The 51,598-nt window shown below is 44.7% G+C and overlaps 1 protein-coding gene across 1 annotated transcript; it reads right to left on the reverse strand.

Annotated features, from left to right (window-relative positions):
- Positions 1 to 4,847: 4,847 nt before the first annotated feature.
- On the reverse strand, positions 4,848 to 51,340 carry ces2b (carboxylesterase 2b). The gene is made up of 25 exons (XM_036956492.2): positions 51,098 to 51,340; positions 48,080 to 48,269; positions 47,819 to 47,957; positions 47,050 to 47,183; positions 45,858 to 46,011; positions 36,263 to 36,367; positions 35,999 to 36,100; positions 34,213 to 34,356; positions 29,102 to 29,179; positions 28,866 to 29,013; positions 26,777 to 26,923; positions 26,579 to 26,648; positions 19,584 to 19,763; positions 17,852 to 18,052; positions 17,500 to 17,638; positions 14,392 to 14,525; positions 13,294 to 13,447; positions 13,020 to 13,124; positions 12,796 to 12,897; positions 11,801 to 11,941; positions 11,007 to 11,084; positions 10,753 to 10,900; positions 8,247 to 8,396; positions 5,452 to 5,524; positions 4,848 to 5,363 (listed from the first exon to the last, which is right to left on the reverse strand). The coding sequence occupies exons 1-25, from the start codon at positions 51,174 to 51,176 to the stop codon at positions 5,180 to 5,182; spliced, it is 3,279 nt and encodes a 1,092-aa protein (XP_036812387.2). The 5' UTR covers positions 51,177 to 51,340; the 3' UTR covers positions 4,848 to 5,179.
- Between the last annotated feature and the right edge of the window lie 258 nt (positions 51,341 to 51,598).

A 51,598-nucleotide genomic window follows, 5' to 3' on the forward strand; every position in this document is an offset into this window, starting at 1 on the left:
CGTGTGTAAATGGAACGTAATATTTTTATGCACTTTTCTCTCTTGAATTTAAGTCTGAGAATAGTGCTATTCACCTGCTATTTGTTTTGGGTGGATATTGAATAAATGAAGGTGTGGCGGAGGTGTGTCTACAGATATGCTGTATTCTGACTTTTACATAAATCCCAAATAATTCCAATAGTGTGCAACTGCAGCCCGCAATTCGGGGGCGTTCCTGCATGTGGACATTCATTTTCATGCTTGTAAGACACTTTGAATGTGGTTCAATAGGGAAATAAAAATATTATTTGAGTTTTGTTGCCCCAGCCTGCTGTGTACCGGAGTCCTCTTTGCTAACTAGCAGGAGCAACACTAGTAGACAGTGTCCTTTGCTCCCGCCTGCCCCCACCGTCATTAACAGAACTGCGGGAAAACAGTGCACGACAGGCAGGGCGAAGGACGGGAGGCATGTTCTAACTTGCTAGTTAGCGACACCGTGTACTAGCTTGATAGTGAGCGAGACTATTTGCTAGCTTGCGAAGGACACTGTCTACCGGTGTATCCCCCGCCTACAGCTAACTACTCCTGTACACAGCAGGTGGGGACAACATCGTATGCTAGCTAGCTTGCTATTTAATTATCTAGCATACGGTGTTGCTTCCCACCTCCTTTGTATCGGAGTCCTCCTTAAGACTAGCTGGCTAAGCTAGCACACAGTGTTTTTTTGCTCCCAACTAAAACAGTGCACGACAGGACACTACCAGTGTGTACTAGCTATTGCTACTTACCATTTTCGCCCCTTCCTCTTCTGTGGGGTTTGTCGGTGGTTGGCATCCAACATTACAGTGCATTACCACCATCTACTGTACTAGAAGGCCCATGCCTCCTACCTATGTACTGGAGTCATAGCTTAAAAATGTACCCATAAAAGTATAAAGAGGTGTTCCTGCAGATGCAGGAATGCCCACATGCAGGAATTTCTCGAATTGCGGGCTGCAGTTGCACCCTTCTCAATAACTCCACCTCCATGCAAATATAAATGCACGTGTTTAATGATACAGTATCTATGCTGCAATAGTCTATGTGCCAGGGGGCTAGAGTCAGTCTGTCCTATTTGGTGAAATTCTCCTGTTTTATCTGTTGTCCTGTGTGAACTTAAGTATGCTCCTTCTAATTGTCCCATCTCTCTCTCTCTCTCTGAGGACCTGAACCCTAGGACCAGGCCTCGGGACTACCTGGCCTGATGACACCTGCCTGTCCCCAATCCACCTGGTCGTGCTGCTGATCCAGTTTCTGCTGTTTTGCCCGTGGCTATGGAACCCTGACCTGTTCACCAGAAGTGCTACCTTGTCGTGCTTGCTGCTCCAGTTTCAACTGTTCTTCCAGAGGCTATGGAACCTTGACTTGTTCACCAGACGTGCTACCATGTCTCGGACCTGCTGTTTTCTAACCTCTCTCTCGCCCTCCCACTCGCCCTCCCACTCGCCCTCCCTCCCTATCTCACCTGCTCTCTCGACCTCTAGCCTGTAAAGTTGATGAAAAGCTGTGCCATTATGCAGAATTTAAATTGTATTGCCTTTTAACTTGAAGGAATGGTCACTTGAATGTCTTAATTATAGGCTACCCCAACTTCCCCGTCTCCCAGTCCCTGCCTCTGAAAAACATCCCCACAGCATGATTCTGCCACCACCATGCTTCACCGTAGGGATGGTGCCAGGTTCTCCAGGCGTGATGCTTGGAATTCAGGTCAAAGAGTTCAATCTTGGTTTCATCATACCAGAGAATCTTGCTTCTCATGGCTTGAGAGTCTTTAGGTGCCTTTTGGCAAACTCCAAATGGGCTGTCATGTGCCTTTTACTGAGGAGTGGCTTCCGTCTGGCCACTCCATCATAAAGGCCTGATTGGTGGAGTGCTGCAGAGATGGTTGTCCTTCTGGAAGGTTCTCACATCTTCACAGATGAATTCTAGAGCTCTATCAGAGTGACCATCGGGTTCTTGGTCACCTCCCTGACCAAGGCCCTTCTCCCCTGATTGCTCAGGCCACTGTGTTCTTGGGGACCTTAAATGTTCCAGAAATGTTTTGGTACCCTTCCCCAGATATGTGCCTTGACACAATCCTGTCTCGGAGCTCTATGGACAATTCCTTCGACATCGTGGCTTGGTTTTTGCTCTGACATGCACTGTCAACTGTCCCCGTCATTTGCGTGAAGAGAATACAGAGAAAAAGGAGGAGATCTGGCTGGGTTATGGGAATTCGTAGGCGAGCGAGTAAAACGAAAATGCCGTCCATTCTATTGGCAAACATGCAATCATTGGAAAATAAAATTGATGATCTACGAGCAAGATGAATCTACCAACGGGACATTAAAAACTGTAATATCTTATGTTTCACAGAGTCGTGGCTGAACGAAGACATGAACATCATACAGCTGGTGAGTTTTACACTGTATAGGCAGGATAGAACAGTAGCAGTAGTAAGACAGTAGTAGTAGTAAGACAAGGGGAGGCGGTCTATGTATATCTGTAAACAACAGCTGGTGCACGATATCTAAGGAAGTCTTGAGGTTTTGCTCGCCTGAGATATAGCATCTCATGATAAGATGTAGACCACACTATTTACCTAGAGAGTTTTCATCTGTATTTTTCGTAGCTGTCTATATGCCACCACAGACTGATGCTGGCACTAAGGCCACACTCAATGAGCTGTATACCGCCTTAAGGAAGGAAAACGCTCATCCAGAGGCGGCGCTCCTAGTGGCCGGGGACTTTAACGCAAGAAAACAAATCCGTTTTACCAAATTTCCACCAGCATGTTAAATGTGCAACCAGAGGGGAAAGAAACTCTAGACCACCTTTACTCCACACAAAGGGACGCGTACAGAGCTCTCCCTTGCCCTCCATTTGGCATATCTGACAATAATTCTGTCCTCCTGATTTCTGTTTAGAAGCAAAAATTAAAGCAGGAAGCACCAGTGACTCGGTTAATAAAACAGTGGTCAGATGAAGCAGATGCTAAGCTACTGTTTTGCACAGACTGGAATATGTTCCGGGATTCTTCCGATGGTATTGAGGAGTACACCACATCAGTCACCAACATCATCAATAAGTGCATCAATGATGTCGTCCCCACAGTGACTGTACGTACATACCCCAACCAGGAGCCATGGATTACAGGCAACATCCGCACTGAGCTAAAGGGTAGAGCTGTCACTTTCAAGGAGTGGGACTCTAACCTGGAAGCTTATAAGAAATCCTGCTATGCCCTCCGATGAACCATCAAACAGGCAAAGCGTCAATACAGGACTAAAATTGTACTACACCGGCTCCGATGCTCGTCGGATGTGGCAGGGCTTGCAAACTATTAGAGACTACAAAGGGAAGCGCAGCCGAGAGCTGCCCAGTGACACAAGCCTACCAGACGAGCTAAATTACTTCTATGCTCGATTCGATGCAAGTAACACTGAAACATGCATGAGAGCATCAGCTGTTCCGGGCGACTGTGTGATCACTCTCTCTACAGCAGATGTGATTAAGACCTTTAAACAGGTCAACATTCACAAGGCTTCAGGGCCAGATGGATTACCAGGAAGTGTACCCCGAGCATGTGCTGACCAACTGGCAAGTGTCTTCACTGACATTTTCAACCTCTCCCTGTCTAAGTCTGTAATACCAACATGTTTCAAGCAGAGCACCATAGTCCCTGTGCCCAAGAACACTAAGGTAACTTGCCTAAATGACTACCGACCCGTAGCACTCACGTTTGTAGCCATGAAGTGCTTTGAAAGGCTGGTCATGGCTCACATCAACACCATTGTCCCAGAAACCCTAGACCCACTCCAATTTGCATACCGCGCTAACAGATCCACAGATGACGCAATCTCTATTGCACTCCACACTGCCCTTTCCCACCTGGAAAAAAGGAACACCTATGTTCCGACGAGACAGCCTATATGGAGGAGGTCAGAGACCTGTCCGTGTGGTGCCAGGATAACAACCTCTCCCTCAATATGATCAAGACAAAGACAAAGGAGATGATTGTGGACTACTGGAAAAGGAGGACTGAACATGCCCCCATTCTCATCGACAGGACTGTAGCAAAACAGGTTGAGAGCTTCATGTTCCTTGATGTCCACATCACCAACAAACTAACATGATCCATGCACACCAAGACAGTCATGAAGAGGGCACGACGAAACCTATTCCCCCTCAGGACACTGAAAACATTTGGCATGGGTCCTCAGATCCTGAAAAGGTTCTACAGCGGCACCATCAAGACCATCCTGACTGGTTGCATCACTGCCTGGTATGGCAAATGCTCGGCATATGAACGAAAGGCACTACAGAGGGTAGTGCGTACGGCCCAGTACATCACTGCAACCAAGTTTCCTGCCATCCAGGACCTCTACACCAGCCGGTGTCAGAAGAAGGCCCTAAAAATTGTCAAAGTCTCCAGCCACCATAGTCATAGACTGTTCTCTCTGCTACTGCATGGCAAGCAGTATCAGAGGGTCACATCTAGGTCCAAGAGGTTTCTAAACAGCTACTTTCCCCAAGCCATAAGACTCCTGAACATCTAATCAAATGCCCCTCCCCCCCAAGGTGGACTCCAATCAAGTTGTAGAAACATCTCAAGGATGATCAATGGAAACAGGATGCACCTGACCTCAATTTCGTGTCTGAATACTTATGTAGATAAGGAATTTCATTTTTTTATAAAAGTGCAATTTTTCTTTAGATAAAAACCTGTTTTCACTTCGTCATTTTGGGGCTTAGTTTGTAGATTTTTTAGTTTCACAGAAAATATCCAAGGCATGTCATGCTCGCTACGACTAGAGCCCCCTCAAATAATTCCAGTGAATAGCAATGGGTTGGAAAATGAACAGTCGGTTTTATTCAATGAACAGTACAATTTGGAAATTCTCCATGTAATGCTATAAAATCAACTTGGATTAGTAAGAATCAATGGGGTATCTCACTGTAGAATAATGTTTCCTTAAAATTTTATCTGAGATTCTATTCATACAGTACATTCAGTGCATCCAAATTATTGTTAAATTGTGCTCTAGGTCATGTACACTGTGCTCATGATCATGCAATGCCTGCAGATTTAAATTGTTAGCAATAATACTGTACATTTGAAGTTTGATTTCAGTTAACAGTCTGAGTTGATAAATTAAAAAAACTTTTGAGATGATGAGCCTTACAGCTCGCTGTGCTTAATCTTCTCTTGAACCAAATGCACTTTCTCAGGGAGGATCTTTGTCATGAAGGTGAAGCGGTCCCTCTTCAGGTGTTGACCAGGTACCTGCTCCAGCCCTATCCCCAGGTAATCTCCTTCTGGTCCGTACTGTGGCCACTGAACCAGGCCGACCCCGTTGGGAGACCTAAACACAGTGAAGTTAATAACATATAACTGTTACCTATTATTTTTGTTTAAACAATGTGTTTTAAAAACATAGAACAAGCTCCTACCCTGTACGAGCAAAGTTGCCCCAGTAACTCATCATGATTCCGCTTAGCTGTTCATCTTCCTCTGTACATAAGGCTGAAAGAAAAAAATTCAGAGTTAGTAAACTCAGCAAAAAAATAAACATCCCTTTTTCAGAACCCTGTCTTTCAAAGATAATTATTCAAAATCCAAATAACTTCACAGATCTTCATTGTAAAGGGTTTAAACGCCGTTTCCCATGCTTGTTCAATGAACCATAAACAATTAATGAACATGCACCTGTGGAAATGTTGTTAAGACACTAACAGCTTACAGACGGTAGGCAATTAAGGTCACAGTTATGAAAACTTAGGACACTAAAGAGGCCTTTCTACTGACACCAAAAGAAAGATGAACAGGGTCCCTGCTCATCTGCGTGAACGTGCCTTAGGCATGCTGCAAGGAGGCATGAGGACTGCAGATGTGGCCAGGGAAATAAATTATAATGTCAGTACTGTGAAAGACAGCGCTACAGGGAGACAGGGCGGACAGCTGATCATCCTGGCAGCGGCAGACCACGTGAAACAACACCTGCACAGGATCGCTACATCCGAAAATCACACCTGCGGGGCAGGTACAGGATGGCAACAATAATGGCTTGAGTTATACCAGGAACGCACAATCTCTCCATCGGTGCTCAGACTGTCCGCAATAGGCTGAGAGAGGTTGGACTGAGAGCTTGTCGGCCTGTTGTAAGGCAGGTCCTCACCAGACATCACCGGCAACAACGTCGCCTATGGGCACAAACCCACTGTTGCTGTACCAGACAGGACTGGCAAAAAGTGCTCATCACTGAAGAGTCGCGGTTTTGTCTCACCAGGGGTGATCGTCGGATTCGCGTTTATCGTCAAAGGAATGAGCATTACACTGATGCCTGTATTCTGGAGCGGGATCGATTTGGAGATAAGGGTCCGTCATGGTCTGGGGCGGTGTGTCACAGCATCATTGGACTGAGCTTGTTGTCATTGCAGGCAATCTCAACGCTGTGCGTTACAGGGAAGACATCCTCCTTCCTCATGTGGTACCCTTCCTGCAGGCTCATCCTGACATGACCATCCAGCATGACAATGCCACCAGCCATACTGCTCGTTCTATGTGTGATTTCCTGCAAGACAGGAATGTCAGTGTTCTGCTATGGCCAGCAAAGAGCCCGAATCTCTATCCCATTGAGCACGTCTGGGACCTGTTGGATCGGAGAATGAGAGCTAGGGCCATTCCCCCCAGAAATGTCCAGGAACTTGCTGGTGCATTGGTGGAAGAGTGGGGTAACATCTCACAGCAAGAACTAGCAAATCTGGTGCAGTGCATGAGGAGGAGATGCACTGTAGTACTTAATGCAGCTGGTGGCCACACCAGACACTAACTGTTACTTTTGAATTTGACCCCTCCTTTGTTCAGGGACACATTATTCCATTTATGTTAGTCACATGTCTGTGGAACTTGTTCAGTTTATGTCTCAGTTGTTGAAACTTATGTTCATACAAATATTTACACATGTTAAGTTTGCTGAAAATAACCGCAGTTGACAGTGAGATGACGTTTATTTTTTTGCTGAGTTTAGCTAGTTAGTGGTGAGTGCTTATGACATAGACTACATGACCAAAACTATGTGGACACCTGTTCGCCAAATATCTCATTCCAAAATCATGGGCATTAATATGTAGTTGGTCTCCCCTTTGCTGCTACAAACAGCGTCCACTCTTCTGGGAAGGCTTTCCACTAGATGTTGGAAAATTGCTGAGGGGACTTGCTTCCATTCAGCCACAAGAGCATTAGTGAGGTCGGCACTGATGTTGGGCGATTATGCTTGGCTCGCAGTCAATTAATCCAAAACGTGTTCAATGGGGTTGAGGCCAGTATTCTGTGCAGGCCAGTCAAGTTCTTCCACACCGATCTCAACAAACCATTTCTGTATGGACCTCGCTTTGTGCACGGGGGCATTGCAATGTTGAATCAGGAAAGGGCCATCCCCAAACTGTTGCCACAAAGTAGGAAGCACAGAATTGTCTAGAATGTCATTGTATGCTGTAGTGTTAAGATTTCCCTTCACTTGAACTAAGGGGCCTAGAATGAAAAATAGCCTCAAACCATTATTCCTCCTCCACCAAACTTTACAGTTATCACGAATTCATAGTGCTCCGCCAAACCCAGATTCGTCCGTCGGACTGCCAGATAGTGAAGGGTCATTCATCACTCCAGAGAATGCATTTCCACTGCTCCAGAGTCCAATAGCGGCGAGCTTTACACCACTCCAGCCGACACTTGGCATTGTGCATGTCTTAGGCCGCTCGGCCATGGAAACAATTTCATGAAGCTGCTTCCAGAGGCAGTTTGGAACTCGGTAGTGAGTACTGTAACCGAGGACAGATGATTTTTACGCATTTCAGCACTCGGCAGTCCTGTTCTGTAAGCTTGTGTGTCCTACCACTGTTGCTCCTAGACATTTCCACTTCACAAAAACAGCTCTTACAGTTGACTGGGGCAACTCTAGCAGGGCAGAAATTTGACAAACTGACTTGTTGGAAAGGTGGCATCCTATGACGGTGCCGTGTTGAAAGTCACTGAGCTCTTCCGTATGGCCATTCTACTGCCAATGTTTGTATATGGAGATTGCATGGCTGTGTGCTCAATTTGATATACCTGTCAGCAACGGGTGTGGCTGAAATAGCTGAATCCACAAATTTGAAGGGGTGTCCACATACTTTTGTATATATAGTGTACATTATTTATGGCAAAGATCAGGGGTATTGCAGGTAGAGTTGGTAGAGTATTTCTTTACCATCAACTGTAACATGTGATGTTGTGAAGCAGTATCCAAAAACAAACATAAGCTCATCTCCATGGTCAGACCCAACGAAACTCGGCCTCATCTTCTTAAGCATGCTGGGAGTTTGCTGGAACTCATACAGGTACATAGGCACACCTGCATCTGTTGTGTGGGACAAGACAATAACAATTATGGAAAGATTGCACACAACCATCTCGACAAACTAAGAACATTGATGAAACATAACTGCAAGCAGCCATGGCAGGGTTCGAACTATGGCCCCACAATCAAGAGAAATTGGACACATCACTCTAGGATGAGCTGCTTCTGTACTCTTACCATGCATGCCGAATATGAGAACTAAAAATCTAACAGATCATGCAATATGCTTTTGATGTACAGGTTACTGCCAAAATAAAGGAAACACTTGAGTAAATGAGTGACACAAAGTATATTGAATGCAGATGCTTCCACACAGGTGTGGTTCCTGAGTTTATTAACATCCCGTCAAGCTTAGGGTCATGTATCAAAATGTCCAGTTGGCCGTTCTTTTGGCTACCATGGCTAGACTTTGAAAGAAGGGTCTCACGGGAGCATAGGGGGGTTTAAAGTGTGTGTGTGTGTCTCAGTCACCAGATCTCAACCCAATTGAACAGCGGCGCCTGAGACAGCGTTTTCAAACAAAACGATGATGGAATTTTTTGTGGAGGAATCCTTCCATTAGAGTTCCAGACATTTGTAGAATCTATGCCAAGGCGCATTGAAGCTGTTCTGGTGGCTTGTGATGGCCCAACACGTTATTAAGTCACTTTACGTTGGTGTTTCCTTTATTGCTGCAGTTACCTGTATTTTGGACAATTTTTATGATGTTGAGTACTTTAAACATCTTCTTCTCCAGAACTACTGGACCAATTGGTACCAAGTTTGGTATATAGCTTCTATAGAAGCACATCTTTTTTCCCCCAGACTCTACCTTAAACAACATGGCCACTATAAGCAAATGAGCTTGCATAATTGTTCTTTCCTGTCCCAACAGCGCCATCATAAGGTCAAACCTAGACTCACATCTCTGAGCATGTTTGAAAAATTGAATTGCCGGGTCAAATAGATCAAGAGATATAGCGCCACTGTATGGTGGATCTCAATGTGCGTGCTTATGTTGAGTCTTAATAGTGTGTATCAAGTTTTGTTACAATACACATTTTTGTGTCTGATTTATATGCATTTATGTGCCAGACAACGTCCTTGTTAATGTTTATTGGCAAGTAGCGGCCATGTTGTTAGACTAACCTTGGTCCATAGATGCTATATATCAAGTTTCGTGCAGATCGGTCATTTGGTGCCGAGTATTAGCGTTAAGTGTTAAAAAAAAAATTAAACACGGCGGAAACTCCATCATATTGGGTTCTTGAGGCAAATTTGTTTCATGTTATGAGACGGATCAATGTACCAAATTTCAGGACTCTAGGTCACACTGGGTAAGGGCTTGACCTTTCAAAAATGTGCATTTTCTTTTTTTTACCCCTTTTTTCTCCCCAATTTCGTGGTATCCAATTGGTAGTAGTTACAATCTTGTCTCATCGCTGCAACTCCCGTATGGACTTGGGAGAGGCGAAGGTCGAGAGCCATGCGTCCTCCGAAATACAACCCAACCTAGCCGCACTGCTTCTTGTTGACACAACGCACATCCAACCCGGAAGCCAGCTGCACCAATGTGTCGGAGGAAACACCATACACCTGGCGACCTGGTCAGCGTGCACTGCGTCCGGTCCGCCACAGGAGTCGCTGGTGTGCGATGAAGGAATATCCCTGCCGGCCAAACCCTCCCTAACCCGGACGACGCTGGGCCAATTGTGCGTAGCCCCATGGAGCTCCCGGTCGTGGCCCGCTGCGACAGAGCCTGGGTTCGAACCCAGAATCTCTGGTGGCACAGCTAGCACTACGATGCAGTACCTAAGACCACTACGCCACCCGGGAGTCCCCCCCCCCCCCAAAAAAAGTGAATTTTCAATTGCGTGTTATAGCGCCACCATGTGGCCAATTGGCATGGCATTGCGTGAGGGTTGTGGCCCATGACTCTTTACCATCATGCAGGGTTGCATCCTCCTAGGCCTTATTATCTCACAGGAATTTGTATTTTTTCACCAAATTAATTAATAACAATCAATGGCAACAAATACAATAGGGTTTCACCCAGCTTAGCTCCTTGAACCTCTAATAATTAATTGATTAAAAGGGAAATTCAGGATTTTCCAACTTGATTTACAAGAGTTTCACTACGCCCGCAATAACATTTGCTAAATATGTCTATGTGACCAATAAAATGTATTTGATGTCAGATGGAGTTGATTTGGTCATGATGAAATTATGACCCCTATCACTTCCATTGATTTTATCTAGCAGTGACTGAAGTTTAAACTTGTAGCGGCTTGGATTAGAGTTTCTCCTGGCCCATTGACTACTTTCAGGATGAGGAAACATCTACATCCACTTTAATGTCCTTGACTCCTGAGCTTACCTCTGTGGAAGCCTGCTGTTTTAAGAGCAGGAATGGTAAACAAAGCATCCCCAACCAGCTCAATGAACCCATCACGGTTTTTAATCCGATCTCCAGAGGTTCCCAGGTATTCATCTGCTATCAGCTCAGTTATCCACTGATCCTTAGGCTGAATGAGACAAAGGCCATTCAGCGTAGCCACATCATGCATTGTAATCAGTAATGAGGCATTTCATCTGAGCAATTTCTTGGCAGGTGTGACTGCATATATTTACATCAGGGTAACATAATGCCAAAAGAGGCATGACCTGCTCCCGGTCTATTCCATCCACCCAACCAGGAGGTGCCATCATCTAGGGAGTACAAGGAGTACAACATTCAACCATTGTAATTGGAAAATGAAAATCAAGTCAGTGACACTGTCACTCTTAAAGGGATAGTTCTGGATTTTTGCAATGAGGCCTTTTATCTACTTCCCCAAATTCAGATGAACTCGTCGATACCATTTTTATGCATCTCAATGCAGTTTGAAAGAAGTTGCTAATTAGCTCTAGTCAATGACTGGAAGTCTATGGGAACAGCTAACATGCTAGTTAGAATTTACTTGCGAAACTACCTTTATGTACCTTCATATTGGATGCAGATACATAAAATGGTATCCACGAGTTCATCTGGCTCTAGGGAAGTAGATATAAAGGGCATTGCAAAAATTCCAAACTATCCCTTTAAAACATGTGTCGCTCAATGTAACGACATTGTATTAACATTTTACACAGTACGAGTGGAACGTTTTTTTGTTATTACAAAAGTGAAAGTGACCTCCCCTCATACCACTTGTATATTAATAAAAACATTACTACATTCCTATGCATTTGAAAAACAATTGCTAAAGAATGATATAACATGTTAATATGGCCTAAAGCTGTAACTGTAGTTGATGAAACCGTCCCTAATTAGCAGAAAGAACAACTTTCTGTTAACTTAATGTTCTTAACTTAAAGTGTTATCCAAGTCACATCCAATATTCAGTTGTTATGCATATTAAAATACATGTTCAATGCTGACTTACGTTCGCCAGTAGCCAACCTTCATCAGTATTGGTGCCCGTCAGAAACGGCACCTTGTGCATCTCGTGGTTATGGAAAGTCTCAGTCAACAACTTGGGCAGGAAATGCCCACCAACAGTCACACCTATTCGCAACATTTTGTTCTTTAAAAAGACAAATGTTGAGAACATAATTATTCAGGGGCTGCCAGATAAAAAGTGCAAAATCACACTGCATTCAAGCAGTATGCCTCTGGGGAAAGTTTAAGCTCAGTACTCGCTCACAAATATGGCTCGCTGGAAAACACTGTAGGCTATGTTGGGCCGGCTTTAGCCTTTTGGATGCCCTAAACGAGATTTGGTTGTGGGGCTTCACACCTTGTGGCAAAATATGTTGGTGGCCCCCCTCTTGATGGTGGAGATAAATATTTTATTTTTAAAGTACATTTCCAGCAATTCTACACATTATGCCATAAGGTGTAGAGAAAATACTGCAGTTTCAAAGCACAATTTCTGCAATTCTACACATTTTGCCATGGGGGGGAGAGAAAATATTGTAATTTTAGAACAGTCAAGCAAACATATTCATTTTGCCATGGGTCAAAGATAAAAAATGTAGATTTACAGCAAATTTTCTGCAATTCTACCCATTTTGCCATTGGGTGGAAATCCATTTGTGCAGTTTTAAAGCTAATTTCCTGCAATTCTACACATTTTGTAATGACTTATGCCATGTTAATGTGATATACGAGTGAAAATGACTAACAAAATCCTTGTCGATATTCGGCCATGATTACTACAAGTTTAGAAAACTGGCTAGACTAGCTACTAATCTAAAAATGTTAACAAGAGAAAATGGCACCTGGTGTATTCTACTATTCTTACTCTCAATAGTAAGCAGAGACCCCGACTGAGTTACAAAAAAAGAAAAAGCTAATATAACTAAGCCTAAAAGTTTGTTGTGGCTTTTATAATCAGAGAACAGTGCTCAAATAATTCTGGTGTCCAGGACATCTCACCTGTTTATGAACATTAACTATGTCATCAGCAGTCAACTTCTCCACACAGTCTGCAATCTGCTCTGTGTTGCTGCTGTTACAGCCCAATGTGGTTGCCACCATCTATGACACAAACAAAATAATCACTTGCCGTGGTTGTGATGAAAAATAGGAAATTGATGGTGTGATGTATACCTATGACAGTGTTTACCTTTTTTTTGTGGCGAGAAAGAGTTTGAAAATACCTGGGCCACAGACAGGGGGTCGGAATTTATGATAGCGTCCATAGCTGCAGTACCACTCTCAGCTATCGCACGATGGAACAGACCAGCAGACAACGGTGAATGAAGCTAGCAAAAAAGAGAACATGTTTAGAGCCTGTTCAACAGCACAAACAATCTATGTCTGTATATGTGTGTGTGCGCTTCTGTGTAGGTGCGTTTCTGTGTGTGTGCGCTTATGTATGTTTGTGCATGTGTGTGTGTGTGTGTGTGTGTGTGTGCGTGCGTGTGCCCTCACCAGTAATGATACACTCACTCCACCAGCAGACTCTCCAAATATGGTGACCGACTTGGAGTCGCCCCCAAAGTTGTGGATGTGCTCCTGGACCCACCGCAAGGCTTCCACCTGGTCAAGTAGTCCCATGTTCCCTGGGGCATACTTGTCTCCTGTGCTGTATGGAAGAGATGGGAAACTTAAGTCAAATAATGTCTTCAACATAGACCCAAAACAGGTGAAATAGACATCAAATACACTCATTAACTATGTCACCAAAACTTTACAATGTTGATCAGTGGTGGAAAAAGTACCCAATTGTTATACTTGAGTAAAAGTAAAGATACCTTAATAGAAAATGACTCAAGTGAAAGTCACCCAGTAAAACCCTACTTGAGTAAAAGTTTAAAAGTATTTGGTTTTGAATATACTTAAGTATCAAAAGTAAATGTAATTGCTAAAATATACTTAAGTATTAAAAGTAGAATTATAAATCATTTCAAATTCCTTATATTAAGCAAACCAGATGGCACGATTATTTTTTCTTTTTGTATTTACAGATAGACAGGGGCACACTCCAACACTCAGACATAATTTACAAACAAAGCATTTGTGTTTAGTGACTCAGTCAGATCAGATACAGTAGATATGACCAGGGATATTCTCTTTAAGTGCGTGAATTAGACCCTTTTCCTGTCCTGTTAAGCATTCCAAATGTAATTAGTACTTTTGAGTGTCAGGGAAAATGTAAAAGTAAAAGTTGTCAAATATAAATAGCAAAGTACAGATACCCCAAAAACGACTTATGTAGTACTTTAAAGTATTTTTTCTTAAGTACTTTACACCACTGGTGTTGATCCTGAAAACCCATTGGTCATTAAGAATGAAAGCCTATCCAACTGACATACAAGAGACAAAATTCACAAATTCTAAAGCACAAGAGCAGAGTCATGTCTTAAGTATAAAACTAACAGTGAATCAATGATTCATGCCTTCTGAGAGTGCTATAAAGTCAAAACATGATCGGCAGAGGTAGATTTCTTTTTTAAAGGTGTTGTGCCAAATGTTTGTCAATGACGGCTGCAGAAAAGTTGGTTCCAATTGTGTGTGGTTCAGTCTTACCTGAAGAACCCCAGCAGTCCCAAACGGTATTGGATCACCACCACAACCACATCCTGGTATGCAGCCAAAGCAGAACCATCATATGTTGATGCAGAACCCATGGTGAATCCGCCACCATGGATCCAAACCATGACCTGAGAAACACAAGCAATACATACTGATCATCTGAACACAAGCTGTACCAGAGTGATTGATGATTAATTGATTAGTGGCCTACCTTTTGTAGGCCCGCGCATCAATTTCCCCCCAAAAAACATTTAGTTGTTTTTTTAGGAACTCAGTCTGGGTCTCAACTTACTGTTAAGAGTTAGAATAGTAGAATACACAATGTGCAATTTCAAACTTCTGTTGTGCATCAGCAGTTTTTATCTTGTTAGGTCAGTCACTGACTTTACATCTGCATTGCTCTTTTTGGGGGTTTTAGGCTGGGTTTCTGTATAAGCACTTCATGACATCTGCTGATGTAAAAAGGGCTCAATAAATACATTTGATTGATTGAATGACAATCCAAAAAAAATGTATTAGATTGGAAAATTAGTCTAGCAGCCAGCTATCTAAATTTGTAGCAATCATGGTTGAATTACCAACTGGGTTGCACCCATTGATTTTGTTAGTCACCCTCACTCATATAGTATATTCAAAACTATGAACATTTCTCTCCACCCCATGGCAAAATGAGTAGAATTGCATGAAACAAATTGCTAAATCTTCTTTTCGCTGTCAAGAGTATTTTGCTAAGCAAGATGGAGGTGCCCCTCAACAAACTTTTGCTTAGGGCCCCAAAATGCTAGCGGCAGTTCTGACTGCATGTATGGGTATGGATGAGGGTGTCATGACGTTGGCTTGATGGGGGAGGTTTATGACCCCCATAAATACCTTTCCCCTTTTCCTCTCTCCACTCTACCGATGTGACTATTGAAAATCCCTTTGTTAACAGGGAGAGTCTGGTGACATCAAAAGATGGGAAATAGAACCATATTTGGTTGGTACTTAAGGAATATGAGATCAGTTGTTGTCTGAGACATTATTACTAATGACAGGATGTTAAGGGAATTTTTATCAATGATGACTAATTATGTATACATTTCAATCAGGACTGACTAGTCCAAATGCTATTATGTACTGTACATAATGAATTTTCTCTCCTGCTCCCATTCCCAATTGTATATAATATAGTCAGGAGTTTAGTAACAATGACGGTCTGTTCCTTTGTACAAATGAATGAACTATCTCCAGACTGTCTAGAATGCTGATTTACAATGACTGACCTTGGCTTCAGGTGAGGAGGCAAGGCTCGAGAACTATAGGGCCTCTCTACCCGTGTAATGAAGAGAGAGAACATTTAGAAAACGCTGACGTCATTTTCAGTTTATAACCTGTGGAAAAATGTGTATGTACCAGTACTCTCTTGAATTAAACGCTGTTATCTGACTTTTAAGACTGGGGCTCTGTCCATTCTTATAAATATATAGGGTCTTACAAACCCTTCGAATGCATTGACAGAGTATTTAATTCTGATTGGGAAATAATACAGAGGAATTTAGAATTCCTTCAACACAGGATGACATAAACTGTATCTTGGAAAGTCGACACATTCTAGTTATCAGATTCACATGGAATGCAATTTGTGCAATTTAAATGTTTAAATATGAAAATATTTGTGAAAAGATTAAATGTAATTTTAGCTTCTTAATGAGAGAACGGTTTGTCAGAAGAACACCACTCTGCTCACTCAGAGGCCCCGCCCATATGAACAGACACTGGGTGTAAACTATGAAACACAGCCCTCTCTCCCAATCCTATATAAGCCCCTTGACGAAAATGTAACTTTCTGTTCCGAGGACGTTAGGGCAACGGTCCTATGTTAAAAGGGCTCAGATAATAACCTGTTCCAAGGACGTATGGACTTGAGATCCCCACGTTGAAAGGACAAAGACCACCTACAGAACTAAGCCAACCTTAGAGAACCTAACAAAATTAGCATCAAATTTCAATGTGAAGGTGACAACCTACACGTCGGAAGGATGAATTTCAACTATACCAGCCAGAATATAGCATGGGCATATAGCATGGCAACTTGGTAGGAACTTTGAACTCTTATTCACTAAAGAAGTGATACCTCCTAGCCGTCGCGTTAGCGGAGCATCTGTAGACATGGGCTCGGAGAGGACGGACAGAGTATCTTTTCTACCACAACACGACGGTACTACCAAGTATCCATTCTACCAACAGACATTCTTCAAAGGACAACCCGGCATCCCATCTACGACCAACCGATCGAAGCGCAGCTCAGAGTAAATATTTATTGCATTTTCCTTTTTCAAATGGGTGGTAATTTAGAATGCATAAGATACTGTATTTACAATAGAGTAGCTGCCTACGGCCCGATAGAGACATAGCTTCTCCCTTTGTTCCTTAGTCTTCCCGCTCTTTCATTCAAAATCCCACCCCCTTTCTTTGTGTAACCAGCTGTCATATCTGTTCTGTCCGCTAAGGACGTTTTCCTTTATGACATCAATTGTAATCAACATTCTGTGTATATGTAATTCTGTGTGATTATTTAGGTATTTAGTAAATAAATAATTAAACCAAATTTTGTATTGCTGATTCAACTTGTTAGCCAGGGTTTGTGAAGAATGTACAACTTTCAGATGAGACTAAACAAGGTGACGATTAAATATTGACTGCTATTGATGTAAAAGATTACTAGGTCTTTAAGAGGTTATTTGGAAGATAACAGCTCTATAAACATTATTTTGTGGTGCCCCAACTTTTTTTTTCTAGTTCATTACATTCACCTGATTCGCTTAATCAGGTAATATGAATTACAGAGAAACTATTTTATAGAATAGCATGTCATATCACTTAATCCGGCATAGCCAAAGACATGACAAGGGTAAGCAGACCCCCCAGCCACTGCGGCCCCTCATGATAAGTTCCGATTTACTAGTGGCCCCCAGCCCCATCAAAGTTGCCCATCTATGGCCTAGTTGAATCCTGTGTGGTAGTGCATGGCTAGAACAAATATGTGCACCTCTTTGGGTACCCAGGACCAAGACTTGATAACTTGATAAGTTATAATCTGTGTGTGTCTGCTATTAAACTTACAGGAAGCTTGGTATTCTCAGCAGGTTTAGCCGGGGTGTATATGTTGAGGTAAAGACAATCTTCTGACACTGCTGGGATTTCCACTTTGATTGACCAGTTGGACACAAAGTCTACTGTACGCTGTCTGTCTTGAAGACACCTGTAAAACACGGAACACCTTTTTAATATCCAAGTTTCTCTGCGCATTGTATAAGCCAGGTAGTGGTTTTCACATTCTGCTTGCCTCACTGTGTACATTGACTGTGCTTGATTAGTTGATTTTTCAAATTATTTACTGATTATTGATCTAACCTTTCTTCAACCAAGAACTTCCTTGAGATTAATTGTTTGTTCATGACCTTGCTGATCTTACATGAGAGGCTGTTGGGTGGCGTCCCTTACTCTCTCCCATCCCTCCACAGGCTGGGGCGGGGTCAGTCTCAGTGGGCCAACAGGTGGTTTGGCAAACGGCACACCCAGGTAGGCCTGTACCACAGTCTCCTTCCCCTTTACGCTCACATACTGCCCTCTCAGACCCCCCAGTTTGGTCTGGACCACCGGCCCAGTTTTTGGCCTGTTGAGAAATCCCCAGTTGACATTGCTTTACATGAACTCTGAATGATGTTCTTCAGTGGACAATGACAATGTCGGAGGTAAGGATACATTCAGAAAACACACAACAAATATAACAAAACATGCATTGGATTGCAACTACAAGGACAGAGAAAGCAGGGAAGGCCATAAAACAACTAGAAATACAGGGCTTAAGAGCCCTGGCGGATGCCCTAAGATCCTAAAGGGACCAAGAGAATTAAGTCAAGTATGTCAAGTAGTCACTGTTTTAACTCAAGGAATTTCGTCAATCAAATGTTTCATTCCAGTAAGGAAATGGTATCTGTTTGGATCAGGGGTAATGAAAGGGAATAAAAGGAGTACACCCTTGTCCAAAACAAAGTCCCCAGCTCTTGACACCTTGAAGTTTTTCCCCACACATAAATTATACCAATGCGATTACAAATCGGATGAAGAGGAAGTACTGGATGAAACGGCATCCGACAAGGTCAGATTGCTCAAAACTCTAAATCACAAAGAAAGAAATGGTACTCAGTTGTCCCACGTCTCCCTGATATACAGTGCATTTGGAGAGTATTCAGACCTCTTGACTTTTTCCCCATTTTGTTACATTACAGTCGTATTCTAAAATGGATTAAAACCTACACACAATAATCCATAATGACAATGCAAAGAACAGGTTGTCATTTTTGCACATTTATAAAAAAGAAAACATAAAAAACATCACATTTACATAAGTATTCAGACCCCTTACTCAGTACTTTGTTGAAGTACCTTTGGCAGCGATTACAGCCTCAAGTCTTGGCTTTGAAGCTACAAGCTTGGCACACCTGCATTTTCTCCTATTCATCTCTGCAGAGTTGGATGGAGAGCATCGCTGCACAGCTATTTTCAGGTCTTTTCAGAGATGTTCGATCGGGTTAAAATCCAGGCTCTGGCTGGGCCACTCAAGGACATTCAGAGACTTGTCCCGAGGCCACTCCTGCGTTGTCTTGGCTGTGTGCTTAGGGTCATTGTCCTGTTGGAATGTGAACATTCACCCCAGTCTGAGGTCCTGAGTGCTGTGGAACAGATTTTCATCAAGATCTCTCTGAGCTCTAGCAAAATTCATTTGACCTCATGGCTTGGTTTTTGCTCTGACATGCACTGTCAATTGTAGGATCTTATATAGACAGGTGTGTCTTTCCAAATCATGTCCAATCACCTGAATTTACCACAGGTGGTCTCCAATCAAGTTGTAGAAACATCTCAAGAATGATCAATGGAAACAGGATTTACTTGGGCTCAATTTCGAGTCTCATAACAAAGGGTCTGAATACTTATGTAAATAAGGTATTTCTCTACCAAACTTTTTTTTAAACCTGTTTTCGCTTTGTCATTATGAGGTATTGTGTGTAGATTGATGAGGACATTTTTTATTTAACGCATTTTAGAATAAGGTTGTAACATAACAACAGGTGGAAAAAGGGAAGGGGTCTGAATACTTTCCGAATCCACCGTAAATTAACATAAATAAAAGAATGGCACCCTACAGATCACTTTGCTCCATCTTCTCTCGACCCAAACGTAGTTTCTCAGGAACAGTCTGTGTCAGGAAGGTGAAGCGGTCCCTCTTCAGGTGTTGACCAGGTACCTGCTCCAGCCCTATCCCAAGGTAATGTCCTTCTAGTCCATACTGTGGCCACTGAACCAGGCCGGCCCCATTAGGAGACCTACACACACACACACACACAATTGTAAATAATACTCTGTTCCTACAAATTCATTTGGTTCTACAGATACAGTGGCAGCAAAATATATTAGCACCCTTACACTTTTCTTAAATAGTTCCATAGTTCTTGTCAAATAAGTTAGAATAAAAAGAAAAAAAATGTGTGACGTGGTGGAGTTGGACCCAGGTGCAGAGAATGGACCAGATGAGGAATCAATGGTTCAGGATAAACGTAAATACTTTACTGAAAATAAGGTAACAGAAGGATCACAGTAATACTGAAAAAACAACAAAGGAGAGACTCACCGATGGAGAGAAGACACTCACCGATGCCCCCAACAGAGAGCAGAAGGTCTTCCAATACCGTGAGACGAACTGGGTCCCTGATCTGAGACAATGTCCTGGGGAAGTCCGTGTAGTCGAAAGACATGGGTAATCATGAGATCAGCGGTCTCCTTCACTGATGGCAACGTGGGTAAGGCGATGAAATGGGCTGCCTTGGAGAACCGATCGATGACCACCAGGATAGTTGTAAGCCCTTGAGATGGAGGTAGCCCAGTGATAAAATCTCCCGACAGATGAGACCAGGGCCGGCTGGGGATGGGCAGAGGTTGGAGCAACCCGGCTGGTCACTGACGTGAAGACTTGCTTTGGGCACAGATGGAACAGGCCGCAACAAAGGATCTCACATCCTCATTGATGTTGGGCCACCATTATTTCCGCCTCAGGAACTCTAGTGTCCAATTAACCCCTGGATGCCCAGTTAAATTTAGAGGAGTGTCCCCATTGTAGTACTCAGGACTGGGCTGAGTGCGGAATGTAAAGTCTGTTAGTGGGTCCCCCGCCGGGGTCAGATTCTCAGGTCTGGGCTTGTTGGACCGTGGTCTCAATACTCCATATCACAGGGGCCACAATGCATAAGCTGGGGATGATGGACTCAGTGTCCCTCTCCTTGTTAGAGACATCATGTTGGCAGGACAGGGCGTCTGCTTTCTGATTCTTGGATCCCGGGCGATAGGCTAGTGAGAAATCAAACCTGTTAAAAAACAGAGCCCACCTAGTCTGGCGAGCGTTCAACCTCTTGGCTTCTTGAATGGAGATCAAGTTCTTATGGTCCGTGCAGATCACAAAAGGATGAGGTGCCCCCTCCAACCAGTGTCTTCACCCCTCAAGGGCCCACTTAACTGCCAAGAGCTCCCGGTTGCCTACATAGTAGTTGCGTTCCGCTGGCGAGAACCGTTCGGAGAGAAAGGGTCATGGTTGCAGTTCCTTGTCCTCCTAGTTCTGCTGTGAAAGGACCGCCCCCACTCCGGTGTCTGAGGCGTGCACCACAAAGGGACAAGTCGGATCAGGATGAACGAGGATGGGTCCAGAGGTGAAACATTCCTTGAGCTCCATGAATGCCCTTTCAGCCGCGGGGTCCAGCGAAAACGGGTCTGGGACTTACGGGTTAGGACCTTGAGAGGCGCTGCCACCGCACCAAAGTTGTGTGTAAAATGCCTGTAAAAATAGGAAAACCTGAGGAACCGCTGGACCTGCTTGAGTGAGATGGCAGGGGACCAGTCGGCGGCCGCCTCAATCTTAACGGGATCCATTTGGATGCCTGCAGTAGAGATAATGTGACCCAGGAAGGAAACTTGGGATATGTGGAACTCATGCTTCTGTATCTTGACATATAGTTGACTCTGCAGGAGGCATCTCAGTACTTGGCGAACATGCAGTATGTGTTCCAGAAGGGTCTTGGAGAAGATCAGGATCTCATCGAGGTAAACAAAAACAAACCGATTCAACATATCCCTAAGAGTGTCATTGACCAATGCTTGAAAGACTGCCGGTGAGTTTGATAATCCGAAGGGCATGACTAAATACTCATAGTGGCCACTAGGGGTTGTGGAGGTCCAGTTTGGTGAAACTCCAAGGCAGCGGACATCAGGGGTAGGGGGTAACGATTCTTGATTGTAATTGGGGCCGCTTGCCTCTTACTGAAGACCTCCTGGAGGTCGAAGTATTCAGGAGGGAGAGAGGAGAAGTCTTGGTCTTCAATGGATGCAGGAGAACACAGTGAGGCTGTTGGTGGAGGTCTGAGACATTTAGTCTGGCAGTCCTTACCCCAGTCTAGTAGGTGACCCGTGGACCAGAAAAATAGTGGGTTATGTAGCGTTAGCCAGGGGGTACCCTAGGATAAGGGGGTTCTTGGAAGCCGTTATCAAAAGAAAACTAAGTCTGAGTGATTCACCCCAACTTACAGTAGAATGGACTCTGATATTCTACCTGCCCGGAGACATTGAGGGCTCTGCAGAGGGATGGGACATTTCACTCAGGAGATTTGTAATTCGAAGTCTTGATCAAGGAAGTTATCTGTGACCCCGGAGTCCACAAAAGCTTGAATCTGTTGCTGACGGTTGTCCCAGTGGAGGATTGCAGAAAGTAACAGACGGTGACTGGGTAACCGGGAAGTAACTGAACAGCTAGTCAGGGTCTCCCCTTGTCCTGGCGAGCCCTGGCGTTTCCTGTCGTTTCCTGTCAGCTCTGGGCATGTAGCACGGAGTTGACCGCGAACTCCGCAGTAGAGGCAGCAGCCTTCGTGCACGCACCTGTCTTGCTCTTGTGTGCTCAGGCATTTGCGTCCCAGTTGCATTGGCTCTGCAGGTAGCTTAGTGGTTAGAGCTTTGGGCCAGTAACCAAAATGTTGCGGGATCGAATCCCTGAGCTGACAAGGTACAAATCTGTCATTCTGCCCCTGAGCAAGGCAGTTAACCCACTGTTACCCGGGCGCTGAGGACGTGGATATCAATTATGGCAGCCCCCGCACCTCTCTGATTCAGAGGGGTTGGGTTAAATGCGGAACACACATTTCAGTTGAAGGCATTCAGTTGTACAACCTTCCCTTTCCTCAATGCTGAGTCCGGGGGGGGGCAGCCGCTGGTCTGGCCCGAGAGCAGAGAGAGGATGTAGGCAATCATGGCCCGATCAGTGTGGAACAAGGAGGACTGTAGCTCGAACACCAGAGAGCACTGAGTGAGGAATCCCTTACATCTTCCTGGGTGGCCGTCATACTGCTCAGGGGCTGGGATCTTGGGATCCCGGTGCAGGTTCCTTGGAGGAACTACATGTGCATGTAGCATGTAGCACTGGGCGATGAGACTTGGGCATTGGCTCCTCCTGGTTTGGGGGTGTGCCGTGGACGGAAGGAATCGGTGAGTGCCCGGAGGGTCTCGGAGATCTGGGAGAGTTGTTCTTGTTGTCTTCTCAACAGTGCTCCTTGGTGGGTTATGACCTCTTTAATATGGTTGATCTCCACTGGGTCCATGTTGGAGCAGAATCTTGCTGTGACATGGTGGGGTTGGACCCAGGTGCAGAGACTGGACCAGATGAGGAACCAATGGTTTAGGATAAACGTAAATACGTTACTGAAAATAAGGTAACAAAAGGATCACAGAAATTCTTAAAAAATAGCAGGACTAGGACCAGGACTAGGACTAGAAAACTTACTCAGGTGACAAACACACGGGGCAACCAAAATCAAGCTTCTGCAAACAAGGACAGAAAACACACCTCTTCTAAAAGGGAAATCATAACGAAATCATAAGCAACACCAGAGTAACAAAAAAGTCTCTAGGGCAGTCTCTGCCGCCCTCTGGTGCCCAGAGAAACCATGACAATAATTTGGTCTCTACACATTGCATCTTGGATTTTTAACATTGCAGAATCAATTTCGGTTTTTGAAACTTAAGTTCACAATTTTCATTTAGAAAAGAAAGAAAAGCTAATACCTGGTGGCTCAGTCTTTGGCCAAGATAACTGCTGACAAACACTTCCTGTAGCCATCAATGAGCTCTCTGCACCTTTCTAATGGATGTCTGCCTCGTTCTTCAGCTGCAAACTGCTCCAATTCTGCTTCTGTTTCATACTGAACCATTCTTGGGTACTTTTTAAAATGTTTGGGGTCCTTGTCCTGCTGGAAGACCCAAAACCTTTGACAGAGTCCCAGTTTTGTGGACACTGGGTTAAATATTGGACTCCAAAATACATGGATAATCTGCTGATTTCATGATGCCTTGCACACATTCAAGGCCCCAGTACCAGAGGCAGAAAATCCACCCTAAAGCATTATCGAACCTCTTGTGCCACCTGTTGGCAAACCTACTTGAAACACCTGGTGCAGTTTGATGCTGAAGAGTGGGACAAACTTCCATTAGAAAGGTCAAATAAAATAAAATAAAATGTTAACGTTTACTTACACATATTTATCAGATGTTATTGCGGGTGTAGCAAAATGCTTGTGTTCCAAGCTCCAACAGTGCAGTCATGTCAAACAATACACAACAATACACACAAATCTAAAAAAGTTAAATAATGGAATTAAGAAATATATAAATATTAAGACGAGCAATCAAATCAAATTGTAATTGTCACATGCGCTGAATACAACAGGTGTAAACCTTACAGTGAAATGCTTACTTAGAAGCCCTTAACCAACAATGCAGTTTTTAGAAAAAATAAGTGTTAAGAAAGTATTTACTAAATAAACTGAAGTAAACAGTAAACTGGGATAATGGGCACAGGTTAGTCGAGGTAATTGAGGTACATGTAGGTAGAGTTAAAGTGACTATGCATAGATAATAAACAGAGAGTAGAAGCAGCGTCAAAATGTGTGTGTGTGGGGGGGGGGGGGGGTTGTCAATGCAAATAGTCCGGGTAGCTATTTGGTTAGCTGTTCAGGAGTCTTATGGTTTGGTGGTAGAGGCTGTTTAGAAGCCTCTTGGACCTAGACTTGGTGCACTGGTACCGATTGCCGTGCGGTAGCAGAGAGAATAGTCTATGACTAGAGTGGCTGGAGTCTTTGGTGATTTTTAGGGCTTTCCTCTGACACCGCCTGGTATAGAGATCCTGGATGGCAGGAAGATTGGCCCCAGTGATATACTGGGCCATACGCACTACCCTCTTTAGTGTCTTGCGGTCAGAGGCCGAAAAGTTGTGAGGATACTCTCGATGGTGCAGCTGTAGAACTTTTTCAGGGTCTGAGGACCTATGCCAAATCTTTTCAGTCTCCTGAGGGGGAATAGGTGTTGTCGTGCCCTCTTCCTGACTGTCTTGGTGTGTTTGGACCATGACAGTTAGTTGGTGATGTGGACACCAAGGAACTTGAAGCTCTCAACCTGCTCCACTACAGCCCAGTCAATGAGAATGGGGGTGTGCTCGGCCCTCCTTTTTCTGTACTTCCACAATCATCTCCTTTGTCTTGATCATGTTGAGGGAAAGGTTGTTCTCCTTGCACCACAGGGTCAAGTCTCTGACCCCCTACCCATCGGCTCTCATTGTTGTCGGTGATCAGGCCTACCACTGTTGTGTGATCTGCAAACTTGATGATGGTGTTGGAGTCGTGCTTGGCCATCCAGTCATGGGTGAACAGGGAGAACAGGAGGGGACTGAGCATGCACCCCTGAGTGGCCCCGTGTTGAGGATCAGCGTGACGGATGTGTTGTTACCTACCCTTACCACCTGGGGTTGGCCCCTCAGGAAGTCCAGGATCCAGTTGCAGAGGGAGGTGTTTAGTCCCAGGGTCCTTAGCTTAGTGACGAGCTTTGAGGGCACCATGGTGTTGAACGCTGAGCTGTAGTCAATGAATAGCATTCTCATGTATGTGTCCATTTTGTCCAGTTGGGAAAGGGCAGTGTGGAGTGCAATAGAGATTGCATCATCTGTGGGTCTGTTGGGGCTCTATGCAAATTGGAGTGGGTCTTGGGTTTATCTGAGATAATGGTGTTGTGAGCAATGACCAACCTTTCAAAGCACTTCATGACTACAGATGTGAGTGCTACGGGTCGGTAGTCGTTTATGCAGGTTACCTTGTCAGTGTCAGTGAAGACACTTGAAGACATAGTTGTTCAGCGCATGCTCGGAGTACATGTCCTGGTAATCCGTCTGGCCCTGCGGCTTTGTGAATGTTGGCCTGTTTAAAGGTCTTGCTCACATCGACTACGGAGTGCGTGATCACACAGATGTCCGGAACAGCTGGTGCTTTCATGCATGCTTCAGTGTTGCTTTCCTCGAAGCGCACATAGAAGTAATTTAGCTCATCTGGTAGGCTCGTGACACTGGGCAGCTCACTGCTGCACTTCCCTTTGGAGTCTGTAATAGTTTGCAAGCCCTGACACATCTGATGAGTGTAAGCAGGAATCAGGAGGATATGGTCAGATATGCCAAATGGAGGGTGAGGGGGAGCTATGTACCCATCTCTGTGTGTGGAGTAAAGGTGGTCTAGAGTGCACATGTAACATGGTGGTAGAAATGAGGTAAAATGGATGTAAGTTTGCCTGCATTAAAGTCAATTATGTTTTTTGCTGTTCCCCAAATAGCATTTTTTTGTTTTTAAATTGTGTCGAAATGCAGTCACTGAGCTTCAACTTCCCTCACACCCCCCTTTGCCATACCCAGGTTTAGCTGAGCTTCAACTTCCCTCACACCCCCCTTTGCCATACCCAGGTTTAGCTGAACTGACGCGACTGTGGTTACAAAAGTGTTTGTCAGCAGTAAACATGGCCAAAGGCTGCGCAACCAAGTGTAGGCTATTGGATGCAAATAATTTTGTCCTTGCCTTTTGGTTTCCTTACTAAATTTTAAACTTAAGTTTCTCAAATCTAAATTGGTTCTGCAATGTTGAAAATCCAATAACAATGTGTGGAGATCCAATTCTTTCCTTTAATTTCTACTTATTTGAGAAGAAATTGGGAATTATTTAAGAAAAGTGAACGAGTGCAAATATATTTAGCCGCCACTTTATGTTCTGGAAACTGATGAAAAACAGTTCTTTACCCTGTACGCGCAAAGTTACCCCAGTAACTCATCATGATTCTGCTTAGTTGTTCATCTTTCTCTGCACAACCTGAGAAAAAGAGTAATGAGTGGTGAGTGGTGAGTGATTGTATGAAATAGAGTATTTATGGAGAACTTGGGGAACTGGATTGATGACATGCAGTACGATAGATTCAAGGTTGAGGTTAATTCCTTTACCATCCATTATAAAATGTGATGTGAAGCAGAATCCAAAAACAAACATAAGCTCATCTCCATGGTCAGACCCAACGAAACTCGGCCTCATCTTCTTAAGCATGCTGGGAGTTTGCTGGAACTCATACAGGTACATAGGCACACCTGCATCTGTTGTGTGGGATAAGACAGTAACATTTAGGTTAATTGGCCTCTGGAAATAGACTTGAATTCTGTACGGAGACCTCAGAATGTGATTTCTGATATACAGTGCATTCGAAAAGGATTCAGACCCGCTCACTTTTTGACATGTTGCTACATTGCAGCCTTATTCTAAAATGGATTAAAATGATTTTTTCCCCTCATCAATTTACACACAATACCCCACACTGATGAAACAAAAGCAGTTTTTAATAATTATTTTGTAAATGTATAAAAATACAAATAAATGAAAAAAACATTGAAGCAACTTTGGCAGCGATTACAGCCTCGAGTCTTCTTGGGTATGATGCCACAAGCTTGGCACACCTGAGTTTCTCCCATTCTTGTCTGCAGACTCTCTCGAGCTCTGTCAGGTAGGAAGGGGAGCGTCGCTGCACAACTACTTTCAGGGGATGAGATGTTCGATCGGGTTCAAGTCCGGGCTCTGGCTGGGCCACTCAAGGGCATTCAGAGACTTGTCTCGAAGACACTCCTGCCTTGTCTTGGCTGTGTGCTTAGGGTCATTGTTCTGTTGGAAGGTGAACCTTTGCTCCAATCTGTGGTCCTGTGTACTCTGGAGCAGGTTTTCATCAAGATCTCTCTGTACTTTGCTTTGTTCCTATGTCTCTTGATCCTGACTAGTCTCCCAGTGTCTTCCCCACATCTTGATGTTGCCACCACCATGTTTCACCGTAGGGATGGTGCCAGGTTTCCTCCAGACGTGACACTTGGCATTCAGGCCAAAGAGTTCAATCTTGGTTGCATCAGACCAGATAATCTTGTTTCTCATGGTCTGAGAGTCCTCTAGGTGCCTTCTGGCAAACTCCAAGCAGGCTGTCATGTGCCTTTTACGGAGAAGTGGCTTCCGTCTGGCCACTCTACCATAAAGGCATGATTAGTGGAGTGCTGCAGAGATGGTTGTCCTTCTGGAAGGTTCTTCCCATCTCCACAGAGGAGCTCAGGAGCTCTGTCTGAGTGACCATTGGGTTCTTGGTCACCGCCCTGACCAAGGCCCATCTCCCCCGATTGCTCAGTTTGGCCGGGCGGCCAGCTCTAGGAAGAGTCTTGGTGGTTCCAAACTTCTTCCATTTAAGCATGTTGGAGGCCACTGTGTTCTTGGGTACCTTCAACAATGCAGAAATGTTTTGGTACCCTTCCCCAGATCTGTGCCTCGACACAATCCTGTCTCTGAGCTCTACGGACAATTCCTTCAACCTCATGGCTTGGTTTTTACTCTGACATGCACTGTCAATTGTGGGACCTTATATAGACTGGTATGTGCCTTTACAAATCATGTCTAATCAATTGAATTTACAATCGTGTCTCATCACTGCAACTCCCTAACTGGCTCGGGAGAGGCGAAGGTTGAGTCATGCGTCTTTCGAAACATGACCCGCCAAACCACGCTTTTTAATACTCGCCCGCTTAACCCGGAAGCCAGCCACACCAATGTGTCGGAGGAAAAACAATTAAACTGACGACCGAAGACTGCCTGCAGGCGCCTGGCCCGCCACAAGGAGTCGCAAGAGCTCGATGAGTCAAGTAAAGCCCCCCCGGCCAAACCCTCCCTTAACCCGGACGACACTGTGCCAATTATGTGCCGCTCTATGGGACTCTTTGTCACGGCCGGTTGTGACACAGTCCAGGATTGAACCTGGGTCTGTAGTGACGCCTCAAGCACTGCGATGGAGTGCCTTAGACCGCTGCACCACTCAGGAGGCCCCCTGTTTTTCTTTTTTTTTAGAAATTTGCAACAACAGAATGTTTTGTCATAATATTGTGTGTAGATTGATATTTAATCAAGAATAAGGCTGTAACGTAACAAATGTGGAAAAAGTCAAGGGGTCTGAATACTTAACGAATGCACTGTACCAGTTCTAATCCTGAACTCTATGGGCCCTAGTGCTCTTACCTCTGTGGAAGTTTGCCATTTGGAGGGCAGGAATGGTAAACATAATGTCCCCAAGCAGCTCAGTGAACCCATCACGGTTTTTCACCCGATTTCCAGAGGTTCCCAGGTATTCATCTGCTATCAGCTCAGTTATCCACTGATCCTTGGGCTGAAGGAGACAACAACCATTCAGTGTAGCCACATCATGTATTGTCATCAGTAGTTAGACAATATCATCTGGTGTGCTTTTGTCTTACATCTGGGTAGAACATGGCCATCATGGGCATGACCTTCACCCGGTCCACTCCATCCTCCCAACCTGGAGGAGCAAAGAACTATGGGAGAAAACATATTACTACTTTTCTAAAAATCACTATTTAAAGAGAAAAAGAGGAGTACAAAGCCTTACAATTTAATAAATCAACTCATCTTTGGCAATAATATGTTAATACGTTAAAGGGGAATTTAGTAGTTAGTTAGTCATTTAGTCATTTTATTCTTTAATCCAATATCTCCACCATGAGCGTAACCCTAACCCTGAGATGCGTGCGTGTAACTGGTGTCACTGTTCTAGTTTAACAGCTTTGCTTCCTCCCTCACCTTCCTCTGACTGGGCTTGAACTAGGGTACTCTGCCTCGTGAACACATGTGACCACCTGCTTGACAATGTACATACCAGTCGCACCGCTGAAAATGATCTGATTCAATAGCACCATTTCAAGTTGTGAATTTATCCAGTATCATCTTAATATGGTACATACACTTGATGCATAAATCATGCAATAGTGTAAATGGAAGATAAAATAAAATTTGGGTTGTGCAAGCATTGAGCAAGCGATGTGTCTAAACCGGAGTCAAACTGCACTGAACAAAAATATAAATGCAACATGCAACAATTTCAATGATTTTACTGAGTTACAGTTTATATGGAAATCTGTTAATTGAAATAAATTAATTAGGCCCTAATCTATGTATTTCACATGACTGGGAATACAGATATGCATCTGTTGGTCACAGATACCAATTGTGTTTGTTGTCTATAGCTTATGCCTGCCCATACCATTACCCCACCACCACGGGGCACTCTGTTCGCAATGTTGACATCAGCAAACCCGGGATTCATCCGTGAAGAGCACACTTCTCCAGCGTGCCAGTGGCCATTGAAGGTGAGCATTTGCCCACTGAAGTTGGTTATGATGCCAAACTGCAGTCAGGTCAAGAACCTGGTGAGGACGAGTGGCATGCAGATGAGCTTCCCTGACAGTTTGCGCAGAAATTATTTGGTTGAACTAACCCACAGTTTCCTCAGCTGCCGGGTGGCTGGTCTCAGATGATCCTGCAGGTGAAGAAGCCGGTCCTAGGCTGGCGTGGTTACATGTGGCTGATTGGACACGGAAATTAACATTAAATTCTCTGGTAACAGCTCTGGTGGACATTCCTGCCCTCAGTATGTGTCACGAATCCCGCTGAAGATGGTGCCTCTTCCTGTTCGGGCGGCGGTCGTCGTCGCCGGCCTACTAGCTGCCATCGATTCCCTTTCCTTTTGTTTCTGTTAGTTGGGTCTAATTGGTTACACCTGTTTTGAGTTAAGTTTTGTTTGTAGGCTATTTAAGGGCACTAGGCCCGCTGGTTATTGTGCGGGCTTGTTCTCTGTTTTATGGTGTTGGTTGATTATTGTGATCTCTATTTTTCCGGACAGTTTTGTCCTGTTTCTTCGGACGGGTTGTTTCATGTGTCCTTGTGTTTTGCATGTCCGTTTTTCCGCTGTCATTGGAATAAAATATCCATGTACCTCCACCCACCATTCATAGAAGTCATAACAGCATGCCAATTGCATGCTCCCTCAAAACATGAGACATCTGTGGCATTGTGTTGTGTGACAAAACTGCACATTTTAGAGTGGCTTTTTATTGAGCCCAGTAGACGGTGCACCTGTGTAATGATCATGCTTCTTGATACACCACACTCGTCAGGTGGATGGATTATCTTGGCAATGGAGAAATGTTCACTAACAGGGATGTAAACAAATGTGTGCACAGAATATGAGAGAAATAAGCTTTTTGTGCATATGGAAAATATCTGTGAAATGTTATTTCAGCTCATGAAACATGGGACCAACACTTTACATATTGGTTTATATTTTTGTTCAGTATATGTAGCATAGCACTAAAGCTGAGGATGTCACAGGATTATATCCACTCCTCACCATTAGGGTTCATTGAATGCTTGTAACTACTATTGTCACGCCCTGACCATAGTTTACTTTGTAATTTCTATGTTTTGATTGGTCAGGGTGTGATCTGAGTGGGCATTCTATGTTTCATGTCTTGTTTGTCTATTTCTATGTTCAGCCTGATATGGTTCTCAGTCAGAGGCAGGTGTTCGTCATTGTCTCTGATTGGGAACCATATTTAGGTAGCCTGGGTTTCACTGTGTGGTTGTGGGTGATTGTTCCTGTCTATGTGTTTTTCACCAGATAGGCTGTTTTAGGTTTTCGTTACGTTCATCACGTTCTTTATTTTTGTAGTGTTTGCATTGATTCGTGTTTTACGTTTGTTCATTAAAACATGGATCGCAATCTACATGCTGCATTTTGGTCCGACTCTCCTTCACATATAGAAAACCGTTACAGAATCACCCACCACAAAGGGACCAAGCAGCGTGTCAACAGGCAGGAACAGCCCAAAGTGGAGTACAGTATGGACTATACTTCTTTGGAGGAGATAGACAGGTGGGCGGTCGACCCAGGGAGAGTGCCGGAGCCCGCCTGGGATTCGATGGAGCAGTGCGCGGAAGGATATAGGAGAATGGAGTTTGCGAAGCAAGCAAGGCGGCGCGGACGGAGGCCCCATAGTCAGCCCCAAAAATTTCTTGGGGGGGGGCTCAGGGAGAGTGTGGCAGAGTCAGGAGCCAGACCTGAGCCAACTCTCCCTGTTTATCGTGAGGAGCCAAGGAGGAGACCAGAACCAGAGCCGGTGTTGGAGGTGAGCGAAACAGAGACTGTGAAGGAGTTAATGGGGAAATTGGAGGAGAGAGAAATGAGGGAGTTGCTGTGTTGGTGTTTTAAACATGGAATTCGCCCGACGGAGCGTGTCGGGGATTTGATGGCACCTGGGTCAGCGCTCCATACTCGTCCTGAGGTGCGTGTTAGTCGGCTGGTGAAGATGGTGCCAGTCTCACGTACCAGGCCTCCTGTGCACCTCCCTAGCCTTGCACGTCCTGTGCCAGCACCGCTCTCAAGATCTCCAGTACGCCTTCACGGTCTAACCCATCCTGTGCCACCTCCACACCCCAGCCCTCCGGTAGCAGCTCCCCGCACCAGGCTTCCTGTGCGTGTCCTCGGCCCAGTACCACCAGTGCCAGCACCACGCATCAGGCCTACAGTGCGCCTCGCCTGTCCAGCGCTGTCGGAGCCCTCCTCCTCTCCAGCGCTGTTGGAGTCTCCCGCCTGTTTAGCGCTGTTAGAGCCTTCCTTCTCTACAGCGCTGCCGGAGTCTCCCGCCTGTTCAGAACTGCCAGTTAGCATAGAGCTGCCAGTTAGCATAGAGCTGCCAGTTAGCATAGAGCTGCCAGTTAGCAAGGAGCTGCCAGTCTGTATAGAGCTGCCAGTCTGCATAGAGCTGCCAGTCTGCAAGGAGCTGCCAGTCTGCAAGGAGCCGCCAGAGCTGCCTGTCTGCAGGATGCCGCCAAAGCTGCCAGTCTGCAAGGAGCCGCCAGAGCTGCCAGTCTGCAAGGAGCCGCCAGAGCTGCCAGTCTGCAAGGAGCCGCCAGAGCTGCCAGTTAGCATGGAGCCGCCAGAGCTGCCAGTTAGCATGGAGCAGCCAGGGCCGCCAGTCAGTATGGAGCAGCCAGGGCCGCCAGTCAGCATGGAGCAGCCAGGGCAGCCAGTCAGCATGGAGCAGCCAGTCAGCATGGAGCAGCCAGTCAGCATGGAGCGGCCAGAGCAGCCAGTCAGCATGGAGCAGCCAGTCAGCATGGAGCAGCCAGAGCTGCCAGTCAGCATGGAGCAGCCAGTCAGCATGGAGCAGCCAGAGCTGCCAGTCAGCATGGAGCAGCCAGTCAGCATGGAGCAGCCAGAGCAGCCAGTCGACCAGACTCTTCCAGAGCTGCCAGTCGACCAGACTCTTCCAGAGCTGCCAGTCGACCAGACTCTTCCAGAGCTGCCAGTCGACCAGACTCTTCCAGATCTGCCAGTCGACCAGACTCTTCCAGATCTGCCAGTCGACCAGACTCTTCCAGATCTGCCAGTCGACCAGACTCTTCCAGATCTGCCAGTCGACCAGACTCTTCCAGATCTGCCAGTCGACCAGACTCTTCCAGATCTGCCAGTCGACCAGATTCTCCCAGATCCGCCAGTCGACCAGATTCTCCCAGATCCGCCAGTCGACCAGATTCTCCCAGATCCGCCAGTCGACCAGATTCTCCCAGATCCGCCAGTCGACCAGATTCTCCCAGATCCGCCAGTCGACCAGATTCTCCCAGATCCGCCAGTCGACCAGATTCTCCCAGATCTGCTAGTCGACCAGGATCTGCTGAAACCGCCAGCCAACCAGGTTCTGGTAGTTTCTACTACCTGCCTGGGCTTCCTCTCAGTGCTGAGCTTCTTCTCAGTGCTGAGCTTCCTCTCAGTGCTGAGCTACCCATCTGTCCCGAGTTACCTCTGTCCCGAGCTGTCCCTCTGCCCCATGTTATCATTGTGGTGGGTAACCTATTTAGGGACGTTTAGGAGGGGGATTAAAACTGTCATGGAGTGGGGTCCACGTCCAGCGCCAGAGCCGCCACCGCGGACAGATGCCCACCCAGACCCTCCCCTATAGGTTCAGGTTTTGCGGCCGGAGTCCGCACCTTGGGGGGGGGGGTACTGTCACGCCCTGACCATAGTTTACTTTGTATTTTCTATGTTTTGATTGGTCAGGGTGTGATCTGAGTGGGCATTCTATGTTTCATGTCTTGTTTGTCTATTTCTATGTTCAGCCTGATATGGTTCTCAGTCAGAGGCAGGTGTTCGTCATTGTCTCTGATTGGGAACCATATTTAGGTAGCCTGGGTTTCACTGTGTGGTTGTGGGTGATTGTTCCTGTCTATGTGTTTTTCACCAGATAGGCTGTTTTAGGTTTTCGTTACGTTCATCACGTTCTTTATTTTTGTAGTGTTTGCATTGATTCGTGTTTTACGTTTGTTCATTAAAACATGGATCGCAATCTACATGCTGCATTTTGGTCCGACTCTCCTTCACATATAGAAAACCGTTACAACTATTCTTTCTCCTGTGTCACTAAATCACATTTTCCATAAAACTTTGGAAAATGCCTAACATCTAGCATTGATTGTTGAAACATATTTAAATCGTCTTTCAAAATCAACTCACCTTTGCTAAAAGCCAGCCAACTTCGTTGTCATTGACTCCAGTCATAAACGGCACCTTGTGCATCTCATGGTTTTGAGAAATCTCCATCGCCGATTTGGACAAGAACTGCCCGTCAGCAGTCACACCAAAGAATAGCATTTGATTCTTTAAAAAGATTGATAAAAAGTGAGAAAAACATGTCAACAAGACATTACAAACAAGCAAAGGCCCTCTAGAAAATGTGGCTGCAAAATATTACCAGATGAAAGGGAGTTGGTTATCATAATCTTTGATATTACCTTCTAATGCTCATGAAACAATAATAGTCTGTTATGCAATCTCTATCCACATCATACCTATTTCATGTCACAATATGCACATTTCTAGGCTCAGTGGTTTTGTTCATCTACCTCCCAATGCAGAACAGCAGAATATGTTAATATGCTGGTTGTTTTGTATGTATATATTAATTAAGTTTGGTTTTCATTGCATTTTTTATTTAACTTTTTATTTTTCATATCTGAGTTTTGACCACATACAACATGCATGCTGACTCACGGTTGCAAGACTGTGATGGCAGGTCTGTTTGTTGGGCTTGGATAGATAGCTGCCATCACAGTCCTGCAACAGTGGCTAATGTGTAGCTTGCTAGCTAATGTGTTGTAATGTGTTGGCTTTTTTGTTTCACCTAACAGTTTTTGTTTCACCTGCCAGTTCCTGTAAGGATAGGGACTGTGTGTGGAGATGGGAGGCTGATGAGGCTCATAGTGGGAACTTTTCCGGACCCTGGCTGAGGTATGGTGTGCTTTGGCACTTCAGCTGCTAAGGCCTCACCCAGGTGGGTGTTATGCTTTCATCCACGGAGGACTAGATACCTTCAGAGGAGTGGCATTGCAAAAGAACTGTGAATGTCCTGGGTGGAAAGGTGCCCTGATAAAAAGCTCCTGACCTGTCTGTCAGACTGACCGTTTTTCCCCTGGCCGTAACATCAATTCCCCCTCTGCTCAAGCCTTGTCCAACAGTTCCACTCAAGCCCTGCCCAACAGCTTCTTTCAAGTCAACTGCTTAACAGCTTATATATTTAGTTTATTGGGTTTTAGTACCATATAAAATCATACAAAACATTGAGAACACCTGCTCTTTCCATGACATAGACTTCCCAGGTGAATCCAGGCGAAAGCTATGATCCCTAATTGGTGGCACTTATTAAATCCACTTCAATCCATGTAGATGAAGGGGAGGAGACAGGTTAAAGAAGGATTTTTAAGGCTTGAGATAATTGAGACATGGATTGTGTATGTGTGACATTTAGAGGCTGATTGGGCAAGACAAAAGATTGAAGTGCCTTTGAACGGGGTATGGTAATGGGTACCAGGCGCACCGGTTTGTGTCAAGAACAGCAACGCTGCTGGGTTTTTCATGCTCAACAGTTTCCTGTGTATATCAAGAATGGTCCTCCGTCCAAAGGACATCCAGCCAACTTGACACAACCGTGGGAAGCATTAAAGTCAACATGGGCCAGCATCCCTGTGGAATGCTTTTTACACCTTGTAGAGTTCATGCCCTGATGAATTGAGGCTGTTCTGAGGGCAAAGGGGGGGGGGGGGGGGGTGCAACTCAATATTAGGATGAATGTTTTGTACACTGTATATTTTCACACTGTAAATTGTACTCTCAATTCTCATGTCCTCATTACAATTCATACATGTTGTATGATGATAAGTATAACCAAATGTTAAGATTGGTGTCCTTCCCAAAGACATAGCTAGAACCCTGGCAAGATATGATACTGTCCGGGATATCCCACCTGTTTCTGAATGTTCATAATGTGATCAGCAGGCAACTTCTTCACACAGTCTGCTATCTTCACTGTGTTGGTGCTTTCACAGCCAATCAGGTTTGCCACCGTCTATGAGACAAGACCAATAGAATAAATCGTCATGGTTGTAATGACTATCAGGACATTGATGGATGACAACTATTGAGTGGGCAGTACATTTGTTTAAATATGTGCAATACTATTTATGTCTCTCAGAGTACTGAGCTTGGCGGAGAGAAAGTTTGAAAATACCTGTGCCACAAGCAGGGGATTGGGATTGAAGAGCATTTTCATTGCTGCGGTACCACTCTCGGCTATTGCGCCATGGAACAGACCAATAGACAATGGAGAGAGAAGCTAGCGATGGAAAAAAACCAAGAATCAATAAGCTAATCAAGATAGTGATGTCTCAAAACATAAAACCTATATTTCAGGGACACTCCAATTAGTATGATATGTTACGTTTCGTATGGTATATATTAATTTGGGAATGTCCATCATCCATTTCGCATGATATGTTACGACAGCGGTTCGCAAACTAGGGGCCGAGAACCCATGTGTGGTTGCCTGATATGAAAATGGGGTCATGGGAGAATTTCCGAACAAAAATACATGCAAAAAATATATATAATATTGTCTTTGTATCTCAAAATCATTGTAATGTGGTTAGCCTTAAAAATGTAAATGAAAATGATTCAAATCTAAAAGATACAATTCAACCAGAGAGCACCCTTAGATCATGGGAAAAGGCCACGCTTGACCGTTGCACTTGAATCATTCCCACCATGAATGGCTAGGTCCGCTTCGCTATGAAACCACACACTATTGTAGGGACTTTGATATTACCGCAATTGATATGGTAAAAACAATGTGTGGGGAGGCAGAGGTACAGAAACTCACATCAATACCTTTGTCAGATAGCACCGTTAAACAAATAATTAATACTATCACTAGCAATCAAGAGCAAACTGACTGAACGACTCAAACTCCTGTTAGCTGTGAGGGCCGGAATGCCCATGCATTGACTTTTGTTCACTATACATGTCGGTGGATGCTATTCATGAGGACATATTGTCTTGTCTCACGATTCCCGAGCATGAAACGGCAGAAGGGATGTTCAGTGTGCTGCGTGGTTATATGAACAAAAAACAGATTGTATATGTGACCCAATTCATGAAACTAGGTATATGTCACAAGTCACGACAGGAGAGCTGTTTGAACGTAAAAAATGTTTTTTAATCAAAATGCGTTTTTTTGGCAGTAATGCCTTCTCGAACATGTGAACTTTCATGTGCCTTAACAACAAACTTGCATGACATCTGTAAATACGACAGAAACCTTCCCACTAGCCATGACTTGCTGAGATTATGAGTGGGCTGGACATGCCAAGAGAAGAGTTCGGATTGGTCAGCCATATAGTAGGCTTCTGTCTATTTGAGCTGTGGAATTAGAGTATGAGATGGATAAAACACCAGTCTCCAGATTACATCTTCAAACTAAGGGCAACTGTGGCATGGCATCAAAGACAGGGAGACGAGTCCATCATGCATGATGATGTACACAGGTAAGATAGTCTAACGTTAGCTAGCTACATTTTCAGATATTAAATGTTTCACAGAAAGTGGTTTCATTTCAAGCTAAAGTGTACTGTTAGCTAGCTCGGTAACGTTAGCTGGCTGGCTCCCTTGCTGACATTATTATTTGAATCCCAGATCTGTTTCACAGAAAGTGGTTTCATTTCAAGCTAAAGTGTACTGTTAGCTAGCTCGGTAACGTTAGCTGGCTGGCTCCCTTGCTGACGTTATTATTCGTATCCCAGATCTGTTTGCTTTGCCAGATAGAGCCTAATGTTAGCTAGCTAACATTGAACCTGGTTGGTTAGCTCCCAGCATATTCATGCAGTACAGTAACGACATGATTTGGCACTATATTCATTGTTGTTTAACTGGCTAACTATAGCTGGCTGGCTCGTTAGCTAATGTTACGTGACGTGTCATTTTACACGTTGTTTGCCAAGCTAGGTTCATTGTTTACCTAGCTAGCTACATGTATTAAGCTAAAGTGTAATGTTAGCTAGCTAACATTAGCTGGCTGACTCCCTAGCTAGCGTTGTTATTCGTATCCCAGAGCTGTTTGCTTTACTAGTTACAGCCTAATGTTAGCTAGCAAACATTGAACCTGGTTGGTTAGCTCTCACCATATTCATGCAGTGTAGGACGACATGATTTGTCACTATGTTCATTGTTATTTAACTTCCTGGCGTTAGCTGGCTGGCTCGTTAGCTAACGTTACGTGACCTGTGATGTTACACGTTGTTTACCTAGCTAGGTTAATTGTTTACCTAGCTAGCTAGCTACATGTCTTAAGCTAAAGTGTAATGTTAGCTAGCTAACGTTAGATGGTGGCTCCCTAGCTGATGTTGTTATTCATATCCCACAGCTGTTTGCTTCACTAGTTAGAGCCTAACTTTACCTAGCTAACATTGAATCTGGGTGGTTAGCTCCCAGCATATTCATGCAGTGTACTGTAGTAACAACATGATTTGGCACTATGTTCAATGTAAATTAACTAGCTAACTTTAGCTGGCTGTCTCATTAACTAACGTTGCGTGACGTGTGTTATTTTACAAGTTGTTTACCTAGCTAGGTTAATTGTTTACCTAGCTAGCTACATGTCTTAAGCTAAAGTTTACATCACGCGTTGAATATGGCCGATGTCAGTAAAGATCTGCAAAGAAGCGTAATGAAATTGTTGCAGGCTGTTTTCATGTTGTTCATAGGTAAACAAATCATCGGCCAGAGCATCAAGTGTGCGCTCTTAACGCTCCGAGGTCGAAACCAGATGGGTGGGGCTAAAGCTTAAGAGGGTGTGAACGATGCTGAATGGGTGTAGACAAAGAAGAGCTCTTCACTAGATACCAAAACATTCAAAGGTCATTTTCTCATAAGTGAGTTTACAAGTTTATCCTATTTCAAAACAGAATTACTTTCCCATTGTTCCTCAACAATGCAATATGATATTCAATTTTGTAGCTCTGAGTCTCTACTTTTATCCAATGTAAAAAAACACAATTTCACATTTTGCTACATAAGACCGAATCCAGGTGGTGAGTCACATATGGGATTGAATGGTAGTCTTTTGCACAGATGGGGCTACAACTATCATGGGATGGCGGGCAGGCCTCTGCACTCTAGTTATGAATGTGTTTCTCTCTGCCATATGTACGCATTGTATGATACACCGAGAGCAACTGGCAGAAAATGTCATGTATTGTCATGTTGTGTCCTGTTCCTGTTCTTTCTCTTCACCCTGTCTCCCTCTGCTGGTAGTATTAGGTTACCTTTTCTTCCCCTCTTTCCCCCAGCTGTTCCTTGTCTTCTCTAACTACCTCGTTCACCCCTTTTCCCACCTGTTCCCTTTTTCCCTCTGATTAGGTCTCTATATCTCTCTCTGTTTATGCTCCTGTCTTTGTCGGATTCTCGTTTGTGTTACTCATGCCTGAACCAGACTATCGTCGTGTTTGCTGCAACCTTGTCCTGTCCTGTCGGAATCTGCATGTTCATCTAACCTTGTCCTGTCCTGTCGGAATCTGCCTGTCCATCTGAGCCTACGTGTGTTTCGTCATTAAAGAAACTCTGTTTTGTTAATTCGCTTTTGGGTCCTCATTCACGCACCTGACAGAAGAATCCGACCAAGAATGGACCCAGCGACTTCGGATCCTCTCCACTCAGCCGTCGAGATCCAGGGAGCGATGCTAGGCAGACACGAGCAGGAATTGTCTGCTGCTCGACATGCCGTTGAGACCCTGGCCACCCAAGTCTCCAACCTCACAGAACAGGTTCACCATCTCCGCCTTGATCCACCGGCCACTTCCAGGGCTTTCGAATCTCCGGAGCCCAGAATCAATAACCCGCTGTGTTACTCTGGGGAGCCCACTGAATGCCGCTCGTTCCTCACCCAGTGTGATATTGTGTTTTCTCTCCAGCCCAACACTTACTCCAGGAGCACTGCTCGTATCGCCTACGTCATATCTCTCCTTACTGGACGGGCTCGTGAGTGGGGCACGGCAATCTGGGAGGCAAGGGCTGAGTGTACTAACCAGTATCAGGACTTTAAGGAGGAGATGATACGGGTTTTTGATCGATCTGTTTTTGGGGAGGAGGCTTCCAGGGTCCTGTCTTCCCTATGTCAAGGTAATCGATCCATAACAGACTACTCTATTGAGTTTCGCACTCTTGCTGCCTCCAGTGGCTGGAACGAGCCGGCTTTGCTCGCTCGTTTTCTGGAGGGTCTCCGCGCAGAGGTAAAGGATGAGATTCTCTCCCGGGAGGTTCCTTCCAGCGTGGATTCCTTGATTGAACTCGCTATTCGCATTGAGCGACGGGTTGATCTTCGTCACCGAGCTCGTGGAAAGGAGCTCGCGTTCTCCGTTGCCCCCCTCTCCGCATCACTACCATCTTCCTCTGCCGGCTCGGGTGCTGAGCCTATGCAGCTGGGAGGTATCCGCATCTCGACTAAAGAGAGGGAACGGAGAATCACCAACCGCCTCTGTCTCTATTGCGGTTCCGCTGGTCATTTTGTCACTTCATGTCCAGTAAAAGCCAGAGCTCATCAGTAAGCGGAGGGCTACTGGTGAGCGCTACTACTCCTGTCTCTCCTTCAAGATCCTGCACTACCTTGTCGGTCCATCTACGCTGGACCGGTTCGTCAGCTTCCTGCAGTGCCTTGATAGACTCTGGGGCGGAGGGCTGTTTTATGGACGAGACCTGGGCTCGGGAACATGACATTCCTCTCAGACAGTTAAGGGAGTCCACGGCCTTGTTCGCCTTGGATGGTAGTCCTCTCCCCAGGATTCAGCGTGAGACGCTACCTTTAACCCTCACTGTCTCTGGTAATCATAGCGAAACCATTTCTTTTTTAATTTTTCGTTCACCTTTTACACCTGTTGTTTTGGGCCATCCCTGGCTAGTTTGTCATAATCCTTCTATTAATTGGTCTAGTAATTCTATCCTCTCCTGGAACGTTTCTTGTCATGTGAAATGTTTAATGTCTGCTATCCCTCCTGTTTCCTCTGTCTCTTCTTCACAGGAGGAGCCTGGTGATTTGACAGGGGTGCCGGAGGAATATCACGATCTGCGCACGGTGTTCAGTCGGTCCAGGGCCACCTCTCTTCCTCCACACCGGTCGTATGATTGTAGTATTGATCTCCTTCCGGGAACCACTCCCCCCCGGGGTAGACTATACTCTCTGTCGGCTCCCGAACGTAAGGCTCTCGAAGATTATTTGTCTGTAGCTCTTGCCGCCGGTACCATAGTCCCCTCCTCCTCTCCCGCCGGAGCGGGGTTTTTTTTTGTTAAGAAGAAGGACGGGTCCCTGCGCCCCTGCATAGATTATCGAGGGCTGAATGACATAACAGTGAAGAATCGTTATCCGCTTCCTCTTATGTCTTCAGCCTTCGAGATCCTGCAGGGAGCCAGGTTTTTCACTAAGTTGGACCTTCGTAACGCTTACCATCTCGTGCGCATCAGGGAGGGGGACGAGTGGAAGACGGCGTTTAACACTCCGTTAGGGCACTTTGAATACCGGGTTCTTCCTTTCGGCCTCGCTAACGCTCCAGCTGTCTTTCAGGCATTAGTCAATGATGTCCTGAGAGACATGCTGAACATCTTTGTTTTCGTTTACCTTGACGATATCCTGATTTTTTCACCGTCATTCCAGATTCATGTTCAGCACGTTCGACGTGTCCTCCAGCGCCTTTTAGAGAATTGTCTTTTTGTGAAGGCTGAGAAGTGCACTTTTCATGCCTCCTCCGTCACATTTCTTTGTTCTGTTATTTCCGCTGAAGGCATTAAGATGGATCCCGCTAAGGTCCAAGCTGTCATTGATTGGCCCATCCCTAAGTCACGCGTCGAGCTGCAGCGCTTTCTCGGCTTCGCGAACTTCTATTGTCGTTTCATCCGTAATTTCGGTCAGGTGGCAGCTCCTCTCACAGCCCTTACTTCTGTCAAGACGTGCTTTAAGTGGTCCGTTTCCGCCCAGGGAGCTTTTGATCTCCTCAAGAATCGTTTTACATCCGCACCTATCCTTGTTACACCTGACGTCTCTAGACAGTTCGTTGTCGAGGTTGACGCGTCAGAGGTGGGCGTGGGAGCCATTCTTTCTCAGCGCTCCCTCTCTGACGACAAGGTCCACCCTTGCGCGTATTTTTCTCATCGCCTGTCGCCGTCGGAACGTAACTATGATGTGGGCAACCGCGAACTGCTCGCCATCCGCTTAGCCCTAGGCGAATGGCGACAGTGGTTGGAGGGGGCGACCGTTCCTTTTGTCGTTTGGACCGACCATAGGAACCTTGAGTACATCCGTTCTGCCAAACGACTTAATGCGCGTCAGGCGCGCTGGGCGCTGTTTTTTGCTCGTTTCGAGTTTGTGATTTCTTATCGTCCGGGCTCTAAGAACACCAAGCCTGATGCTTTATCTCGTCTCTTCAGTTCTTCAGTAGCCTCCACTGACCCCGAGGGGATTCTCCCTGAGGGGCGTGTTGTCGGGTTGACTGTCTGGGGAATTGAGAGGCAGGTAAAGCAAGCACTCACTCACACTCCGTCGCCGCGCGCTTGTCCTAGGAACCTTCTTTTCGTTCCCGTTCCTACTCGTCTGGCCGTTCTTCAGTGGGCTCACTCTGCCAAGTTAGCCGGCCACCCTGGCGTTCGGGGTACGCTTGCTTCCATTCGCCAGCGTTTTTGGTGGCCCACCCGGGAGCATGACACGCGTCGTTTCGTGGCTGCTTGTTCGGTCTGCGCGCAGACTAAGTCCGGTAACTCCCCTCCTGCCGGCCGTCTCAGGCCGCTTCCCATTCCCTCTCGACCGTGGTCTCACATCGCCTTAGATTTTGTCACCGGACTGCCTTCGTCAGCGGGGAAGACTGTTATTCTTACGGTTGTCGATAGGTTCTCTAAGGCGGCTCATTTTATTCCCCTTGCTAAGCTTCCTTCTGCTAAAGAGACGGCACAAATCATCATCGAGAATGTTTTCAGAATTCATGGCCTTCCGTCAGACGTCGTTTCGGACAGAGGTCCGCAATTCACGTCTCAATTTTGGAGGGAGTTTTGCCGTTTGATTGGGGCTTCCGTCAGTCTCTCTTCCGGCTTTCACCCCCAGTCTAACGGTCAAGCAGAACGGGCCAATCAGACTATTGGTCGCATCTTACGCAGTCTTTCTTTTCGCAACCCTGCGTCTTGGTCAGAACAGCTCCCCTGGGCAGAATACGCCCACAACTCGCTTCCTTCGTCTGCGACCGGGCTATCTCCTTTTCAGAGTAGCCTCGGGTACCAGCCTCCGCTGTTCTCATCTCAGTTCGCCGAGTCCAGCGTCCCCTCCGCTCAGGCTTTTGTCCAACGTTGCGAGCGCACCTGGAAGAGGGTCAGGTCTGCACTTTGCCGTTATAGGGCGCAGACTGTGAGAGCTGCTAATAAGCGTAGAACTAAGAGTCCTAGATATTGTCGCGGTCAGAGAGTTTGGCTCTCCACTCAGAACCTTCCCCTTAAGACAGCTTCTCGCAAGTTGACCCCGCGGTTCATTGGTCCGTTCCGTATTTCTCAGATCATTAATCCTGTCGCAGTGCGACTTCTTCTTCCGCGATATCTTCGTCGCGTCCACCCGGTCTTCCATGTCTCCTGTGTTAAGCCCGTTCTTCGCGCCCCCGCTCGTCTCCCCCCCCCCCCCCCATCCTTGTCGAGGGCGCACCTATCTACAGGGTCCGTAAGATTTTGGACATGCGTCCTCGGGGCCGTGGTCATCAGTACCTAGTGGATTGGGAGGGGTACGGTCCTGAGGAGAGGAGTTGGGTTCCTTCTCGGGACGTGCTGGACCGTTCGCTGATCGATGATTTCCTCCGTTGCCGCCAGGTTTCCTCCTCGAGTGCGCCAGGAGGCGCTCGGTGAGTGGGGGGGTACTGTCATGTATTGTCATGTTGTGTCCTGTTCCTGTTCTTTCTCTTCACCCTGTCTCCCTCTGCTGGTCGTATTAGGTTACCTTTTCTTCCCCTCTTTCCCCCAGCTGTTCCTTGTCTTCTCTAACTACCTCGTTCACCCCTTTTCCCACCTGTTCCCTTTTTCCCTCTGATTAGGTCTCTATATCTCTCTCTGTTTCTGCTCCTGTCTTTGTCGGATTCTCGTTTGTGTTACTCATGCCTGAACCAGACTATCGTCGTGTTTGCTGCAACCTTGTCCTGTCCTGTCGGAATCTGCATGTTCATCTAACCTTGTCCTGTCCTGTCGGAATCTGCCTGTCCATCTGAGCCTACGTGTGTTTCGTCATTAAAGAAACTCTGTTTTGTTAATTCGCTTTTGGGTCCTCATTCACGCACCTGACAGAAAAAGAGCGCAGCAGGTATCTTCGATTGTAAACTACATCAAACCACATTCACTGCACGCAGGTCTGTTGGCAAACAATTGTGCAGATATGGGATCAAAGCATGATAATGTTCTATTTCACACCGAGGCTTGGTGGTTATCGAGGGGGAGAGTTGGAAAGATTTTTCTCATTGAGAGAGGAACTTTTGCAATTCACATCGGATGTTAAAAAAAAAACAGACTTGGTTGACGTTCTGTGTAATAGAAAATGAAATAACAGAAAACATCATCAGTAAGTGTCCCACACGAGTGATAACTGCTCACCTCCAACGCTTGGAAGAGCACTTTGGGATGGACCTACTTCACAATCCGTTTGACTGTGATCCTGGCTCATTTGACATTCCAGTAATTTAAATCAAACAGCTGATCGACCTGTCATGTGACCGATTGCTGCAGACAAAGCATTCACGGGCCACTACGGAGGAGTTTTTGTTCCTGACTCAAAGGGAACAGCCTGGCGTCTCCCTCTGAGCATTAATGATGCGTTCAAAACAACTGGACACTCGGAAATCTCAGACATCAGTGCCTTCAATACAACTGGGAACTTGGAAAGAAACGAGCTCCGGGTGGGAAAAAATATTTTGAACGGACATCCAACTCGGAATTCCAACTAGGGAACTCAGGACTCTGTCTAGAGCTCCGACTTTCCAACCTAAAGATTATTGATATCATGATTTGACTTCGTATTTTTCAGAGTTCCCAGTTGTCTTGAAAGCACCATAATATTCATTGTAGGCTACCCTTCACCAGCTCATATCTGTGAAGCTGGATTCAGTGCTTTTGCCTGCATCAAACCAAATATTGATCCAGGTTGGATGTGACAGCAGAGATGCGTACTGTCGACCATGCTCACTGACATTGAGAAGGTCCGTATCCATATCCCTAAATAAAAAAAGTAAACATCGGTTGTTGATTTTTTTTCACATGGGTGGGGACACGAGAATTTTCAGATATCAAAATGGGGTCATGGGCCAAAAAAGTTTGGCAACCCCTGTGTTACAAATTTCAATTTGTATGATACTGTATGATTGGAATTGCAATTTATAAAATATGTTACGATTTGCAAAATGATATGTTACGAATTTCAATTTGTTGCAACATAAATTTTTGCCTGAAGTAACCTTCTGTCCTATGTAACCATTCCAAATGGAACATATCATACTAATTTGAGTGTCCCGGATTTACTTTTACTATGTTATGTCTAGTCTATGAGACCAGGCTGATATTTCACTCAAAATATTATGCAATATACTGTATTGATGGAAATATTTTTTCATACAAAATTATTTGGTAAAATAAGTGTTACAATATATAAATTATAGACAAAATGTTTGATGCATTATATTTTACAGTTTACATAAATTGCTAAATATGTAATATATTTTGGATCTGTGTGTGTGTGTGTGTGTGTGTGTGTGTGTGTGTGTGTAGATCCTCACCAGTAACGATACGCTTGCTCCACCAGCAGACTCTCCAAATATGGTGACCGACTTGGAGTCGCCCCCAAAGTTGTGGATGTGCTCCTGGACCCACCGCAAGGCTTCCACCTGGTCAAGTAGTCCCATGTTCCCTGGGGCATACTTGTCTCCTGTGCTGTATGGAAAAGATGGAAAACAAGCCCAAAACAGTGACATGTTTTATTTAACTAGACAAGTCAGTTAAGAACAAATTCTTATTTTCAATGACAGCCTACCCCTGCCAAACCCTCCCCTAACCCAGACGATGCTGGGCCAATTGTGCGCCGCCCTATGGGACTCCCGATCACGGCCAGTTGTGATACAGCCCAGGATCGAACCAGGATCAAACCAGGGTCTGTAGTGACACCTCTAGCACTGAGATGCAGTGCCTTAGACCGCTGCGCCACTCAGGATCCCTATTTTCAACCAGTAACTATCAGGAAATAACACTGATCACACTTTGGCAGTGTTAGTTTCATCAGCTGTTGTTCAATATGATACAAAACACAAGAAAAACACATTTTGGATTGCACTGGGCCTTTAACAGTATAGCTTCTTTCCTCACAAGTCCTTACTGGCACTTGAACTTGGATCCCCTGCCTCGCAAAATCACACTACAGAATGTTCTTAGCCAGTTGCGCCATGGCAAAAATATCAGTTCAGCAACTCAAGTGGAGACAAATCCAACACTTGTATAGGGGCAACCGTGCAATGTTAAAGGCCAAATCACCATTACGGAATGTCAAACCAAATAATGAAGTTGATTTGACCATGACATTTAGAAAATTGCACAGTTGTCCATATCACTTCCATTGATTTCTAGTTAGCGGAGGCTAAAGTTAGCTGACATTTGTTGTGGCTGTTTAAAGAAAAGCGAACCATGGATTACAGTTTCTCCTGGTTCATAGACTACTTTCAGGGTGAGGAACCAGTTGTGAAATACTGCACATCCACATCAAACCAAATTTTGTGCCAAATTCAACAGGTGTACACTTCACAGCGAAATGCTTACTTACGAGCACATTCCCCCAACAGTGGTGCAGAGTTTAAACAATTAAGACAAAAAAATAAATAAGCAAATCGTAACACAACAAAAACAATAACGAGGCTATATACAAGGAATACCCCTTTAAAATATCCAATTGTGTGTGGTTCTGTAGTAGTTCAGTCTTACCTGAAGAACCCCAGCCATCCCAAACGGTATTGGATCACCACCACAACCACATCCTGGTATGCAGCCAAAGCAGAACCATCATATGCTGATGCAGAACCCATGGCGAATCCGCCACCATGGATCCAAACCATGACCTGAGAAACACAAGCAATACATGTTGAAAAAAGTTCATACCAGCTGCATTTAGATTCACTTTGCACTTATCATCGTACATATGTTGTATTATATGACTTCAGGTTTTTTGTATTTTTTAACTTATCTTATGTTGAACTCAAATTGCCCTTCATGGACAATAAATATTTACTGAGCTGAACTATGCTTATGTGTGGCCTTGTAGCCTTTGATAATCTGGAAGTTTATAGCAGTTATCGTTAACTTTGACTAATGATGAAAACAAATTTCCTGCACAGCTTCACTGCACATTGACAAGTATTCCACTTAGCATGAGTCATTCACTACGATAACTGACTGAAAAAGTATGATTATTTATCATAATACAATTCACAAACATAATACATTTCAGTAGCCTACACACACCTGACACATTTGTATTGAAAAAGTGCGTCGCTGATGAGAATAACATTAAAGCACAAAAAATAAATTAAAACCCAGTAGGCCTACCGTAATACAGGAAATATCATCTTTATTATTAAATTCTGCCACTACCGCGGTGTGACTTAACTTTCTGGAGCCCACAACTCTATATTGTTTCAACAGCATCACTGGGAAGTCAATCAACTGTTGACTATATGTGTCTGATATTACTTACATGAAGCCTTGTTTTCTCAGCAGGTTTAACTGGAGTGTAAATGTTGAGATAAAGACAATCTTCTGACACCTCTGGGATTTCCACTGTCATGGACACATTGGAGTAAAGGTCTTTTGTAATTTGTCTGTCTTGAAAACACCTGAAAAACATAAAACTTATTGAGAAGTCTGATTTTATTCAATCTCAGTGTTTGTCTAACCCTTATTCAAATAGCCAGAAACTTGAGATATATGGTTTGTTTGTGACCTTGCTGGGTCTTACATGAGAGGCTGCTGGATGGCGTCCCTCACTCCCTCCCATCCCTCCACAGGCTGGGGCGGGGCCAGTCTCAGGGGGCCGACAGGTGGTTTGGCAAACGGAACACCCAGGTAGGCCTGAACCACCGTCTCCTTCCCCTTTACGCTCACATATTGCCCTCTCAGTCCCCCCAGTTTGGTCTGGATCACCGGTGCTGTTGAGATGTTAAGCAGTTAGTTATAGGTGTGTTACTTTCGAAAAACAGCAGGGATGTATGGTTACTCCTTTTCATTGAGTAAAAATTGGTTTCAGAACACCCTTTAAAAGTGTATAATCCAGTATGTTTATCCAGCTCATATACCATTATTGTGGACAACTCATGTCAACAGCTTTGAATGTAACCCTCTGTCTATGCTGTATATCTGTGCTATAGCAATAGGCCACAGTATGTCGAAAGTACCTCTCCCATAGCACTAGCATAAAATGTGTTTTTTTAATTGCATGAACACAAAGTACATTATTGCATGAGGAAAAAATCCAGGTCAAACTAGGGATTATTAGACAAAGAAAACACATACAGTGCCTTGCGAAAGTATTCGGCCCCCTTGAACTTTGCGACCTTTTGCCACATTTCAGGCTTCAAACATAAAGATATAAAACTGTATTTTTTTGTGAAGAATCAACAACAAGTGGGACACAATCATGAAGTGGAACGACATTTATTGGATATTTCAAACTTTTTTAACAAATCAAAAACTGAAAAATTGGGCGTGCAAAATTATTCAGCCCCCTTAAGTTAATACTTTGTAGAGCCACCTTTTGCTGCGATTACAGCTGTACGTCGCTTGGGGTATGTCTCTATCAGTTTTGCACATCAAGAGACTGACATTTTTTCCCATTCCTCCTTGCAAAACAGCTCGAGCTCAGTGAGGTTGGATGGAGAGCATTTGTGAACAGCAGTTTTCAGTTCTTTCCACAGATTCTCGATTGGATTCAGGTCTGGACTTTGACTTGGCCATTCTAACACCTGGATATGTTTATTTTTGAACCATTCCATTGTAGATTTTGCTTTATGTTTTGGATCATTGTCTTGTTGGAAGACAAATCTCCGTCCCAGTCTCAGGTCTTTTGCAGACTCCATCAGGTTTTCTTCCAGAATGGTCCTGTATTTGGCTCCATCCATCTTCCCATCAATTTTAACCATCTTCCCTGTCCCTGCTGAAGAAAAGCAGGCCCAAACCATGATGCTGCCACCACCATGTTTGACAGTGGGGATGGTGTGTTCAGCTGTGTTGCTTTTACGCCAAACATAACGTTTTGCATTGTTGACAAAAAGTTCAATTTTGGTTTCATCTGACCAGAGCACCTTCTTCCACATGTTTGGTGTGTCTCCCAGGTGGCTTGTGGCAAACTTTAACCGACACTTTTTATGGATATCTTTAAGAAATGGCTTTCTTCTTGCCGCTCTTCCATAAAGGCCAGATTTGTGCAATATACGACTGATTGTTGTCCTATGGACAGAGTCTCCCACCTCAGCTGTAGATCTCTGCAGTTCATCCAGAGTGATCATGGGCCTCTTGGCTGCATCTCTGATCAGTCTTCTCCTTGTATGAGCTGAAAGTTTAGAGGGACGGCCAGGTCTTGGTAGATTTGCAGTGGTCTGATACTCCTTCCATTTCAATATTATCGCTTGCACAGTGCTCCTTGGGATGTTTAAAGCTTGGGAAATCTTTTTGTATCCAAATCCGGCTTTAAACTTCTTCACAACAGTATCTCGGACCTGCCTGGTGTGTTCCTTGTTCTTCATGATGCTCTCTGTGCTTTTAACGGACCTCTGAGACTATCACAGTGCAGGTGCATTTATACGGAGACTTGATTACGCACAGGTGGATTGTATTTATCATCATTAGTCATTTAGGTCAACATTGGATCATTCAGATATCCTCACTGAACTTCTGGAGAGAGTTTGCTGCACTGAAAGTAAAGGGGCTGAATAATTTTGCACGCCCAATTTTTCAGTTTTGGATTTGTTAAAAAAGTTTAAAATATCCAATAAATGTCGTTCCACTTCATGATTGTGTCCCACTTGTTGTTGATTCTTCACAAAAAAATACAGTTTTATATCTTTATGTTTGAAGCCTGAAATGTGGCAAAAGGTCGCAAAGTTCAAGGGGGCCGAATACTTTCGCAAGGCACTGTAAATAACGATAAGGGGGTTACATTTCAAGGGATACCGAATTTCCATTGGAGCAGAGAATGGTCACATGAAAATAAAAAGTAGTGAGACATTGACTGACAGCAATTACTTCTCAGATGTTTTGTTAATTAATAATGATTCGAAAATGCCTTTCCAGTTGCATGTATATGATATTTACCCATATTAATGATCACATTTATTACGTCAGAAATGTTATCTTGAATACCATCTATATAAAAACGATAGGAGTGTTATTTCAGGAATTACCTAAATCAAGTCTCCAAAAACCTTGTGCTTATTTCTATCCCATTATAAATGTGTTATTAAACTAACTTTTGGAATAGACACCGGCGGGAATGCACTTTTAACCAATCAGCATTCAGATTAGACACTAATGCATATAATGCAGGAGTCACATCAGTTAACACAATTTGAATTAACATTCTACATTACCATGGAAATTATTGCAGTCATTGCGAGTGTATAAATGAGTTTACCAGTCAAATTGCCATGGTTAGAGGTTCCAAGCCCGTTCTATTCATGCTATTTTTATGTGTGCTGCTGCTGCATAGTGGTCATTCAGTCAGCTGTTCATTCGACCCCCCCCCCCCAAAGTATATTTTTAAGGTTATGACGGTTATTTTATTTTCATGGCGTCTTCATCCATAACCATCGGTTACACGGTTATACGGTAATTGTGCCAGCCCTAGCCTATAATGTGTAAACTTAACTATCAATCTGCTACACAGCCTACGGTAGTTAGGCAACATCCTGTATCTTCTATATTTCCTGACCACAGTTGTTGGCCTATGCAATGTTTCGACGACTGTTATCAGCTTACTTACCATTGGATTCGGCCAAAGTATACAGAAATAGTAGGCCAATTGACAGGGAAAGTCTCAGTAAGCCTGAAGGTTCCTTCATGGCCGCAACATTCAATGATTTGAGTGCTCAGCGACACGCCTATTGTTATGCAACCCCAGACCTCAACAGAATGCGGGAAAGAGTAGTACTGAAAGTATTTGCTTAGGCTTTATAGAGTTACCCTTACAGGTGTGCCCTTTACCTTTGTCCCTAATAGGGAAGGTGGGGAAATTTATTGTTGGTGTGAGCTGTTGTCCTTAAATGACCAAAGCCATGACTTTGAGGTCATGTTAATTGCATGTACACCCAGAAAAAAAAGAAACATCTTTCAAAGATAATTCATAAAAATCCAAATAACTTCACATATCTTCATTGTAAAGGGTTTCAACACTGTTTCCCATGTTCAATGAACCATAAACAATTAATGAACATGCACCTGTGGAAAGGTCGTTAAGACACTAACAGCTTACAGACGGTAGGCA

Source organism: Oncorhynchus mykiss, chromosome 2, assembly GCF_057628025.1.
Source record: "Oncorhynchus mykiss isolate SJ-2025 chromosome 2, ASM5762802v1, whole genome shotgun sequence".
Taxonomy (NCBI): Eukaryota; Metazoa; Chordata; class Actinopteri; order Salmoniformes; family Salmonidae; genus Oncorhynchus; species Oncorhynchus mykiss.

What these genes read in the sequence shown, in the direction of transcription:
- ces2b (XM_036956492.2), bottom strand. Translation starts at nt 51,176, where the DNA reads ATGAAGGAACCTTCAGGCTTACTGAGACTTTCCCTGTCAATTGGCCTA. An exon ending in GGTAACTTTGCGCGTACAGG is followed by an intron (nt 19,764 to 26,578) that starts GTAAAGAACTGT and finishes GTGTGTGTGTAG; the next exon opens with GTCTCCTAATGGGGCCGGCC. An exon ending in AAGATGGAGCAAAGTGATCT is followed by an intron (nt 18,053 to 19,583) that starts GTAGGGTGCCAT and finishes ATTTCTCAACAG; the next exon opens with GCCAAAAACTGGGCCGGTGG.